Raw genomic sequence first — 72089 nt, forward strand, 5'->3', positions numbered from 1 at the left:
ATATAAGTTTAAGGTGAGAGGGAAAAGAATTAAAAGGGACATGAGGGGCAACTTTATCATGCAGACAGTGGTGCAAGTATGGACCGACCAATTAGAGTGGTGAAGGCGGGTACAATTGCAACTTTTAAAAAAGCATCTGGATGGGTACATGAATAGGAGGGTTTAGAGGGATATGGGCCAAATGGTGGCAAGTGGGACAAGATCAAATTCAAACGACTAGCACAGATAAGGTGGACCAAAGGGTTTGTTTCTGTGCTGTATAACTATATGACTGTGAGCTTAGATCTTATCAATAATTTATGGAATTCCTTGCCTCTGTCTAACACTTGCTGCGTATACTGTAACCTCAACACATTGACATCTCATTGTTGTTCCCTGGCTTGATAGTATTGGTAGAGTGGTGGATATCAAGTCCATCAGCTAGCAGACTGTATTGGAGTACAATTCTGCTGCTGCTGCTGTCATTGGCCACAGAGTCTCATGGATGCTCAGGCTTGAGTTGTTAGATTTGTCATCTTGGTGATAGTGCCGTACAACATGATAGAGAGTACTCTGTGCAAATGGGACTTTGTCTCCACAAGGACTGTATGGTGGACCCTCCCACTAATACGGTCATGGACAGATGCACATTTCCTGGCATTGCTCCAGACATAGAGGCAGGAGGAAGGTTTGTGGAGAAGGTCCTGAAGCTCCTGCCAGATGGCTGATTCAGAAATAGGGCATTCTCTACCTCCAGGGTTAGCAGCGTAAGCCAAGACCTGAGGTTAGTGCAGCCTCACCAGAGAATACAAGACTGGCCTGAGGATGCCACCCAGATATTCAGCTATTTGAAGGAATGCTCTGGAGGGAAGAAGGTCTATGTCTTTTTTTCTGGTCTGCCAGCTTATGTACCACCACCTTCTCCCTGCTATCTTCCACTCCCCCCTTCTCTCTCTCTGCTCCTGCACCCACCTCCCACCAATGCTAATGCTCAAACACTCTCACTGTCACCTGTGATACCTTCATTCCCTCTCTCTCACCCAGCCCAACACTCAACACCACCATCCTATATGCCCTCTGCACTGCCTACTCACTCGCTCGGCATGCCTCCCCACCTTCACCAAAAGTAACAGCTGTGCAGCGTGCTTTCATTTCCTTTAATACCAGCCTGTCCCTCTCTCCAGGAGGAAAGCAGACCCTAGCATGGCAGAAAGAGACAAGACAGGTTGTGCGCTACCTGGTTTCTTTATTGGAGAGAACCTTGACCCTGACTGCTTTGAGTAGCTGAATAACTGCATCCAAATTATTGGACTGAGTTTGTAGGCTTCCCTTGACTTCATGTACGTTGACCCTTGAGAAAGCAATCCTTCTTGATTTGACTGAGGTCTGCTGGCAACTATGACAAACTTCCAGACCTTGTGTCTGTGCTAAGCAGCCAAGCAATACAGGAGTGAAATGAGCCTGGTATCTTTGGCTGAGGGGGCAAAGCTGATAAGGCAAGGTAAGTCAATCCAAAGCAAGGAATCTGTGAGCATCCAGGTCATCTCAGAGTGAACGTGTGCTATGACAGACAGCAAGTAAAGAGCCTAGCAATATACCCTGCTCTAGTCCATCAGCTGCATTGAGATACTTGATCACAAAGTGTCCTTGCAGCATCATTACATTGATGGCTGCTGGTGCAACCCAAGATACAGCACTGAAGTGCAGCAGAGTACTGTAAGTGAATCGGAGATATACTATGCTTAAAGAAAATGTTAGAGAATGGCACGTCAGATGTCAATGTCCGGGGGAGTTGGGTGAATATCTCCCATGGAGAGTACCCTGAAATGTTTATACCCAATGTCCAACATCGAGTTTCTTTACATCAACCAAGAAATTGCCGGTGACCCACGTTGTTTTCTATGTAGAGATTTCTGAAATCTATGTTGATTAGCCCATTTGGTAATATAGAAAGCTGAATCCTTAATGAGGGGAGATGTGTCATTAATAAAGCGTTTAACAGCTATAATTCCCTTTCATTGAGAGCAGGTATTTACCTCTTGACACAATCATCTCACTGGTCAGCAAAATCATAAAAGATGAAGTAACTGGCTCTTTACTTCAAGATGCTGGTGGCCATGTCCAATTCTGCCACACATCTCTCCATAGCCCATGTTGCTCAGATCTCTGAGTAGAAAGTGCCACTTCTTGCCAGTTTATTTTGGCCTGTCAAAATTTCCTCATTAGATACTTGCTAATACTGTAATTGTATATGTTCATATGTTTGGCTTATATGTTTCTCTGTCCATTTCCATTCTGTAATTTGGTACTAATGTAGTATGTCCCATTACTACTGGCATTTTTTATCTTTCATTTCAAATTAATGGGATTCTGTTTCCATTTTTTGTTTGTTATGTATTTTGTTGACTGTCATTACATTCCCTCCATTTGGTACAGTAATAATAGCTCTTTTTACTCTCCTCTTATTTTTGATTAGGTCATAACTCTCAGTGCTAAGTTGTCGATCCATTATCTTTGCAGACAAGGTTCACGTCTTCCTATTATAACATTTTCCTCATTACAGCTTACTGCCTTCTGTTTCCCTATCTTAGCTTTGCTGTGTACAGACGGCTAATTCATCTTGCAGATTTATCCCTTTTGCATTACCTTTTTGCAGTTATTTCGCACTCCATTTAAAAAACAAAAAACTTGTATTTTTATCTGTTAACTTGTTTCCTACTTTACTCTAGTCACAGAATTGTTACGCAGCAGAAGGAGGTTATTTGACCTGGTTGAGCCCATACCAGCTCCTCAATTCAGCATCATTACCTCATGACAATCTTCTGCCTTTTTTCCATTTTCTTGTATAATATCAAAATACTTAGCCAATGCCCTCTTGAATGCTATTTCTTTTCTTTCCAGATTTATGTTATTTTTACCATATTCCACCCCCCCTCCTCATATTATTAGTTCGGAATCCTATTGATAGCTTTAATTGTCTTTTCTGCTCGGACATTATTCTCACTCTAGTTCAGGTGGAGCGTGTCTACTTCCTATCCCAGTCTAATGAGATGGAAGCCATGTTTGCCACAGTAATCTTTCAGCACCATGTTCATCTTCTTGATTTGTGTATCTTTCCGTAGGTCAGCACGTGACCCAAATTATTCTCTGATACTAACTTTGTGGTCCCAATTCACATTTTGGTTCTGAATTGCTGCTATTTCTTTAGCAGGATCTCTTCAACTCTCAGTCCTTTCTCATTTTTCCCTACATGGACCATGACGACTGACTCTCCTCTTCTCTTTCCTTGTGAGTTGCTTCAAGATATCCTCGACAGATAGACAACACCATTTTCCAGACATTCCACCTATCCTCCAATTATCATTCTACTCTGTTCACATCCTTCATTTCTTCTTTCCCTCACCTCTTCCCTTCCACTTGCTTCACAGTGCCATTGTCAACTTTCTGCCTAGCCACTCCATAACCCCACAGACAGAAAGCACATTGTAAATATTGAATTGGACCAATGCTTGTGTGGATGAGTGGACCTGTGGACTTCACCGGTTTCCTCATTTCCCCTCCCCCCACCTTACCTCAGTTCCAAACTTCCAGCTCAGCATCATCCTCATGATCTGTCCTAAGTGTCCATCTTCCTTCCCACCTATCCGCTTCACCCTCCTCTCCGACCTATCACATTTACCTCCACCTCCATCCACCTATTGTACTTTCAGCTTCCTTCCCCCCCGGCCCCAACCCCCTCCCATTTATCTCTTCACCCCCGAGGCTTCTAGCCTCATTCCTGATGAAGGGCTTCTGCCTGAAATGTCAATTTTCCTGCTCCTCGGATGCTGCCTGACCTGCTGTGCTTTTCCAGCACCACTCTAATCTTGACTCTAATTCCAGCATCTGCAGTCCTCACTTTTACCAATGTATGTGTATCCACCACATACAAGGACAAGTTTGCTGTTGGTATACTGGTATCTAAGTTGGTCCATGCTCATTCACTCCTTGAGACTTTGTCATGATTTGATATAACTGAGTAGCTTTCTAGATCAAAGAGCAGTTAAATACCAATCACATTGCTATACAGAAGATGAGGTATGTCAGCGGATTCTGCCCTTAAACAAGATCAGTGACCTGGTTAGGTAGTTTTGAACAACAATTGACAATATTTCATGGCCACCATTAGACTTTCAAATCAGAATTTTGAAATGATAGCCATCTTGCCCCAATACTAGGTAACTCCACAAGGTTAGGCATATAAATTTAGAAGCCATTTTCTTAGATTGTGTGTCCATTTTAAGGACAGTTGGCTTTCTTTGCAGTATATATGCTTAACTGTACATTCATGACAAGTATCAATTGACATACTTAATATTTAATAATACTCTTATTCATGAGAAAAAAATCATTGCATTGACACTAAATCAACAACACGATGCCTCAAACGAAAAATGAACATTTCATTCAAGAGCTCGATCCCTTGTAAAAAGCAAAAATGCAATTCATAGTCCCATTTCAAATAGCCTGTAATTATTTGGATCTGTCACTGAAACTTAAACAGTGAGAATCCTACCTAATAGAAGGTTGAAAAATTAGTTGTGCAACCCTATTCCAGTTTGGGGGTGGCACAGTGGCTCAGTGGTTAGCACTGCTGCCTCATAGCACCAGAGACCCAGGTTCAATTCCCGCCTCGGGCAACTGTCTGTGTGGAGTTTGCACATTCTCCCCGTGTCTGCGTGGGTTTCCTCCGGGTGCTCCGGTTTCCTCCCACAGTCCAAAGATGTGCAGGTTAGGTGAAATGGCCATGCTAAATTGCCCATAGTGTTAGGTGGATTAGTCAGGGGTAAATATAGGGGGGTGGGTTTCTCTTCGGAGGGTTGGTGTGGACTTGTTGGTCCGAAGGACCTGTTTCCACACTGTAGGTAATCTAATCTAATGATAGCCTTCAGGTTTATGTCAACAGACATAGGGAAAGAGTAAAAAATGTTTATGTTAACACTAGCTCTTCTGCTTTTAAATTGTTTCCTGCTCCTTACTTTTCGGCTCACTGTCCCTATACCTACATCCTATTTTCATTTGGAGCAAAAGACATCATGTAACATTGCTATCGTTACTGCACAACCCATTATTGCAGGTTCTTAGATCCTCTGGCTCTATATGTTTCAGTTCAAAATTAGTTATATGCATCTACCAAGCAAACCTCTCGATTAACATCAAACATGAATTTTTGACATTTCCTTAACATACTTGCCCTAGAAGTTGGAGGAGTTCTATTTTTTTCCCAGTACTATTAGTTTCATGTACAAAGGAAGAAATAAAGCCAGTGACAAATGAAGAGACCTTGGCATAGTTCCTCAAAAGTGGAGTTGCTGGTAGACAGGCTAGTGAAGAAAGTGTCTGGTATGTTGCCTTTATTGGTCAGTACATTGAGTAAAGGAGTTGAGGGATTATGTAGTGGCTGTAAGGGATATATTGGTAAGGTAATTTTTGGAATATTATGTGCAAATACGGTCTCCCTGCCACAAGATATATGTTGTGAAACTTGAAAGGGTTCAGAAAAGATTTACAAGGACATTATTAGGGTTGGAGGATTTGAGCTATAGGCTGGGACTGAATAGGCTGGGGCTGTTTCCTCTGCAGCGTCAGAGGCTGAGGGGTGACCTTGTAGAGGTTTTTAAATTCGTGAGAGGCATAGGTAGGGTGTTAGAGTGGGCAGGGTGAGAGCTGGAAACATAGATTCATAGAAAATAGGTGCAGGAGTAGGCCATTCGGCCCTTCATGGCTGCACCACTATTCAGTGTGATTGTGGCTGATCAGACAACCTCAGTATCCCATTCCCAGCATCTTCCCATTCCCTTGATCCCTTTAGCCGCAAGGGCCACATCTCGCTTCCTCTTGAATATATCTAACAAACTGGCCCCAACAGCTTCCTGTTAGGCCTTACTGATTTTATTATAAGTGGGACCAAATTTTCAAACACTGAGGTGAACCTGCGGACCAGCCCACCTTCATAATTGAAGATCCCATGGTTGCCTCCATACTCTTTCTCGGGATCACAGGCCCAGTTCAGTTAGCATGAATAATGGAACAAAAACATGTATGGAAGTTTCCACAGAGTTGGGAAATTTCTTGAAGCTGCGCACCCAACTCAGGAATGGAACATCAGCTCAGTGATGTAAAGAGTCATGTTTGTGAGAAATCAGAAATGCAACATTCGGAGTCACAGAGTCAGTGCAAGAGTGAGCAGTGAGTTGCATATTCAGACCGTTAGCAGTCAGGCAGCAAGCAATAACAAGAGCCGATTGCTTGTGAGTGAAGGTGAAAGATTTTTCAGAATTCTAGTCTCCTCTAGTGCCCATCACATTTTCAGCCCTTCAAGAGCCAGATTCATAGTACTTCCCTCTGGCTATATTGTCTCGTGCACAATGCCAGATACATCAGCAAAAGAAAAAGAAACTAAGTTCTGTTGGGGCAGGTAATCTATAACCTGAGCTGAACTTGGCTTTGATTGATCCTCATGTGAACCACAGTGAAGAACACAAGTTGTACCATTGCTCCAAAATTTGTAATCTTAAACTTTGATCCAGGCCAGGCAGTAATGTGCATTTTTGAAGACTGCAAATGACTGATATGGAGAAGTTGAGCCATAAGGAGATAGGCTTTGATTGTTCTCTTCAGAGCAGAGAAGAAGGGGGGGGGGGGTGGGTACACGACTGAAATGTAGACAATTATGAAGGTTATAGATAGGGTGGATAGAAAGCAACTGTTCTCCTTGGTTGAGGGGTCACATCACGAGTGGGCAAACTTTTCGCCTCAGGGACAGGAGATTCACAGGGGGGTTGGGAAAACCCTTTTTCACTCAGCAGGTCGTGGGAATCTGGAATGCGCTGTCTGGAAAGGTTTTGGAGACCAGAAACCTTACAATTTAAAAACAAAATTGGGTGAGCACTTCAAAATCCATAACATTCCAGGTTATGGATCAAGCAGGAAATTGGGATTAGTGCACTTTTAATGGTAGTTATTATTGGTGCAGACTCAATGAGCTGAAGGTACTTGTCTGCCCTGTATAACTCGATGACTTTATGACTCTATGATGCTGCAATAGGCTGTAATTCATGTTAAGATTCTTTTGTGAGGAACAATTATTTCAACACTGCCTTAGAGAGTATAACATCAGACCTTATTGTATAAATTATATCATTTCATCAGGGGATTTCAAATTCTCTGGTCAAGCCACCTTCTTTGGAAAACAACAATATCTCTGCTATTGTCCAGATAGAACAATCAGTTATTTTTATACTCTCAGGCTTAGCTCAGTGTATAAATTGATTGCTTAATTATATACTTATAATGATATAACAAATGATTGATGTCCATTAATACATTTAATTTGCAATTACATTTACAGCTAGAAATTCTATTGTTTCATTCCATTAGGGACCAATGATCAGTTAACCAGGCAGTTTTGTATCTGATATTTATTACGTACTTTTGGTTAATGCACTTTGTGGTTGATTAGATAATCATTTAAATATATTAATTGAGAATTGCAATGAAAATGTTTGGCAGGATGCACCAATTTTTGATAGGATTGATCTGGAATATTATGGCCTTTGTAGCAGTGCTCCTACCTCTGGGCCAAGAGGTCTGAATCCAGTCTTACCTGTGTTAGAGGTGTATCAGAACAGTTTGAATTGGAAAATATGGAAATGAACCAGCCTAACAAAATTACCATCTATGACTGGTCACAATTGTACATTACAGGAGGAGGCACCTGAAGGTTTAGTGAACAAGGAGGTGTGTTTTTTATTTAGTATTTCTGATATTATTAACCAACTCAAAAGGGCATATAGCAAAAGGTTTGCAGAAAAAGGACAAGCTGTCTGGGCAACTGTAATATTAATTAGGCATCTTCTTGAACTGCTAAATTTATAACAGAAGAAATTAAACAAAAACGGTTGTTTTAGGTTGGATAGAGAAAATGTCACTGAAAAGATTTGTATATTACAAAGTTCGTCTGGCAGTGAATTCATATTTATTATAAAAATGCCAAATAAGCGTACTGACATTTTCCTAAATTAATACTCACTTCAGCATAACGTAAGTTCTGAAATGTTAAAGCTGTTCTTCAAGACTAGATTTATTAAGATACAAATATGAGAATTTCTCTCTGCTGGAAAAGCAATTTATCTTTTGGTAAAAGTATAGATGCTTGAACATTCACAAAAACTATGAGGTGGCATGATGTCTCAGGGGTTAGCACTGCTACCTCACAGTGCCAGGAAACTGGGTTCAATTCCAGCCTTGGTGACTGTCTGTGTGGAGTTCGCACATTCTCCCTGTGTCTGTGTGGGTTTCCTCCCACAGTCCAAAGATGTGCAAGTTAGGTGAATTGGCCATGGTAAATTACCCATAGTGTTCAGGAATATGTAGGAAGGTTAGGAACACTAATCAGGCATAAATGTAGAGTAGTAGGGTAGGGAAATGTGCCTGGGTGGGTTACTCCTCAGATAGTCGGTGTGGACTTGTTGGGCCAAATAGCCTGTTTCCACACTGTAGGGATCGTATGAAAACTTTACACTCCCTTTTATCTTTCTGCGTAACTTAGCAAAGTCAGAATTAGACCTATTAGTGGAATTTATGGTGCCTGTTATTGTGTGGGACATATTTTTCTTGGGTTTGTTTTCCTGCTGTTATAATCTTCAAGGATTAATGAGTAATGATATCTACATGTTCCAAATCCCATACAATCTTTTTCTCAGATGATTAGTTGGCTTGGTTCAAGTTTATTTCAATTACCTACTGAATGAATGACAGGGAGTCCAAAAGCACAGTGATTTAGACAATGCAAACTGATGATTCTGAGTAAAGAAATTTATTTATCTACCTTGATATCTGTGATTCTTACACATTTATTTCAATAAGAAATAAATCCTCAGCAGGTTCTACAGAAGGTGTATTTTTTTGACATGAGAAAGAAGTACAATTGCTATTTGACCTTTGATGACATGCAACTTGGGCAATTGCTTCATCAAGGTTTTCAGCAGCATTCCCATATTTCCAGACAGAGTTACATTTCATTTGATATTCCCCAAGATGGAGTGCTTTCACATCCCTGACAATAATAATCCTGTACACTTCCTGCAAAACCTAATGGAGACATTAGGTTTTCTAGTTCATTGTGTTTTGGCTCAGTATTTGCCACTGCATAAGGTATCAATTGACCAACACAGATTTTTAGCTGTTAAAGGCTTATTGAATAGAATAGCATATCCTTTATTGTCACTCGAATGAGTGCACTGAAAAGTTTGTAATGTCGTTTCTTGCTGCCATCTTATGTACCCAGTAGAGATACTTTTTGTGTTGTTATGGAATTGAAATAGTAAAAAAAAGGCAAGGATGGAATACAGAGTTTAAGAAGTCCAAATGATATTGGTTAAATGCAGAGTACAATTGAATAGGGTATGTGGTCAGATGCTCTTGGTTGAAGGCGTCCATGTCTATGCTGTCCAGGAAATGGATCATGGTCAGTCTTTGCTCTACTGTGACAAGTCTTAGGGCTTGGAGGGATGTATAGACACCAGTCAGGGATCTGGGCATGTTTTACCTGAGGGCTTTGTGGTCATGTTGGTCAAGGGTGGACAATTGTCATTTTTGTCAGGTCCGTCCACAGAAATTCAGGGGGAATGGGTGGGAGGGGCAGAGATGTGTGTTTATGGGCAGAGGGAGGTGAGTGGAAGTGCTGCTGTTGCTGAGGGACTGTGCCTCAGCATATCAGTCTTCAGGTCTGGGGGCTGAAGGCTCTGGGCAAATACACAATGCAATTGTGAAAGGGAGGGGTGGGGGGAAGGGTGCAGCAGGATTTGCAAGCAGGGGATACAATGAAGCCTGGCGAGAAAGTGGGTAATGTCGGATAGGAGTGTGGGGTGATACAATGAATGACCAGATCTATTATGATCACCTGAGATGTCAGGGACAGGATGGGAAAGGTAGGCAGGTGTAAGCAGGTTGTGTGCAGACTTGGGGAAGTGTGGGATTGATGGATGGGTAATTAGGAAGGGGTGTGTGGATATCTCGCAGGTCAGAAACATGGTCAGACTGAGGCTGGACGCCACTGGCTGAGGAGTACTCACTGTCCCCTTCCATCACACTGGAAATGGAAAATGTACAATGGAGAAGGAAATGGCTGTGACCACACTCCAACTGGGTGGGGTCAGTCAGCTGACCTGTGAAGGAGGGGCTACAGCAAACACCAATCACAGGGAGGTTAAAAGGAAACAGCATTGGTTACAGGCCATTCAAAGTACAGGACCCAGGGATGCAGGCTGCTTACTTCCTGGCCATCTGACCCTCTGTGTGTGGTGGGGGTTTTGTGGGCAGGGAGAGCCTCCCACTGTCACAGCTGTGACTGGGCAACTCTTTGACAGTTAAATCTTTATGCACTGAGGGAGCAAAACACTGGGGATGTTGAATGAGGAGGGACAAAGGTGTCATCATGACCCAATGCCGTGTGTGCAGTTGGCTATCCTGCCACTTTTGTAAGTTGACCATTCTCAGCTCGAACCACTGAGGATCGGGACGGGGGCTGCTGGGCAGGGAGCATGGAGGTGGAAGGAGTGGGATCCTCTGGAGAGTCCTGACTGGAAAGTGCCCGGGGGCCTGCGTGTGTCATTCCACCTCCAGCTGGAGGATTTCTGGTGAAACTCTGTCTGTCCCGTTGTGTGGAGGGAGCACCTGGTCTGGGGCCAAGGATCCCCATGCCCCTGCTGCCATGCTTTCAGTCCTGGAGACCAATGTGTGTGTCACCATTGGCAGTGCAGATCCTGAGATTGCAGGCTGTGGCTCCCCCTGGTGGTTGCCACCCTCTTTGTGGAGACAGGCAGAGGATCACATGGCCCGCTGCATTGCTGCAGCTGCTGGGGGTCATTGAGCCCTGGATGTCTGTCTGTTCCTGCTCCTCCCTGTACATCTGGAGAAAGTCCCAGATCACTGACAACACAGGGTCACCTCCTTCCTGGGCCTGAGCAGATGTTTGATCTCTGGCAGTAAACCCTTCCCGCTCCCCCCTCCCGCCCCCGCAAGTGCCAGTGGTTTGGGTAGTGTTTTCCTCAGGCAAAGGTGAGGACTGGAGATCAGAGTCGAGAGTGTGGTGTTGGAAAAGCACAGCAGGTCAGGCAGAATCCGAGGAGCAGGAAAATCGACATTTCAGGCAATAGCCCTTCATCAGTTTTTCTCTCAGCCAGTTGGAAGAGGAGGTGTTGCAGTGCTCCCACACTCACTCTGTGCCCTTGAGGTGTTAGAAGTAGCTGGGCTATGTGGGGGTGGGGAGGCGGTGAACCTTCTCAGTGCAGCCTTGAGGCCTTGGTACACTTGATCTTGGCAAAGTAGCAGGCCCTCAAAAACTGGGCATGACCTCACAAACATTGTGAGGTGGTACCTGAATGACAAGAAAGAGGGAAGGCATCGTGACCATTGGTTTAAAAAAAGGGGTGTCCAATGAGTGTGAGTGACAGCTCAGTTAACGGGGAAATTGATGAAGAATACTGATTCATCTTTGCACATTCAGTGGATCATGTAAATTTTGGCTTCCCGATGGGAGTGATCCCAATCTTCTCTTGTAGGGGTCAAGGACACGGATTGGGCAGCCCTGCACCCTCTACTGGCTCTGTCTGCCCTGTCATGGGCTGTCCCTCCATGTCATGAGAAATGGGGGCAATGAGTGGCTGGCGTGAATGTTAATGCTGGTGCGTGTGGGTGAAGGGTGTGAAACATACTGAGGATTAAGGTGGCAGCACAGACAGCATGCAGGGGAAAATTGTCTGGGGGCTTGTGGTAGGGTTTGGAGTGGTCAGAGTGAGTCAAGGAAGTTGTCGCAGACAATGGTGAGAATGGCAGAGCATGAGCCATGGTGGGAGGCGGGAGTGGTAACAAAGCGAGAGGAAGAGGGTGGCAGTTACCCAGCCAGAGAGGAGGGGTTACTGACATTCTTCCTGCACTGGCAGCTGTTCCTCTATACCCTGGAGATGGTACTGACCTGGCTAGTCAGACCATGGTGTTGTGTCAAGGTGTCCTCTGCCAATCGCCCAGTCAGAGGATGCCTCACAACTTGGCCACCCTGTCCTCCAAGCATTTCCAATCCCGGTCACAGTCCTATGTTCCCTTCTCTGATACATTCTCCTTCCATCCTTGACTAGACAGAGCAGCTTCTAATGCCAGTAATGAATTCTTAAAAATGGTGCAAGCTCAAAGAATGCTGATTGTTTCGGGTGATAACTGCCAAGTGGTGAGTCGATCCATGAATGTTGCATGATAACATGGGATGGAATCTGGATGTCAGAGACACCTTAGGATCATGGTATATAATGAATGGGTTGAGCTATTAAAGTCGGTTGAGAAATTTCAACTAGGTCTCATGACGGAACACCAATGTAGCTCAGCCGAATAAAACATAAGATACAGCCCAATGCAATTTCATACATACTGAAGTCATTTTGAGTCATAAAGGATAGCACTGGAAAAGCACAGCTCGACTTTTCGAGCATAAGCTTCAACTCTCCTGCCCCTCGGATACTGCCTGACCTGCTGGGCTTTTCCAGCACCACCCTTTTCCACTCTGAGCTCCAGCATCCGCAGTCCTCACTTTCTCCTGAAGTCATGTTGAGGAGATACTGGAGGCCATTGATTCTGCAGAATGACGTTTCAATACCAGTTTTCTTATCTCTGAAGTGTGCAACTCCTTTCCCCAAAATTATGTCAGTTTTCCCTTTTTGTTAACTTTTCCTGTGAACTGGGTCCTGTTAATTTTGCCAACATTGTGATTTCTTTCCAACTGCTTACACCCTGTTTCATCCACTTTCCTCCAGTGCTCCCAGATAATGGTGAAATTCACTTACATTTTCGAAAATGATGTCCCACATTTCCTCAATAGACTCAATGGAACCAGATGAAGAAGAATTTCCTGTGGAGCCATGAAGGAAGAATTTCGATGAATCAGACTGAGGAAAATAAGCAAGAAGAAGTGAACCTCTAGAGTCACAGTGAGTGAGTCTTGGCAGCATATTTAGGTGTTAATGATCCTCTGAGGTGGCTGCGGGCCTTAAATGGTAATTCTGGTTTCACCCATACTTAGTGCAAGATGTTAACTTGGTAAAGGAGTTGAAGCCAGCATGAGGACTGAGAATAAAATAGTTTCTGCACTGAAGGGGGGGCAGTCAGCCCATTCTGTCTTTACTGGCTCTTTTTGCTGCATTTGGTTAATTATGGGGGTCATTGTGGCCCTATCTTGTGCATTTGGATAATGTCACTGATTGCTGACACCACAGCTTATCTCCTGCCTGGGGCTAAGCAAATAGAGTCATAGAGATGTACAGCACGGAAACAGACTCTTCAGTCCAACTCGTACATACCAACCAGATATCCTAAATTAATCTAGTCCCATTTGCAAACATTTGGCCCATATCCTTCTAAACCCTTCCTATTCATATATCCATCCAGATGCCTTTTAAATGTTGTAATAGTACCAGCCTCCACTACTTCCTCTGGCAGCTCATTCCATACACGCACCACCCTATGTGTGAAAAATCATGTTTAATTCATATAAATGTGAGGTGATGCATTTTGGAAGGTGAGGGACAGGAGGAAATTGGATCTCTTTTATATCTTTCCCCTCGCACCCTAAAACGTTGCCCTCTTGTTCTGTTCTCCCCCACTGCAGGGAATAGATCTTGCCTATTTACCTTATTCATGCCCCTCATGATTTTATAAACTTCCATAAGGTCACCCCTCGGCCTCCGACGCTCCAGTGAAAATAGCCCCAGCCTATTCATCCTCTCCTTATAGCTCAAACACTCCAATCCTGGCAACACCTTTGTAAATCTTGATGGATCTTGATCAACGCGTGACTGATGGCTACCCTAATGATTAAATAAAAGCTACATGGAGGTCCTTCTAATTTTCCTTTCTTTGCAAAGAATCATTGTAACCTCATTGCATGCTTTTTGTTCTATTCTGCATTGCATATACAAAGAACAAAGAACGATATAGCACAGGAACAGGCCCTTTGGCCCTCCAAGCCTGCGCCGATACATTTTGCCTTTCCGTACTAAAACTGTCTTCAAATACAGGATCTTTATCCCTCTATTCCCTTCCTATTCATGTATTTGTCCAGGTGTTTTTTGAATGCTGCCATTGTGTCTGCTTTCACCTCCTCTGAGTGTGTTCCAGGCAGTCACCACCCTTTATGTGAAAAACCTGCCTTTTACGTCTCTTTTAAACTCCACCTCCTCCCCCCCCCCCGCCCGCACTTAAACCTGTGTCCCCTAATAATTGACCCCTCCAACGGGGAACGGCCTCATACTTTCCACTCTATCCACGCTATTCACAATCTCATAAATTTCTATCAGGTCATCTCTCAACCTCCTGCGTTCCAAGTGAAAACAAACCCAGTCTATCCAACCATTCTTCATGGATAAAATCCCCCATATCAGGCAACATCCTGGTAAATCTTTTCTGTACCCTCTCCAAAACATCCACATCCTTCAGGTAGTGTGACCAGAACTGTACGCAATATTCCAAGTGTGGCCGAATCAATGTTCTGTAAAGCTGCCGCCTATCCTTATACTCAATGATCCTTCCAATGAAAGAAAGCATACCTTAAGCCTTTTTATTACGTATTTACCTGTGCTGCCCCCTTCAGTGATCTGTGGACCTCACACCCAGATCCCTCTGCACACCAGTACTCCTAAGGGCTCTGCCATTCAGTGTATAATTTCCACCTGTACTTGACCTTCTTAAATGCATCACCTCACATTTCTCAGGATTAAACTCCATCTGCCATTTTTTCTGCCCATGCCTCCAAGTGATCTATATCCTGCTGTATCCTTTGACAATCCTCCTCCCTATCCGCAACTCCACCAATCTTTGCATCGTCTGAGAACTTACTAATTAGACCAGCTATGTTTTCCTCCAAATTATTTATGTAAGTCACAAACACCAGAGTCAGTTACATTTGTGTTAGTTACATTTGTGTTAGTTACATTTAAAATCTGCTTACTATATTTCATAAACCACTGAACTAGCTTACAATTCTGGGAGACAGTGAGGACTGCAGATGCTGCAGATCAGAGTTGAGAGTGTGTTGCTGGAAACGCATAGCAGATCAGGCAGCATCCGAGGAGCGGGGGAATCGACGTTTCAGGCCAGAGTCCTTCATCTAGCTTACAATTCTGTCTTGCTGAGAGTCTTAGCAAGTGTTGTCTGTAGGTTATTATAAATGATGAGGAAGAATTTCCATGGGGTTTCGATCTCTGGCATAACTTCGGAAGGTTTTAATGAGGTATATTTTATTCTTTGAATTTAGACCTGGCTGTTCATTTATTGTTGTTCACAAAATTATATTTTTTTGTTTTGCACAAATGGAAGTAACAATTAGTTGCTTTTGCCTGTAGAATACCAGTATTATATTGTATTTTCAAGTGGAATGGGGGAAGAGCTGTTTAATTGTAGCTCTACCAATCATGCATTTGTTGCCATACAGCTAATTAAAATATTAGAAAGTGTACAGCAAGTGGCAGAAGAAGGCTGTAAATTTAATGATTAAGGGGAAGAGCTGTGTCTTTATTTTTAAAAGCCTCAGGCTCAAATATAATGAATCCGGTTCATTAACTTGTCTCTCTTATACTCGGCAACCTAATTTCATGTTTAATTCCATAAGGTCTAATGGGGATGGATAGCTATATACATTCTCAGGACACTTTCTGTTCTGCTGCCTTTCATTTCCTTCAATTTGCAGTAGCGATAACATAGCAAAATGCTTTTTTCTAATTTGTTAGCCGTGCACTGACACCATTTTACAAGCTTCTTACTTTGTCTCAGGTGATTTTTTAACAGCCTCAAAATATAGAATCAAAATATGTGTTGTCTCTTCACTCAAACGTCAGAGATCAAAGTTTAGTTAAGTAACAGTCTCCAGTGTTTATTTATATGAAACTCCTTCTGCAATCTTTCAAATTCTATCTGCAACCAACGAGACTATGGTCCACCAGAAAGAAGTGGCTTATACTGCTCACATTAAATCAAAGGAATCTAAAATGACATTTATACTGGAGTGCAAGGGATGGACTGAGGAATACTATCAATATTTATCCCATGGTTAGGCAGATTAAAACTCAATGCATGTGATATTTATGACCCAGTTTTCTTTTTCCATAAATGTAGGTTGCAAAATGTGAATCTATGGGTTCATTGAGGTGGCGATGTCCCAGTCAGAGGTTCTCAGGTTGAGGCGCACAGGTTCTGTCAGCATCTTCCACATGGTCTGCATGCATTCAATGCTAGGAAAGACATTTTATTGATTGTGCTGAAAGATTCCCAACTGGGGATCATGGTGCTTATTTACTGAGATATCAGTAACACCACTACCAGACCCACCATGTTTACTCCTATTTCCATTGAGATTCTTACCCCTTGCAAACCCACTCACCCTCTGTGCATGAAGTACTCAATCAATGAGCCATATGCTAATTGTGACAGTGGTAAAAGTGAAATACAATGGATTTTGGGGATTTGAAATTGAAACAGAAAGTTCTCAACAAATTCAGCAGGTCTGGCACCATTTGTGGATCACAAAATAAAGTTAATGATTGGAGCCCAATATGGCTTCTTGTTGAAACATTGACTTTGTTTCTGTCCTCAGCAGATGCTGCTAGACCTGATGAGTTTTTCCAATAGTAAGGCAAGGTTTTGAAATGCTCACGAAAGGAAAAAAACACAGCCGTTCAAAAATCTGTTTCAAAACCATGTTCCTCTTAGCTTTTCATAAAGCTGTCAATTGAAGTATGGAATTGAAGCTCTCATTAATTAAACCTTTACACCACCTCATGCCCCTTAATCTTGTCCAAATAATAGCATAGGCATTGAAAAACCTCTTCAATGACCGATCAATTTATAATAAGGTAATCTAACAAAACTAGTGCTCCCATTTGCAATGAGTAAACAAAACTCTGCTTCTCCACCGAAACAGGCTGATTATGATTTATTGTCTGTTTTATCAGATGACCTCATTATGAGTTATTATCTAAGTTCCAAGCATTAAACCATGTGGGGACTGTGAGCATAGTTGCAAAAAGGAGTGCTGCTAGCTGTTATTGAAATAACTTCATGAAGAAAGGTATCCCGTTACCAAGTCACCCTTTATTTACACGTGTACTGTACATGACTCTGACTCTGACAATCCTGTTCTTATCTGTCAGCCAGCTCCCTGATTGGTTTGGTTTAATAGTCCCAATGAGGGAATTTATAGGCAGTAAGGTCCACCTGGCTGACAGTGTTCCAACCACAACAGTTATTACACTATAATGACTTGGAAATATACTTATCCTTGTTGATAACTCTGCTCAATTCCATTTTAATGTGTGCCATCTTGTCCCGCAAGAAGGGAGCAAGGAATGTTTGTAAAAGGTTTTCTTAATTCACAAAATTTGAATGATGATGACAAAGTCAGTGCTTATCTCCTAGCCCTAACTGGACAGGAGGTCAATGAATCATCTTCTTGAATCTTTTTGTTTGAGTCATCTGTTTGTTAATAAGGAAGTTCCTGGATTTTGACCTAGTAGTTACAGTGACATAGTTCCAAGGAAAAATGGTGTGAAGGTTTGGAAGGAAAATTGTCACTCATGTGCCTGTTGACTTTGTTCATCTGCGTGCTACAATTTGAGAGTTTGAAAGATATTATTGAAGTGCTGTAGTGAATCTGCTTCCACTCTGTGCAAACACTGGATGGAGTGATTATCTATGGCTGTGGTAGAACGCAATCAAATGGACTGCTTTGTCCTATGTTGTTTTTATCCCAATATTCCACTTCTTTCAATTTTTGTCCCATTTCTGTGTAGGTGGTGGTCTGTGCTGAATGTTTCAAGGCAGACTCGCAGGAGGCTGGAAGAACACAGCAAGCCAGGTAGCATCAAAAGTGAAAAAGTCGACGTTTCGGGTGTAACCCTTCTTCAGGACTGCAGGTGGGTATAGGTGGAGCTGCAGATAAATGGGGTGATGGGGGCAGGGTGGTGAAGTGGAGATAGGTGAAGACAGGTAGAGGGTACGACCTGGTTGGTCAATGGGAGAAATGAATCCAGATGGTGGTAGGGAGAGGGAGGGCTGGGAAAGGAGGCAGGGAGTTGGAAGGGAGGTAATTGGAGAACTCAATGTTGAGTCCTTCGGGCTGTAGGTGGAAGATAAGGTGTTGTTCCTCCAATTTGTGGTGTGGTTCATTTTGGCAATGAAGGAGGCCAAGGATTGTCATGTTGGAAAAGGAGTGGGAAGGGGAATTAAAATGGGCAGTGACTGGGAGATCAGGTTGGCTCCTGCCGGCCCAGCTGAGATGCTTGGCATACCATTCCTGAAGTTTACATTATTGCAATATTACTAGTTTTATTTAAGGTCTCTCAACCACTCCTTGTAGTCTGCTGTAGACATATCACAGCTGTAACATTGCTGGTGTCTCCTGAGTGTAAATGGGTGGGACCTCTCATTATTGGGAATTCTGCGACTATCTCACTGTGCATCAGGCAAATGTGTTAGAAATGTGGTTGTATCAAGGTGGAAATGACAAATCATCCTTTTACAATAATGGCATGAAGAGGGAAGCCCAGCTATGAACTCTAATCAATATTGCAAATAAAATACCCATATGCAATTCATATAGCATTCTTCATATAATCTGTATTTTACTCATGTCGATTCAACTCAATGTTTAAATAATTCAATGCAAGCAATCAAGCTTAATGTTGATAAGTAAAGATTGTTCACAATTGACTTTGAACATTTTAATGGCACAATTAAGCATGTGAAAGTCATTTTAATTAAGTTTTAATTGCTGATATCCAGTGTAATTTTCACCCGCTGGTCACAAATTTAAATGATTTAGGCTAACTAACTTTGGGAAAAACTTTTTTGTTGTCTTAAAATGTTAGTTAGAAACTTAGTTTCTCCCTTCTTATTTTCAACTTGATTTTGCTGTTTCTAGGGGCAAACAATAATGGTGTATTGCAATATTTTATTAATATCATCCTCCTGAAAATTAAAGTGCAGAAAATTATACGCTGTTAAGGGAAATGTGGTAAACAGCAAGAAATGACAAAATCATAAACGTTATCATTATGCACTGCACTAAAAATATATTAAGTGAGCTTAAGGCATATAAACTGTTTGAAGATATCAACTGAATTTAATTACAATTGCCATTTCCTCTGTTGATTCATGAGGAATGTCTATTTTCTGGATGAAACAAATGTGTTAAGTTTTCTTATTGCTGTATCACTTAGATCGTGCTCATTAAATACATAAATACACAAAAAATATCTCATGGCTTCTGACAGTTAGAAAGGTTTCTATTAAAATGTATGGCTACTTTGAATTTTGAGTTTGGTGAGATTTCGATTTACTGGCAAGTGTGAAATAAACTGTTACTTATCATCCTATCTATTGATTATTATATATTTTGACACAAGCGCTCATTATGTATGAAAATGATCCTTTTATTCAGTGCTGAATTCAACAACTACCATATAGTTATGAATCCCAGAGAGAAACAATGAGCCAAATATCATCAAAATTACCAAATGACCCCAAAGTGAAGGAAATTACCAATAAGATTCCCCTCTGTGTCTGTTACTTTAACACAAATCAGGAACAAGGTAGATGTTACAAGAAGTAACAGGCAAATGATGCTCAAATAAAAAGGTGCATTTCAATGAAATACTCAATACAAATAAAAATGAATATAAGAAATTATAAACATTCACAGTACTCCCACATCAATGTGGCATTAAGTCACTGATAAGCTCCACAATATGTTGTTCTTAAGTCACAGAGCAGGTCAAGTGTCTATCTGAGAACAGTTTTTATTGGGTACAATTATCCTCTGTATGAACTGCTATTCTTCAGACCACAAATAATCCTGATGATCTCTTTTGAGTTCTTTTTCAACTTACTAATTAATGACATTATGGTTTAGACACCACTAGGAAAGCACCTAACTCTTTCCCATCTTCACAGCTTTTCAGATTTCCAGGTCTTAGACCTTTTTAGTCAGCTCCCACAATATCCCTAAGAGTTGCTGTCTCCTTCCATTTAAAAAAACGCGTGGCTTTGCAATAATGTCTCTGCATTCCACAACCAGTGGTCCAGATCTAAACTTTGCAGTCCTGTCAAGTCTATTAGGAATAGTCACAGAAAAAGGATGATCCATCTTGGTCTCCTTCAGACAGTCTCAGCATTGCAGCTGCCAGTCTTCAATCAATCTAGTTCATTCCAAATGATATGAAGGCAATGTTGAAGGCACTGGATACTGCAAAGGCCATTGGCCCTGGGAACATTCTGGCAATAGTACTGAAGACATGTGCTCCTGAACTAGCTACAGCACTGGCACCTACTGGGCAATGTGGAAAATTGCCCAGCTCTATCTGATGCACAGCACAAAAAACAAATCACTGCACATCTCAGAATTCTGCAGTTGGTTTAAGTAATACTCTACTTTTCTTTTATTCTTTCTCGTAAAGAGAATAACTTCAGATTTCCCATATTATCCCATCGGCCAGATTGTTGCCCACTCACTCAACCTTCTATTGTCTTCTTCACAACATGTGTTCCTCCCTATCTTGGTTTCATCGGTGAATTTAGTTACTGTGCTTTCACTGCCTCATCTAACTGATTTAAGTAAATTCTAAATGTTGAAACCTCGGCCTTGATCCCTATGGGTCTCTACTCATCACATTCTACCATTCAGACAAGACCCATTTCTACATATTATCTTGCTTTCTGCTAGTCAGTCAATCTTCAATCGATGTGAATATGTTACCCTCTACACTATCAGCTGAAATTTTCTATAGTAACCTTTGTTTATCCATGTTTTCAAATGCCTTCTGGAAATCTAAATAGAGTACATCCACTGACTCCCATTATCTGTAGCACATACCACTCCATCAAATAATTCCAATAAGTTTGTTAAATATCCTTTCCCTTTGACAGGACCATGCTGACTTTTCCTGATTACCTTGAGTTTTATTTTTATGTGCAGAGCTATAATCTCTTTAAGGATCAATTCCAATACTTCCCCATGACAGACATCAAGTTATACTTTCCTGTTTTCTGTCTCCCTCCCTTCTTAAATGCAGGGGTTCTAGTTGCCAATTCCTAGTCTGATGGATTTTTTTTTTGCAAATTGACAGAATTATGGAAAATGAATGTCAACCTATTTATTACATCATTAGCAACCTCTTTAAGACACAAGAATGAAATCTATCTGGACCCAGAGACTTGTCAAGATGTAGTTCCAACTGTTTGCTTAGAACCATTTCCCTCATGATTTGTAATTTTACAGTTTTGCTCTCTCCCTGCCACTTCCTGATTTATACCTATTGCTAGAATGTGCTTTGTGTCCTCTCTAGGGAAGACAGAAGCAAATAATTTGTTCTGTTTATTTGCCAGTTCCTATTGTTAACATTCCACTCTCCCTCTCTAGAATACTACTATTCCTCTTTTCTATTGTAAGTACCTTTAAAACTCTTTACATCCTTTTTGACATTCCTAGCTAGTTTCAGTTCACACTCCAATTTCTCTCCCTTGATTAAACTTTACGTTTTACTGTGCCATTATTTGTGTTCTGACTTGTTAGTCATCATTGTACAATTGCAGGCTTTTTACTTAAGTTTGAAATCTATCCTGACCTTTTTTTTAGTTCACCATGGATAGTGGATGCTCCCTTTAGAAGTGTTGCTTTGTCAAAGGAATATACTCAACTTCAGTATTCTGAAATAGCCCCTTAAGTATTTTCCATTGTGGCTGTATTGATCTACCTTGTAGACTAATGTTCTAGTTCGCTTCCACTACACTGACTTTCATGCTCGCACTTTGTTGGTAGGTGGGAACACTGGCAGAGAAAGAGTGAGTGTGAGATATTGGAGAGAGGAGTTTAAAAAGGATACATACTCTCTTTCTTTCTGCCAACCAGTCAACCTTCAATCAACACAAATATATTACTCCCTACACTACTCCCTACGCTATTGAAACTTACAGCAAACTGAATGGCCTGGACAGAGTAGATGTTGGGAAGATTGGTAGGAGAGACTAGGACCCGAGGATACAGCCTTAGAGTGAAGGGAAGACCTTTTAGCCAGAGGATGGTACCTCTATGGAATTTATTGCCACAGAAGGCTGTGGAGGCCAGGTCACTGAGTATATTTAAGACTGAGATAGATAGGTTCTTGAGTATCAAGAGGATCAAGGATTATGAGGAAAAAGTGGGAGAATGGGGTTGAGAAATTTATCAGCCATGATTGAATGGTGGAGCCGACTTAATTGGCTGAATGGCCTAATTTCTGCTCCTGTGGTCTTGCAGATGATGCTACTTAAGCTGATAGAGTGACATTGACCTTCTGGCTATAATGCTGCGCATTCCTCCAGATGGATACAACTGACCTGACCGAGGAGACCACCTTGAACCAAACTGGTAAAAGCAAAATACTGGAAATCGGAAACAAACACAGAGAATACTGCAGAAATCTGCATGTTTGACAGTATTTGTAGAGAGAAATAGAGTTAGGATTTCAACTGAGTTAACTGTTCTTAGAATGGGCAAGAACTGAACTGACAGAGACCCCAGTGGTGATGTGTACATTAGCAGCTCTTAGTAAAATGTTCCCTTAGAGTACTTTTAGCTTCTGTTTTTTTTGTGTCCCAGTAGTGGGCATTAGTAAAGTTCAGAACATTACCTCTGTCTGTGTCTCCCTGATGTTCCCAATTTATTTTATAAAAGCTAAGCAAAATACTATATTGCAAGGTGAAATCACTCCTGGAGCCTGATTGCAGCTGGTATATCCTTCTTTACAGAAGGAAGTCATTGCTTTGAGGGCTGACAACTAAGATCCTACTAGCTCTTGGGAGAAGGACGTTCTTCGATGAGTAGACATCGAGTAGTCTAGGCCTTTTTTCCTTTAAATTTGGAATAATGAGCTGCATTTCATTGAAATGAGTAAGGTTCATGACAAGGTTACCCATGAAATTGAGCTAAGGAAACTGTGAAGAGCAGATCAAGCAGACAGAACTGGTTGGGGCTCATCTTTAAGCAGCAGTGTCATAGCTGCAGAAGCAGCCATTCTTGAAAAAAATGAAAATATGTACAAGAAAATTACTTGTAGCCATATAAAACTATATATTTTGTTCCATTTTACTGGCAAGGAAAATTTCCAGAAAAATAAATAAACTATTGGGGGCAAAACTGCTGCACGGTTATTAGGAACCTGACAGCATTAATATTTAATTCCAACCTACATGTAATGAACATCTAATAATGACTCTCTAGAGACTATGAACATAGAAAGATTGCACTGAGTTGAAGTTATTCCTAAGAGTAGTGTCAAAAAGCTGAAATGTCAAAAAATTAATCAACTGGAAATCAACTAGACTGTAAGGGGACTGAGGGGAAATTGTGTTGAAAACTGTTCTCTCAGCACTGGATGTTAGGTTTGAATCCTTTCCAAGCAGTGTAAATATGTTTTTATAATGGTTTCAACTCGACCATAACTCTGAGAACCCTTTTTCCAAGACTCAGAGTATCAGACGGCGACACTATTCCAAGAATGATTAGACAGGTTACAATGTTGAAAATGAAATCACTAGAAAAAAAACCTGATAGATGTGAAACTATAGATCACAGCAGGATCCAGAGAGAGAGAAGAAAAACATCATTGCTGTTCAAATGAGAAAGTGCATTACTTCTGTCAATGGATTTTGTGGTTGTTGGCAGTTCATGATCAGTGATGAACAGAAAGCAAACTAACCAAATTTATTGAATAATCCCCACATGTAAATATTACCAAATGGTTCAACTTATTGTGGCTTTAACCTTAACGCCATTTGGAAACCTACAAATTAAGCATGATACTTAAAATGAAAAGATAGGTTTCACGAAAAGGTAAATATTAAAAACGCATCACACACAGCTCCAAATGTCCCCCCTCGGCGTATATGACATAACTAGGTTCAACTCAAAGATTATATACAGTTAACAGCTGAAGTGTATATCGGCTACTTAGAGAATGGTGAAGCAGTAATGGGGAACCAGGCAATGCAAAGAGTAGCTGTAGACTTTACAGCAGTTTTCATGATAGACAGCATTAATAGTATTCCAAAAATGCTTATAATTAAGGAGCAAAAAGGAGAGAGCAAATAAATACAATAACTATATGTCTGTAAGTTAGCTCACTGAGCTGGAAGGTTTGTTTTCAGATGTTTCGTCACCATACTAGACAACATCATCAGTGAGAGTCTCCAGTGAAGTGCTGGTGGAATGTCCCTGCCTCTCTACTTATAGGTCTTGGTTTCTTAAGGTGGGTGATGTCATTTCCAGTTCTTTCTTTCAAGGTAAGGTAGATAGGATCTAAATCAATGTGTTTATTGATGGAATTCTGGTTAGAATGCCATGCCTCTAAGAATTCTCGTGCATGTCTTTGTTTTGCCTGTCCTAGGATGTGTGTGTTGGCCCAGTCAGTGGTGACCTGTCTGTAAGTATACCAACTCATGATAGTGGGTCATGTTGGTGTTCATGTATCCTGTTGATGTTCATGTATCCTGGTGGCAAGTTTCCTGCTAGTTTGTCTGATGTACTTTTTTTTACAGTTCTTGTGTGGTATCAAGTAAATGACGTTGGTTTTGCTGGTAGTATTTAATGGATCCTTTAGATTCATTAGTTGCTGTTAAAGTGTGTTGGTAGGTTAATGAGCTATCATGATGCCAAGGGGTCTGAGTAGTCTGGAAGTCATTTCTGATATCTTTGATGCAAGGTAATGTGGCTAAAGTTTTTGGTTGCTTGTTTGGGATTGTTTCTGAGGAAATTAACTGGGCCAACACACATATCCTAGGACAGGAAAAACAAAGACATGCACAAGAATTCTTAGAGGCATGGCATTCTGACCAGAACTCCATTAATAAACACATCAATTTAGACCTTATCTAACTCCCCTTGAGAAAAAGGACTGGAAATGACATCACCCACCTTAAGAAACCAAGACCTATAAATAGAGAGGCGGGATCTACCACCAGCACTTCACTGGAGACTCTCACTGATGATGTTACCTAGTATAGTGACGAAACATCTGAAAACAAAACCTTCCAGCTCAGCGAGCTAACTTATAGACTTAGTATCAACCAGAGCTTCAAAAATTGCTAATAGAATAACTATCCCTGGGAAAAAATAGTATCAGGAAAATTACCTTACCTTCTAAAAGCCAAAAGAACTGCGAATGCTTTAAACCAGAAACAAGAACAAAAATTGCTGGAAAAGCTCAGCAGATCCAGCAACATCTGTGGAGAGAAACCAGAGTTAACGTTTTGGGTCAAGTGTGCCTTTCTCAGTACCTCATCTTACTAACTCACCCAGTTGCCCAGTTACCACCCTATCTGGCTGGCATCAATTCCGCCCGCCTATCCACATTACCTCACTGCCTGACCACCACCCTGCCAAATGATGCATTTACTTTCTTCGGTCATTGAGTCAAATACAGAAGAGCCTTTGCAACGTCTCAAAGCTGTTACTGAATGGAGACTGAGCAGAATATGCTCCGAGAGCCATAAAAAGGGGGTGTGGTTTGACATCCCTGCCTCGCCAATCTTGTGTTACAAAGGAAGCCTTTTGATGAGGCTGGGTTCAGAAGTGCCTGATGGAAATGCGGAGTATTTTCTTAATGGAAAGAAGCAGCATTGAATAGGAATGATAATCAATTGGTAATAGCTGCTCTGAAAGATTTGGGTCATTGTGCCTATTATTTAAATCAAGGAAACTAAATGTGTCAAAATAGTTCTCCAACTTTCTGACTGGTGGTCAGTATAGCCTATGAAACAAAAAGGCCTTTAAAGGTAAGCTGTCAGAAAATCAAGACTAAATCTTTCCATATTTTGGGAAAGTGTCATTTTCATTGAGTTTCACAAGGTTTTCTCACTTTACTGTCCCAAATATACCCCATTAACTATCTGCTGTGGCTCTCGTCTGATGCTAGCCTGATTCTCCTCCTTATTGTAGCTGGACGTTTCGCACTGTCTGAGTATCCAGCGATCCCTAATCCTGGTGATATTTTTAAAAGGCCGTTGCGCACCTTGGCGAAAGTGGGTACTGCAGATGCTAGAGATTAGAAGCAAGATTAGAGTGGTGCTGGAAAAGCACTGTTGGTCAGGCAGCATCCAAGGAGCAGGAAAATTGACGTTTCAGTCAGGAATGAGATTGGAAGCCTTGGGGGTGGAGAGATAAATGGGAGGGGAGTGGGGCTGGGGGTGAGGTAGCTGAGAGTGCAATAGGTGGATGGAGGTGGGGGTGAAGGTGAAGAGGGTGGAGCGGATAGGTGGGAAAGAAGATTGGCCGATGGGACAGGTCATGAGGATGATGCTGAGCTGGAAGGTTGGCAACGGGACAAGGTGGGGGAGGGGAAATTAGGAAACTGGTGAAATCCCACATTGATGCCATAGGTTTGGAGGTTCCTGAGGCGGAAGATGAGGCGTTCTTCCTCCAGGCGTTGGGTGGTAAGGGAGTGGCGTGGAGGTGTCTCAGGACCTGTATGGCCCCGGCAGATTGAGAGGAGGAGTTGATATGTTCGGCCACACGGTGGTGGGGTTGATTGTGCACCTAGTCCATCTCTGAGCATGCACGTTCATGATGTTTGCTCCTGACATGCACTTAAGGGAAAAATGGCACCTTGCTTTATGGATAGGTCCTGGTTGGCACTTCTCAACTGCCTATTTATTCAATCAGGGTATTTTGCCATCGTACACCCTCCCGCACCCCATATTCCCTCAAACTACCACCTGTGTCAGTCCACTTTCATCTCGGTTAAAGCCATCTGTTCACTCAGTCCAAAAGAAAACATCTCACTGCAGAGCAGAAGGAGCTCTGATAGGTGGTGGGCTGCCCAACATTTGGTTCCTCACTCTTTAAGAGGAGAGGATCCTCTCTTTAAGAATAGCGGTTGGCCAACTGACCATATTCAACCCCTTGAATTGATCTCAGAGGCTGCCCCAGACTGACTGTACTGGATCTCCTGGCTGATGGCTGTTTCCCTTGGCCTGACTGAGGAACACCCCCTTAGACTTTGGGATTTGGCCATGAATCCCATGCAGTGTGTTTGCCACATACAGAAAATGTGCATGGTGAGATTGGTGCCATACGTTAGTGTGTCCAATCCCTTGACTGATTACTGCTGACAACCAGGACACATTTCCAGACTTCTGATTGCTCTAAAAGGCAAGCCAGTAGAGAAGTACCATGCATTTGTTAGCTCTGGCTGAGGATGTGCTGTGCTGCAAGTCAAGGCAAGGAAAAACAGGGATCCTGTACACCACTTTCTCTAATTTTCTTACTCATAGCATGGCATCCCACTACACTGTGCAACTTAGAGGGAGCAGAGGGAGCATCTAGGTAGGCACTAACTAAAGGAGAACTAAGATAAGAAGCAAGCAATCCTGAGATGCAGCCTGGTCCCTGAGATGCAGCCTGATCCATGAGATGCAGCCCCATCCCTGGGATGCAGCCTGATTCCGGAGATGCAGCCCATTCCCAGAGATGCAGCCCATTCCCAGAGATGCAGCCCGGTCCCTGAGATGCAGCCCGATCCCTGAGATGCAGCCCAGTCCAATCTGTAGGGTGGTTGCTTGTCTCTGCATGCAAGGTGTTCCTGCAGTAACAATTCAATGGGATCTGCCTGTATCGTGACTGTAACGAGGTCAGCCAGCTATTCCTCATCGAATATGAGTTCCCTGATTGGGGCTATTAATCTAGTCCAATCAAGGAGCCCTGGCTGACAGATTTTTTAAAAAGGACATGTCAGGAATACTGACTGTCTGGTATCTGACTCTGAATGAGGCAGTACTAAAGTCGAGGTCTATCCACGTGTAAATAAAGGGTGTACGGATAATGGATATGCACCTCTGTGAGATTATTTCAGCACATGTCCTCCACAGTGCAGCATTAATATGCAGAGCTGCACTGTGGGTGGAGTGGAGATATGCAATGGCAGTGGGCAGAGAGGCTGAGAACATTAGATATATTTGGCTGCAGTTCTGGAGAATGCCCTGAGGCAATGGTCCTGGGTGTTAAACATAGACATCTGAAAGGGCAGGTGATTAATTGGAATCACCAGGAACACATTCCAAATTTCAAATCTGGAATTTTTGATATTGGCTTCTATCTGGTGCCTGGTATAATAGAGAATGGACATTAATGAGGCAGGATTAAGTAATATTGAGGGTGATAATGAACAATGATCTCCATTAATAGGCATCCCAGAGCTCACTAATAAGAAACTCATCTCTACACCATATCATTCAGAGTCTGGGATGTTTCTACCCAGTATGCATGGAAGAAAATCAAATGATGCCTTATATTGTATCAGTCTTTTACACCCCAGGTGCCTCCAAAACACTTTGCATCCAATGAAGTTCTTTTAAGATATTCATTGGTGTAATGTAGGAATTGCTTAATGAGTGCTTAATTACTTATCTCAAATTCCTCCAGACTATTTGTGAAGCTTTTAACTCATTTATTTTTAAATGAGTTTTAGAAACAGTGGACATCATAATTTCCCACTGTTTGTCTATCAGTATCCCAGCATTCTCACAGCATATTAAGCCCAGGGTTATTATCCATTTTATCTCAACAAGAAAGGTCAAAAATTGATTAATCCATATACTTTATCGCAGTATGTCTTTGTTTCACTGATTTCATCATCTGCTTGTCTAGTGATCAGTGACTGCCTCAGCAGATTTGTCCTTCACTTCTTCGCAATCAATCAGTCATTTCATCCCTGAACCTCTGCAATCAGTTCCAGTCTCAGCAATTTCTCGATCACCCCATGATAAATCCCAGTCTCAAAAAATCCATATGTTACAAATATTTCAAAACGCTCATACTCCTTCCAGTCTTCCACTCTCTCCAGAAAAAATTGAGTCTTTCTCATTACATTCTCCAAGCCATTGTTCTCGTAATAAAAGCCATTGATATCAAGTGGCCTCCTCTCTCTAATTTCATGTGGGGGAGCGGGGAGGTTGTTGAAAGGGAAATGGGAGAAAGCGTTACCTTGCTTCTCAGGAAATGTTAAAACAGCTTCTGTATCTTTATGTCATTGTGGAAAAGATTATTTTGAAGGAAGGTGTATACATTCATTTAATCTTTCACTGGATGTGAGCATCACTGACAAAGTCAGAATTTATTATCTGTCCCGAATTGCCTGTGAGAAAGTGTTGATGAGTTGCCTTTTTGAACTGATTGGCCCACCTAAGTACACTATGGAGTCATGGAGATGTACAGCATGGAAACAGACCCTTCGGCCCAACTCATCCATGCTGACCAAATTTCCTGAACTGAACTATTCCCAATTGCCTGTGTTTGACCTATATCGCTGTAAATCATGCCTATCCATGTACCAGTCCAAATTTATTTTAATTGTTGTAATTAACCATGCCACTACCACTTCTTCTGGCAGCTCTTTCCATATATGCACCACCCTCTGTGTGAAAAAGTTGCCTTTTTAAATCTCTCCCCTCTCACCATAAACCTATGCCCTCTAGTTTTAGACTTCCCTACCCTGAGGAGAAGAACTTGGCTATTCACCCTATCTATGCCCCTCGTGACATTAAAAGCCTCTATAAGATCACCCAACTTCCTACGCTCCAGGGAAAAAGTCCCTTCCATCTCAAACTCTCCAGTCTGGGTAATATCCTTGTCAATCTTATTTTCATCTTTTCCTATAGATGACCAGAAATGTCTCTTTTTTCACGCAGAGGGGTGGTGCATATATGGAATGAGCTATGAGGAAGTGGTAGGTGCAGTTTTAACTTTTAAAAGACATTTGGACAGGTACATGAAGAGGAAAGGTTTAGAGGTATATAGGCCAAACGGAAACTAATGGGACTAGTTTAATTTGAGAATCCTGATTGGCACAGATGGGTTGGACTGTTTCCATGCTGTATGACTGCCTGGATTGTGCAGCTAGAATGCTTGAGAAAGAAAATTTGAGTGTTTTGATTCAGTGATATGAAAGACTGGCAATATAATTTCCAGTCATAATTGTGTCTGATTTGGGGGCAGACTTGCAAGTGATGTTTTTGTCAAGCATCTGCCACCTTTGTCCTTTTGGGTGGTCAAGGTTTGGAAAGTAATGTTGAAATGCTGCTGAAGGTGTTGCTGCCTCTCATATGTAGACAACACTTCTGCCATTTCGCATTGGTGATGGATACAGTAAATGTTTCAATCTGCCTATGGGGTACCAGTCAAGGAAGCTGATTTGGCCTGGATGCTATCAAGCTGCTTAAGTGTTGTTGGAGCTCATTCCAGGCAACTGAGATTATCCATCCCAATTCAGACACATGCCTTGTAGATGATAGACAGGCTTTGGGAGCCAGGCGGAGATGAGTTATTCACTGTAGAATATACAATCTTGCAGTCACAGGAGGGTAAATGGCAAGTTCAGTTCAATTCAATTTCAGATACAAAAAAAAAGTTACGCTTACTAAGATTACTCTACCAACTTAAAAAATCATTTTAAGTATAAATTAATTCAAGGTAAAACATTGCAAACCAACCATCCTGAAGAAGGGCTTATGCCCGAAACGTCGATTCTCCTGCTCCTCGGATGCTGCTGCGTTTTTCCAGCACCACACTTTTCAACTCTGGTCTCCAGCATCTGCAGTCCTCACTTTCTCCTAAACCAACCATCCAGCCAACTGAGCTAACCGACCCCCATAATCAGCAGCTGTGTAAGTATATTATGAGCTTGAAGGAGCATGACAGTGTAAATTCAACATTTTTGTCCATTTTGTACTGAACAATCTTAATTTCTTCCAACAAACACCGATGACCAATTTTTCTGGGCATTTCAGTGTTTGCAAAATTTGAGGCTCTTTTTTTAAAAATGAAATAAGGCTCCTACATCAATTCCCAGCCCGGAAAGCCAGATTAGTTTGAGAATTAGTCACCACGGGACTAAAATATTCTTATCAGAGTTAAAGTCATGAGCAAATTTAGTTTTATTTTCCAATTAACCTTTTAAACTTTACAATCTGTTCTGGGACAGTATTTGAAGGAGTGGTTCTCCTTCTAATACCTCAGAACGTGTGGCTCGCTTTCTCTCCCCATTCTCTGCCCCTCTGTTCAGCTGCTTTCCTCCTCAAGTTAGTTAGTTCGCTGAAGTGTGTTAGGTTCTCACAGATGAGCTGGAGTTTGCATTTGTTTGACAACTGCAGCTCATGGTGATTTTGATGACGAGGACCTCAGATAAATTTAGTTATGCCCTTGCTGTTCTAACAGGCCACTGATAGCAACATTCATCACAATGTTTATTCATAGTGTTTAGGATCGATGCCAAGGAATCATGTAAAGTTACTTGATTCTATTCATGAAAGTCTTCAGGTCTGTCAAATCTTATTCATAGAAGATGAATGTGGTGATGATACATTGGAACATCATTAAAATTCATTTTGTGGGATGTGGGTGTTGCTGGCTGGGTCAGTATTGATTGCCCGTCCCTAGTTGCCCTTGAGAAGGTGGTGGTGAGCTGCTTTCTTGACCCACTGCACTCCCTGTGCTGTAGGTTGATCAACAATGCCCTATAATGAGGGAATTCCAGGTCAATCATTAAAGAAGTAACTTTATAAATGATTGAACGTGTCTATCTATGTTCAATGATGTGTCATTTAGAAAGACCCTGTGCCTGATTCACCACAGGTTCTGAACACGGGCAGTCACAAAAGAATGTTAACAGGTAATTATATCAAGCAGCCTGTCTGGTTACTTGACTTCTGTGTCATTTCTCTGAACCAGTATCATTTCTTTACATCAGTATAAGATCACCTTAGTCTAGATAAACTGAAGAGTGAAACAATTCTTATCAAGGAAAATGAGTAATATTTAGCATGTTAGCTTTCAGGTAAGGTGGAGAATGGTTGTTTATGATACACAGGGTATCACTGTTGTGTGAAGAATCCTGGATGGACCTTGGGGTCTTTTCCTGTCTGCCGCAATGCTGCATCAATCATTCAATCAAGTTATTCTTTAAACTTTGATGCCAGTGTGAGGTCATTCTTCAAATGATTCGTGTTGTACAGGAGCACCCACTGCTCATTCTGAAATGAGCCAAAAAGAGGAAATGCTGGAGAAACTCAGCAGGTCTTGCAGCATCTGTGTAGAGGAAAACAGAGTTAACATTTTGGGTCCAGTGATCCTTCTTCAGAACTGCTAGTTCTGCATGGTGTGTTGTGCTCAGACTCTCCCTGGACAAACAGTTACTCACTAATGATTTACTGTTGCCCTCTATATACTTCTGCTGCAGGGACCCTTTAGATAGTTACACATTTGGTTCCCTGACCTTACAGCCTAACTGACTACACATCTCAAACTCCAAGTCCCCCTTTTTCTAAAAGAAATGTTATTCAAAGTTTATGGTTTACTGTTCATTTCTAATTGAATGGCTTACTAGACCATCTCAGAGCATCATTAAGAATAGCCTTTATAGTTTGCCTGCAATCACATGCAGGCCAAACCAAGTGAGAACAGCACATTGACATTCCTAAAGGACACTAGTGAACCTATTGTTGGGTTTTTGAACATTGAAACATGGCTGCCATTAGATTAACTTCTATTAAATTCAAATTTCACCATGTGCCATGGTAAGATTTGAACCCATATTCCCAGAGCATTCAGAACTGAAGAATTGTCACCAGACTCGAAAGGTTAATTCTGCTTTTTCTCCAGAGATGGTGCCAGAGCTGCTGAGTTTCTCCAGCACTTTCTGTTTTCATTTCAGATTTGCAGCATCTGCAGTTCTTTGTTTTATTCTGAGAATGTTAGTCTGGACATTAGCACCTCACCACCATGCCACCACTTTCTTCATCCATGTCTCACCTTCCTCATCCATGTCTCACCTTCCTCATCCATGTCTCACCTCCTCCTTTCTAAAGATGCCAACAATAATTTCTGTATATTCTTCTAATTCTTCCAACAATCCTCTAAAGCATAGTCTTGAAATTTCTTTCGTTTTGACATTTGTCCAACTAGAATTTTCTGGTCAGATGCTAACCAAGGACATATCAATGATTCTTGAAAATTCACAACTGCAATCAATTCTATATTTTGCAAATTACTTGCTCAATACAAGATGTAAGTGAACAAGTTTTATATTTGACTTTGTTGTGTGATTTTGATCTCCTAGCAACATCAGTGTGTACTTTGTCAGAACTATTCAGCGACAGCTTTTCTTAGGTGAAAAACCACAGATACAGTATTCACATCAGTTTGGAAATCTCAGTGTTTAACTGCCATCCTAATGTCAAAGAAATTCAAATAAAAATAACTCAGGATTATTTACCCACTTTATGGTTAACCATACAGACAGAAATGTCATCTGTATGCTACCTTTAAAATCTGAAATTGTTTGCCACAATAACGTTAGAATAATTGAGAACCATTTTAACACATAGTTTACTCTCAGGTTTATGGCTTACTGTCAGTTAGCTGGATGACTGGTTTGTGATGTAATGTGCACCTTCTCTTTAGCCCTAATATTGTATTCCTCGCTCTGAGCTATTACCCTAATGCACTTTGTCTGGTATGACCTATCTGTGTTGCACAAAAAACAAAACGTTTCACTGTACCTCGGTACATGTGACAATAATAATTCAAATCAGAATCAAAATCAATAGAGCAGGTTCAATCCCCACACCGGCTGAGGTTACCATGAAGGACTCTGCTTCTCAACCTCTTCCCTCTCCTGAGGTATGGTGACCCTCAGATTAAATCGCCACCAGTCATCTCTCTCGAATGAGAGATGAAGCCTATGATCTGGTAGGGCTATGGTGACAAAACCATTTCCTTTTCACAGTGCTCACTAAACTTTCCTGGCTGCTGATCAATATAATCAATTTGTATTTTTCAGTGTTGGGATTTACTGAACCAACAACAGAGCATCTCATTAGAGTTGGAGTAGGTAAGGTTACGACAACATTTTGGTCACATCTAGAGGATATGTATACTCCATAACCATGAGAAATCATTATTATGACCAGACCCTGGACGAGGTTCCCCTAGTTATTATGGTTCTGGATGGAACACTCCAACTTGTCAATCTCAGAGATGAGGAAGGATAATCGGGCTCCTTTTCTTTATTTACCTAGCCCCTCAGTGGGGACCATACAAATTTACAAAAGTCCCTCACTTGGAGATTCCTTTCTCCCAGAAGAAATGGACTATATTTTAAAAGGACCAGCTAATTTAGAATTTTTGAGTTATGAGTTCATTCATTACTAAACGCAAGAAGAAGTGTTAATGGTAGACAGATACACGTGCACACACATACATTATTAATGAGAACTGAGTCCAAAAAAAAATTAAAATTTTATAGATTAGTCCTTGTGAGTGGTTTGTGATGACTAGATAATGGAACATTGATAGTAGAACTGTCTTTTTAGAATTCCTAACTTTTCAGGTAAATTAAGTTATTTTTATTTTGTCTCATTTTGATGGTTTGCTGGCTAGCTATATCTAACACTCCTAATAAGAGAGTCCTTTGACTGTGATCTGAACCACAGGTCAGCAAATCCAGGCTGGTGTGCATAAGTATATTAGAAAGCCCACTGGCACCCATGAACAGCTCAGCTCACTGGCACACAGACAGATGGATACTTCCATTAGAGCACATCGTGTAAACTGGCCTTTAACCCCTGTTCATAAACAAACACAGAAAATTTGGAGAAACTCAGCAAGCCTAGCAGCATCTGTGGAAAGAGAAACAGAGGTAGTGTTTTGACTCTGGTGCAATTCATCTTCAGAACAGCATTTCTCTCTGCTTCTCTCTATCAAATACTGCCAGATTTGCTGAATTTCTCAACATTTTCTGTATTTGTTTCAGATTTCCAGCATCCACAGTGTTTTGCTTTTATTCAATCGTCTTATGCATAGACTGTTGTGTTTTCTACTGTCACATTCACAGTCTGAGATAAATCCCAAAAGATGACAGTTCTATTTGATTTGCATTTTTATCCTTCTAAGTCCATTAATTTGAAGTTCCCTTGATGCAGCTGTCACAGTCCAGGGTCTCTCGCTATTTTCAGACAACCGTTGAATTTACACCCATAATCATTTTTAAGGTTTTTCTCCTTTCTTTTTGAAAGGAAAGTACAGATTGGAATTAAGTGTTCAATACATCTGTAATACTTTAGACTATTTGGTTCTTTGTTACAATGATCTAATTAATCCCAAACCACTGCACTTTACAAACAGACTTGCAATGTTTCCCCTTCAAATATTTATTTATCACTTTTTAAAGCTACCCTTGAATCTGCTTTACTATCTCTTCCAGGATCTGTATATTCCAGATTGTTACAGCTCTCAGGATTTCTTTCCCTCACGATTCCTTTTTACATTCTCCTTAATTCCGAGTCTCTGCTTGAATTGACTAGCAATAAATTATTTGTTTCCCTCATCTACAACAAGTGAAAAAAAAGCTCACTGTCAGAAATTACAAAAATGTTAATCTTAAAAATTTCACCGTTTGTCAGTTCTGATACGAATCAAATCAGCTGTTGACAATCAAATCAAAAAGGCATCATCTTTCAGATTTGAAACGCACATCATGTAAATCCAATTATACTCTCTCTTATGTTAATGTGTTGCTGAAATTTCAACATCTATTGCAAAAATTGTGAGCTGTATAATCTTTGTTTCAGAATTAATAACATTTTGTAATACTCTGATATACTTCATAAATACTTCAACATATCACTGCAGGCAAAATTCATAACCAGCAGGATCTGCAAGAAATACAAGACGATGAGTAATTTGTGTACTAATATTATAAAAGTGGTAATCTACTTTTTGGACGAGCTGAATTATTAACATTATTAAAATCTTTCATTATAATTACAAAGATCACGCAGAATGTAATAAATCTTAGTATGAGAAATGATGATTATTAGAAAACACAAATTGGCAAGTCATTTTTCATTTCTTTACAAGCTTAGAAAATGGTGATTATAAATCCTATTCAAAAAAAGTCCTTCACATTACTCATATGGTGCTAATGTTGAAAAAAACTTGTCCCTCTTCTTATTTAACAGCAAAAAATTGCCACTTTACATGAAGCCATAACACCTTTAATGTCCAGACCCCTGAACAAGTATCATTGGTTACAGATCCTTACATCCCCTAGAAACCACAGAATCTGGGTAAAGGAAGAAAGGACCTGGGAGGGAAGAGTTCTAATGGATATTGAGAGAGAGAAGGCAGTACTTGAGACAGAATCTGACCCTTTAGGATCATAGCAACATCTCCACCCCTGTTAGTTCAACTTCATCTCCTTGTTTTATATTATTACATTCTGGGAGGTGAGTGAATAAGCAAAGTTGTGCTTCTATAATCCATCCCTTACTATTGAGTCACAATTCCATGAGATGGAACTCTTCGGATGACATAGCCCATACCAGAGCCATCTCAATGTTTACTGCAAAGGCATTTATCTGACATTCTGGATTAAATGAAAATTATGGGAGGGTCTAATGCTGGTAGGGACCTAACATGAGGACTGCTGCCCATATGACATGAGCTAGAGTCTGTTAATAGTGAAATCAATTCTTACTTTGAACTGGTCTTTGAATATTCCAGATATTTGCTGGATTATTCTGAGCATCCTTGGGCAGACCAGATGTGGTCATTCTATAAAGCTTCTCCTTGCCAATGGTAAGCAAGATTTCTAGAGATCTTGCCTTGGAATCACGTATTGCTGGGTCTGTAAAATAGAACTGTGTATGTCGTTGTTTGTAATTCAGAAATGATGTTACTGGGTGCCCAATCCATAACAAGTTTTGTACTATCCATGATTCCAACCTCAAAAACATTGCACTATTCCACTTCAAACTGTAATTCCTTGGCTTTGCACCAGTATATGTTAAAACACTATAACAAAGATTCTGCAGCTATTATTACTCAGTATCAACTGTGAGAACATTTTAAAAAAAAATCATTTGTAGGATGTGGGTGTTGCTGCTGGGCAGCATTTATTGCTCATTCTAGCTGCCCTTGAGAAAGTGGTGGTAAGGTGCCCTCTTGAACCACTGTAGTCCACCTGCTGTGAGTTGACCCACAATGTCCATAGGGAGGGAACTCCAGGGATCTAATTATAGACTTCCTGATTTCTGCAAAATACTGCTTTGTATCCCAGCTAAAAGGTGCAATTCAGCCTTTTTAAGTATTGGGGACCAGACCAAACTCCCTCAAAATATATCAGGGAGAAACCCTAGACCTTAGATTTCACCTTATTTACGGGCAAGCATGAGTACTGCTTTCCAGATGCGACTTGGTTTGTCACACAACTGGCTTTAAGCAAAGCTCACTTTATTCTTACATTACAGTTAAAATACAAACAAATGAAAGAATAACTCACTCCACCCATTCATGCTGCCTCTATTGTTCTAACTTTAAAAAACTTTAAAAAAAGGTCACACAAGGTGTTTACTTCATTTCTTTCAAAGAAACAGCTCCATACTTTCATACCAGCTCAAACAATCTCTTCAAAAGTAAACAGGACAAAATACACCCATAGTATCATCACAAAAGGCAATCTTAGAAATGTATTTACACTTGAAAAAACTTGTATTTCAATCATAAAGAAGCAGCTCTGTTTTCTCGGTGATCGAAGTCCCCTTTCCAATTTGTACAGCTATCTTTGTTCATAGATAATGATGCTACTCATGGGTGAGGAACACTGCCTATATCTGAAACAAAAACAGAAATTCCTGGAAAAGCTCAGCAGGTATGGTGGTATCTGTTAAGAAAAATCAAAGTTAATATTTCAGGTCTGGTGACCTTTCCTCCCTGTGTCTGATCTTGTTGTCCAAAGATATTGACAAGTCTGTGATCAATTAAATTTTCAAGTATCTACCAGCAAGATGTTGGAGTCTTTTATAGATAGCCACAGTTTCTGCCATTGTGTGGGTTTGCCTCCTGTAGGGTGTTTTGTTGATTGAATAAGGTTTATTTTAATTTTGTAATATAAGAAACTGCATGTGGGTATTGTAGTTTTTGAATAACTCAATATATTCATCAAAATTATTATATGCAAACCTGATCTTTGTCAACCGCATAAGAGCTAATACTAGCCTTTAGGTTTTTACAGAGGAGCACGCTTCCTGTAGACAAATTATTTAAGGTAACATGGAATACAAGGGAATACAATGCCCACAGATTACATGTGATGATATAGTAACAATATCATCAGTATGTTTTTTAAAGGATACTTACATTCTGACAATGAAACATAACACAACACCACCAACTGCACTTGAATGGCAGAATATACTCCAGAAATTTGAAATGGTGGCTCAGTGGTTAGCACTGCTGCTTCACAGTACAGGGACCCAGGTTTTATTCCAGCCTCAGACGACTGTCTGTGTGGAGCTTGCACACTCCCCCCATGTGTGTGTGGGTTTCCTCCAGATGCTCTTGTTTCCTCCCAAGTCCAAAGGTGTACAGGTTAGGTAGATTGGCCATGGAAATTATCCCATAGTGTCCAGGAATGCAGAGGTTAGATGGATTAGTCACAGAAAATGCAGGTTTATAAGGAAGGTGGCTGGGTTTGGTTGGGATGCTCTTTGGTGGGTCGGTATGGACTTGATGGGCCAATGGCCTCCTTCCACAATGTAAGGATTCCAGGCATTCTTTCTATAAAAGTGAAATTAATTGACATTCAGTTGAATGCCAGGTAAGTTAAGAAATGAAACAGGTAAATCTTTTGTTAGCAAGTTGAAGAATGTAAGAACGTTCATTTATGTAGCACCTAATCACATCGAATAGCTGCCCCAAAATGCTTTCTTATCAATGAAATTAGAATTAGTATTAGAATTTATTGCCACATGTATTTTAACATTAAAAATACAATGAAAAGTGTTCTAAGTCACCCTACCGTGGTGCCTATAATGATAGAAGTCATGATAAAAACACAAATAACAAAATTAAGTAAAATTACGTAAGTATAAGATAAAGTTCAACAAAGTCGATTTAAAGGCTCCTGGTCTCAAAGAAAGCAGATCCATGATGAGAACATGTCAGGACAAAAACTGAAACGCTGGGATGCCACAGCACAGGGTTAAAAGTGTCTGTAGTAATACCGCCGCCAAGAACACCAGTCAAAAAAAAAACTCTGGGCCATCGGATCGCTGGGCTGCCACCCATGGACAAAACAAAATTGTGAGACATCAGAAAATCTAAGCCAGAAGCACTCAACGAAGATCTAGCCTCAAGCTGGACGGCCGCCAAGATGACAAACTGGGACAACCGCTCCAACAGAGACTGCACCGCAGGCCGAGACCAACACGTCCAGAAAGACCACCAGAAGCAACAGCCACAGGAGAAGCTCACGCTGAAGCCTTCAAAAATGAAGGTAAGTGAATTTGACCTTATCTATAGTATGGTATTTATGCTAACGGAAAGACATTAAAAACAGAAAAAGAGGAAAAGAAATAGTAAAGGCAATTGAGTAGATTAGCAATGGACTCCTGAGCTGAGGAGGCCATACTATATGCTGCTATTCCACCGCTGCCATTACTTTTGAGTCATAGTTACTATTTAGTTTCGATAATTTTGTAGCCACTTTTCTGCGCAACGTGATGTCACAAATTAAGCATGAGTTAAGCAACAGTTAATCAACAATTGGTAATGTAGATTTGGAGAGAATCTTTGGGCGAATTCCATGTCATCTTTAGTTCTTAATCCAAGCTGGCCTTATTTCCATGATCTGTAAAACATGAAGACGATCCATCTTTTTTCAGCTACTTCTGAAGACTAAATGACGGAAGTGTGCCATTTGGCATTTAATAATTTGTTGAATGTAAGTTCACCAGACATAGTCAAAGTGTCATAGAGATGTACAGCAGAGAAACAGACCCTTCAGTCCAACTCGCCCATGCTGACCAGGTATCCTTACCTAATCTAGTCCCATTTGGCAGCACTTGACCCATATCCGTCTGAACCCTTCCGAGTCATATACCCATCCAGATGCCTTTTCAATGTTGTAATTGTACCAGCCTCCATCACTTCCTCTGGCAGCTCATTCCATACACACACAACCCTCTCCATGAAAACGTTGCACCATAGGTCCTGTTAAATCTTTCCCCTGTCTCCTTAAACTTCTGCTCTCCAGTTCCCCCACCTCAGGGAAATACTTTGTCTATTTACCCTATCTATACTCCTCATGGTTTTATAAACCTCTATAAGGTCACCTCCAGGGAAAACAGCCCCAGCCTATTCAGCCTCTCCCTAAAGCTCAACCCCTCCAACTCTGGCAATATCCATGTAAATCTATTCTGAACACTTTCAAGTTTCACAACATCCTTCCGATAGGAGGGAAACTGGAATTGCACATAATATCCCAAAAGTAGTGGAACCAATGTCCTGTACAGCCGCAACATGACCTCCCAACTCCTTTACTCAATACTCTGACCAATAAAGAAAAGCATACCAAACACCTTCTCCTCTGTCCTAACTACCTGGAACTCCACTTTCAAGGAACTACGAACGTGCAGGTCTCTTGGTCAGCAACACTTCCCAAGACCTTACCATTAAGTGTATAAGTCCTTCCCTGATTTCCCTTTCCAAAACGCAGTACCTCACATTTATCTAAATTAAACTCCACTTGCCACTCCTTGGCCTATTGGTCCATCTGATCAAGATCTGGTGTAATCTGAGAAAACCTTCTTTGCTGTCCATAACATCTCCAATTTCGGTGTAATCTGCAAACTTACTAACTATCCCTCCTTTGTTCACATCCAAATCATTTATATAAATGATGAAAAGCAGTGGATCCAGAGCTGATCCTTGCGGTCAGTTTAAGAATACAGCTAATCACAACTCAACAGTAATAATAACACCATAATGCTTCCCTGGAAACTAGAGAAGGAATTTGGATTCATGTCACACTGTCAATTCACTAGACGTGGTTTAAAGACCTTAAGAAAAATGCTTTGAAATGCAGTGATTGGTGTTGTGTCAGTAATTGTGGTAGCAGTTTATGTGAGGCATTCATTGCTGGACTGAACCGGTTAGGTTAATGGTATGGTTACAAGAGCAGAGCAGAATCTGAACTTAGACTGACTTACGAGTCAATCCTACAAATCCATTAAACATTTACAAAATTAAAGGGGGAAGATAAAATCACCATAGAGTGGTAGATGTATGGAACCCTCTTCTACATGCAGAAGAGAATGAAGGATCAACAGTTCATTGTTCATCTGAAATAGGTGCATTTTGTAAAGCAAGGTTGTCAAGGGAGATGGGCACAAAGCAGACATATTGAGTTAGACCACAAGTCAGCCATGATTTCATTGAATAGTCGAACAGGCTCAAGAGGCTGAATTGTCGACTTATGTTACTATGTTCCTATGCTTATAAGGTTCTAGAGGACCATAGGGCTGCTTCCTTATGAGAGAGAGAGATGTCTGGTCTTGAGTCTCACTTGAGGGTCATCACATCTTACGTGGGGAGAGAGTTGGGAAGGAGAGTCCATCACGGTAACCTCATGTGATAATTGAACCCATGCTGTTGACACCACTCTGTATCACAAACCAGGTGTTTACAAAAGTAACAGTGTGGTGGAATACTCACCATTCGTCTGTGTAAGTGCATCTGGAATTGCAATTGGGAATCGTAAATTAGTGAAAGATCCTGCAGCTGGCTAAATCTACAATCTTGAATTTAATATCCAGTTCTTCAAACACTGGTGCATTGTGGGACCCGCATGCATCATCCACTGCCAACATCTCCCACATCATCAACTTTGTTTTCATGAGACAATACATGTTTTTTTAAAATGTCTCAGTCAAAGGGCAGCAACATTAACAATGCAGCACTCTTCTGATTCTGCACTGAAGAACTATATGTCCTTCCAATCAATGAGTTCCAGATCCCCACCGCTCTCCTGAGTTAAAAGATTTCTGTTCAATCCCCCTTTAATCCTGATCCTAATTACTATAAACTCTGGCCTTTGATTGTGAAAAGAGTAAAAAAAAACAACAAAAGTAGCGTTACCAAGGGGAATCCTTTATTGCATAATATAAAGTTGAAACCTTTTAAAATCTGTTTACCCCAAACACAGGTCGCAAGATTAATTCTGGATTAATGACAGGCTTGTTTGGTACATCAGAATGAAGTAAAATATCTTTAATCTACCATTTATAGTTCCTCACTTTATATTGTGGAAGGGGGAGTTTCGGAAATCTACTCATGAATGGAAGTGTAGAAATCATGAGGAAAGTGCAAATAATTTTATAATTTATTCTCCTCAAGCAGTATGCATTCATAGAATTGATCACTTCCCAGTTTTATGAAAGACATCAATTCTGCAGTGACATTATAGTTGTGTACAGAAAATTAACAGCTATTCTTTTGGCCCTGTTTAGCTTAATTCATTCAAAACAATATTGTTGATGGTGAACAAATTTATATTTCAATGCAAAACAAATCATCCAATCACTGCGGAAAAAAGATAAATTGCATCAGAAGAGAAGTAAGGTTAGCGTAATGAAAGTAGGATAGCTCGACAAGAGATGACATTTCTTCAGGCACTACAGATAATTATTCCCACCTTTGTTAGCTTGTTAGAGATCTAAGCATCTCACAGTCTCATGTAGAGCTGTACAATTTAGAGCTTGTTGGATTTAAGGATCAAACCATTGTCATACATCAGCTCATTATGATTCTGGTAGGGCAAGCAACAGGCGGAGAGCCAATACATAGCCTGGAAGTAAGAAATGAATGTCATTCCAAAAAGACTGGTATGGGAGTTGAATGTTGCTTTTTGTTTATTTAGAAGGTCTGCAATCAAAACCAAAGCATTCATAAGAATTTTTCTGTTGTTTCTTTCACCTCCAACTTGATTTTCCCACATGTATGGTGGAATGGTAGCTCAGTGGTTAACACTGCTGCTTCACAGTGCCAGGAACCTGGTTCAATACCACTCTTTGGCAATTGTCTGAATGGAGTTGGCATGTTCTCCCTGTGTCTGTGTGGGTTTCCTCCAACGATCTGCAGGTTAGGTGAATTGACCATGCTAAATTGCCCATAGTGCTCATGGATGTGTAAGTTAGTTGCATTGATCATGGGTAAAGAAAGGGTAGGGGAATGGGTCTGGGTGGGTTACTCTTCAGAGGGTCAGTGTGGATGTTTTGGGCCAAATGGTCTGTTTTCACACTGTAGGGACTCTATTCTAATTCTACTCTTGCACCGTCCTTGCCACCTGCTCTCCTTTGAGCAAACCAATGAGGTTAAATATCACTCCATCACCAAACCCAGTGCTGCTATTCTAAGCTGAAAATGTGTTGCTGGAAAAGCACAGCAGGTCAGGCAGCATCCAGGGAACAGGAGAATCGACGTTTCGGGCATAAGCCCTTCTTCAGGAATGTTCTACTGAGCTACCATTCCACCATACATGTGGGAAAATCAAGTTGGAGGTGAAAGAAACAACAGAAAAATTCTTATGAATGCTTTGGTTTTGATTGCAGACCTTCCAAATAAACAAAAAGCAACATTCAACTCCCATACCAGTCTTGTTGGAATGACATTCATTTCTTACTTCCAGGCTATGTATTGGCTCTCCGCCTGTTGCTTGCTCTACCAGAATCATAATGAGCCGATGTATGACAATGGTTTGATCCTGCTATTCCTGCTATTCAGGATCCTGCTATTCTAAGCATGGGACAATCATAGAATCCCTACAGTGTGGAAGCAAGTCATCTGGCCCACTGAGTCCACACCAACTCTCTGAAGATCATCCCACCCAGACTCCCTTCCCCTACCTATCTCTGTGACCCTACATTTCCAATAGTTAGTCCCCCTGACCTGCACATCCCTGGACACTGTGGGCTATTTAGCATGGCCAATCCACCTAACCTGCACATCTTTGGATTGTGGGAGGAAACCAGAGCATTTGAAGAAAACCCATGCAGACACGGGGACAACACGCAGACTCCACTCCTGAGGGTGAAATTGAACCTGAGTCCCTGGTGCTGTGAGATAGCGATACTAACCACCAAGCTACTGTACAACAGTAGTGTACCATTCATAGATCTTTCCTTTACTTTTTAAATATATTTTTATTGGAAAAATAAATTTTTAGTATTAGAACAAGTACAAAACAATACAATTCAAAACAATACAAAAAAATGGTGACACAGTGGTTAGCACTGCTGTCTCACAGCACCAGAGACCCGGGTTCAATTCCCACCTCAGGCAACTGTCTGTGTGGAGTTTGCACATTCTCCCTGTGTCTGCATGGGTATCCGGGTGCTCCGGTTTCCTCCCAGTCCAAAAATGTGCAGGCTAGATGAATTGGCCATGCTAAATTGCCCACAGTGTTAGGTGAAGGGGTAAATGTAGGGGAATAGGTCTGGGTGGATTGCTCTTCAGAGGGTCAGTGTGGACTTGTTGGGCCGAAGGGCCTGTTTCCACACTGTAAGTAATCTAATCTAACCCCAACCCACCCTCATGTACAAATATATAAACATATATAGAAAAGTATAGCATTTAAAAAAAACAAACTGGTTATTTAACTAAATAAATAAATAATAACCAACAACAAACTGATAAATAGTAATAACTTAGCTCAGCCAAACAAAACACTCATGCATTCACAATTTGTAATTTGTATTGCAATTTCTGGATATTGGACTCCTAAAACACAATCATTACGGCTATATAAATGCCCTTGTTAGCATGGCGGATAAATCTGTGTCCAGGTATTCCAAAAGGATTGCCATGTCTTGTAAAAAATTCTCAGTTTTATGGTTACTATATTTGTGAGAAAATCCAGGGGAATATGCTCCATAACAATCTTCTGCCAAACCAACAGACCTGGACGGTTTTCGTATATCTTACCGAGCAAGATATTCTTTCTTGCACAGAATGTGAGAATATTGAAAAGTTTTCTCTTATGCACGTCTGCAAGAAATACAGTGGGCCAGCCCAAAAGGAAAGAGATGGGGCCCTTCTCCACCCTTACACCCAAACTCCTCTCCATTGCAACTGCCACAGCACTCCAAGGTGTTTGAAGCCTATCACAAGACCAAAGGCAATGGGTAGGAGTGCCCGTACAGACCTTGCACTTGGTACATGCTGAAGAGATCCCTAGTTTTAATTTCAACCATCAGTCTGGAGCTAAGTGGACCTTGTGGAGAATATTCAACTGTAAAGCATGGGTCCTATTGCAAATTGATATCTTCCTTGCATTCTCCCAAATATCCTCCCATGCTTCTGAGGAAACTTCAACACCAGCTCTCTTTCCCACATCCTGCAGAGTTGATCAAACTCATCTGAGGGGGCACCCCCTAACTGATGATATAAAGGACTGACAGAGACTGTACTCTTAGCACTTAGCACCCCCCTCCCTATGTCAGATTTGCAGAGATCAGTCAAAAGTGTGGTCTTTTTTTGAATAAAATCCCTAACTTGAATGAAACAAAAGAGGTCCCTGATAGATAGCTCTTATTTCTGTACTAATTGATCGAAGGATGTCATTCCGTCTCCCTCAAATAAATCGCCTATGCAAGATACACCCCTAGCTGCCCAACGTTTAAATCCTGAATATATCATCCCCAGTTGAAAGCCCAGCAGACCCACTAAAGGTGTAAGCAAAGATGTTTTGCCAATGTTGCCTTCCCCCTGCCGAATTGTCCTCCATGCTTTAACAGTATTGATGACTATTGGGTTATGGCAATATTCCCTAACTGTCCTCATCTTGTCCAAAAACAGCAAACTGGTATGAGGGCTTCGATATCTAACCATATTGAAAGAGGATCTCCAAAAACCCAATCACTCATGTAGGATAAAAGTGAGCTTAGTTGGTAATTTTTAATGTCTGGAAGGTCCACTTCCCCCAGTCTGTGAGGCAGTTGCAGTTTGGCTAATTTAATGGGGGGGGGGCTGCTTATGATGCCAAATAAAGGAGCTAAACCAGCCGTTCAGTCTCCTGAATGTTTGTTTATTTAAAGTCCGGGGGATTTTCGATAGGGTATGGCAAATGGGGGAGAATATTCATCTTAATAAGCGCTATCCGACCCAACCACGAGACTGGAAGGCCCTCCCATCTTTGAAGGTCTTGTTTAATTTTATCAAATAATTGGATAAAATTGGGTTCGAACAGCCGATCCAGAACTGGAGTAATGAATATGCCCAAATACACAAAACCCCCCTGTGACCACCTAAATGGGAATCTACAGTCGCCCTCAAGAGCTAGCTCCTTCGTAAGACCACCCATAGGCATAGCCTCTGATTTAGCAAAATTAATCTTATACCCCGAACAAGCGCCAAACGCACAAAGGCATTGTATCAGGCGAGGCACTGAAACTGCTGGATTTGTCAAAAACATTAGGATATCGTCTGGATACAATGAAATCTTATGTAACTTTGACCCCACTTCCGGAGCTGATATATTGGGATCCCTATGAATGGCCTCCGCCAATGGTTCAATCACCAACATAAAAAGCAGCAGTGAAAGTGGACAGCCCTGTCGGCTGCCCCTAAAAGTATTAAAATTGCTTGATTGTACCCCATTGGTGATGACCGCAGTGAGAGGGCCACCGTAGAGAACCGTTACCCATCTTATAAAGACTTCACCCAAACCACACCGCTCCAGAGAATAGAAAAGGTACAGCATCTAGAGAAATCACCAATCCCTGTATTGACTGCTATTGGCATGCTCCAATTACATTAAGCAGCTTTTATAAAGCATGCCTGATCCTCCTTAATAATAGAAGGTAGCACAGTCTCCAGTCTTAACGTGGGAGTCTTAGAGAGGATTTTAAAGTCCACATTTAAGAGTGAGATGGGCCTCCGGGTCCTTCCCTTTTTTAAGGATAAGTGAAATATTGGCCTCTCTCAGAGATGGTGGGAGACAATCCTGACTGTATGAATCATTAAACATATTCAGCATTGGGCCTGACAGTATACTTATAAATTCCTTATAGAATTGACTGGGAAGTCCGTCAGGACCGGGCACCTTTTCACTCTGAAGCTGCCTCACAGCTTCCTGCACTTCTTGCTCTGACAATGGGGCATTGAGGAAAGACTGTTCGGGAGTCATACCCGGGAGCTTCAGATCCTTAAAAAAAGATTCCATTTTGGCCTGCCCCTCCTCACAATCCTTGGATTGGTATAACTGAGAGAAAAATCTCTGCAATGCCACATTAATCCTTTGAGAATCACATGTTAGGTTCCCAGACCTTCCCTAATCACCGTAATAGCTTGCGTGGCACTCCTTTTCCTGCTGAGATACGTTAAGTATTTGCCTGGCTTGTCATCATGCTCGTATAACCTTTGCTTTGCCAAAGCCAGCTCCTTCTTTGCCGTTTGCATGAGCATGGAATTTAATACAGACCACAGTGCTGTAATCCTCTGTAGTTTAACCAACAAGGGGCTGTCAAAGTAGGCCTTCTCGGCTGCCTTCAACCGTGCTTCAAGGAGACGTTTCTGCTCACCCTTCAGCCGTTTCCCACTGGCGGAATATGAAATAACTAACCCCCTGGCAGTTTCCCAGAGAACGGAGGAGCTCAACCGAACCTATGTTGCTGTCTAGGAACGTCCGAAATTCCCTAGAGAAATACTCCACAAGCTTATTATCCTTGACGATAAAGGGTTCCATTTGCCAGTGCCTTGAACCCACTGTAACGTCCTTAATCTTAAGTACACTGGAGCATGATCAGAGATGGTAATATTACCAATTGTACAAGATGCCACTAAATCCAGGGTTGCTACGGGGTCAGAAAAAAAAATCAATCCTAGTGTGACATCTGTGTGGATTGGAGAAAAATACATAATCCCTGTCTGTAGGGTGGAGACACCTCCAGACGTCCGCCAACCCTAACTCCCCACACAGACCACTAACTGTTAGTTTGTACAGAGGGTATCGAGGAACATTTGGGCATCCATGTGGGATCCATGAGACAGTTAAAATCTCCCCCTACGATGATGTGCCGGGACTTGAGACTTATCAGTTTAGAAAAAGCATCTACCAAAAATTTAAGGGGATGAGCTGGAGGGCAATAAACATTTAAAACACCATATTCTTCCCCATTTATCAAAGCTTTAAGAATTACAAACCTCCTGTTTGTGTCTTTAACACTCTCTCACAACTTAAATGGTAGATTCTTCCTAACCAATACAGCCACTCATCTACTTCTGCTTTTAAATATGAAAAATAAACTCGGTCAAAACCATTCTGCTGTAATTTCCAATGGTCCTTGTCATCCAAATGTGTCTCCTATAACAAAGCATTATCCACCTTCTCCTTTCTAAGACTCAAGAGTACCTTCTTCCTCTTAATTGGTGAGTGACTTCCCTTGATATTCCAGGTACACCATTTAATCAAGTCATTAGCCATAACCAGTAACATTTAAATTCCAGAGAGAAGGAACTCAAATCACAAATCACTGAGCCTTAGTGTCACATGATCCACCAAATATAAAAAACTACATAAACTAAAACCAATGCATTTAACAAACCTACAAACTATTAAAAATTAAAAGCAATGAAAACCAAAAAACAAACCAACATATGAAGTGCCAACAGCACTGAATAGGGAACTCACCCCTGCTCAGAGGGGGCAATTGCCCATCCCAAAATGCCCATACGCAGGCATCGAGTCATCCCAGCCACCTTCACTTCTCCCAGCTAGAGCCAAACTGCAAACACAAACAGAAAAGATTAAACATACCATAGAATACCAATCTGAACTAAAAAAATTAAAATTGGAATAAATAACCCACCCATCCTTTGGTATATCCTAACTTCGAAATTGAAAATGTACATCTCAACTGCTGCCAAAAACATAGTTAAAATCAAATTATTATCAATAGAAAAAAATAGGAAACTAAAGCTCCAGCCAGACTTCCTCCGTTTCTTTTACAAACCGATAAAGACATCCCCAAACAATTTTTTTTATACGTACTAAAATTGTTCAAATTAGGTTAATTTGTCCACAATGTCTCTTGCCTTCTCTGATGAGTCAAAGAGATGCATGGATCCATCTAAGATAATTCAAAGCACCACCAGATACCTCAGAGAGTACTGGATCCCATGCTCCCTCAGTCTTCTCTTGACACCGTTGTAAGATTTTTGTTTCTGGATCATCGCCACTGAGAAGTCCTGAAAGAACATGATCTTAGAGCCCTCATAAATTACGGCCTTCAGATCCTTCCCCTGGACTCTGAAAGCCTCCATGACACTCTCCTTATCCCAGTAATGATGGAACTGCACCAGGAGAGGACGAGGACATTGACCCAGACCCGATCTCTGCGCTGCGACCCGGTGAGCGCTCTCTATCTTCAATCCTCTCATGCCAGCCTCCAAGTCAAGGAATTTCGGCAGCCAGTCCTCAATAAATTCCAAAGGCCACTCACCTTCCTTCCCCTCAGGCAGACTGATGATCCGAATGTTTTTTCTCCTGCCCCTGTTTTCAAGATCATCCACGTGGCCATGCAAATTATGGACCTGCATCTCCAGGGCTTGGATCATATCCTTGGATGAACTGGCATCAGCTTCCACCATTGTGACCCTGTGTTCCACCTCTTCATCCTGTTTTCCAGGTCTCCCAGCTGCTGCTCATGCTTCTGCAGCATGAGAGAGATTGGAGCCAGCTTCTCTTCAATCTGTTTCCCCAGCATCTCGCACGATTTTGAGAACTCATTCACCAGGGCCTGGAAAGTAATTGACTCCGAGGATCCTGCAGACTGGGCAACAGGCCTGGCCTCAGACACTCCTCCTCCCTTCTTCTGCATCTCTGGAAGGCAGGAGCCCCAGGTAAGTTAACTTTTAGGTGTTTCTTGGGACTCTACAATCTTTCCAGAGTTGCAAGATATCGCAATGGTCTAGGTTGGGCGGGTTGAAGGTCCATCCTACTTGTGCCGCAGAGCGCTGCAGTGTGATCTTCTTAGATCGCTGCCATCTTGGATCCATCCCTTTTTATCTTTTGAAGAGATAAAATGGCAATTAAATTCCATGACCATAATGCTGAAGCCCCATCATCGATCCTGCCCATGACAACTTTGACAGCTCTTTGATAATTTACATGGTTTCATATAAGCTTATTGCTAACTTGAGAAATAGCACTTTTTTTATTAGACAATTCATTTTTAAAAAAACATTAACTTAGATTTCAATAAGTCCAGACATTAAATCTAGCACAAAGTTCCTCTTCATTGTCATGTGGGCTATGTTGGGTGGATGGACACGGGTTTTAGAGAATGGAGAGGAGAAGTTTAGGCTTTGATACGGAGTTACTCCATGGAACCATAAGATGGCCTCTATTTTGCTACTGATATATCCTGTGAATAACTGTTTTGTTTGATAAAAAAAATTGGATGAAAATGAGTAGCGATTCTGTCATAGAGATATAAAAATAACTGTGTTTTCATGAGTCCCAAGACATAGAGATGGGTCTGGAGGGAATGTGATGGAAATCTGTTGAGCAACTGAGATTCATCTTTAAGACCGCAAGCAGTTGGATATAGACAGAAAATCAGAGCTGAAGTAGATCATTCAGCCCCTCCAATCTATAATTCAATAAGAACATGAACATTATGGTTTGGCTTCAAATTCCACATCCCTATCTATCCCAAATAACCTTTTGATTCCTTTCCTAATGAGAAGATATCTGCTTCTGACTTTAAAATATTTAATGACTCCCCTTACCACTGCCTTCTGAAGCAGAAAATTCCAAACTTACAAAATCCTTTCGCAGAAGCATTTTCTCCATATCTTTAAGTCAGTGGCCTCTAGTTCTGGGGTTGTCCACAAGAGGAAACATTCTTCACATGTCCACCTTGTCAAGACCATTCCAGCACCTTATAAGCATCAATTAAGCCACAGTTCTGAGAAAGATTCACCAGACCCGAAACATTAACTCTGATTTCTCTTCACGGATCCTGCCAGACCTGCTGAGCTTTTCCAGCAACCTCTGTTTTTGTTTCTGATTTACAGCATCCGCAGTTCTTTCAGTTTTTAATCAAGTCACCCCTCACTCTTGTAAACTCCAGTGGATACAAGCCAAGCCTGTCTCTTAGAACAGGATCAGCATTCCGTAAAGACCACTCCCTCCGTGACTCCCTCGTCAGATCCACACCCCCCACCAACCCAACCTCCACTCCTGGCACCTTCCCCTGCAACCGCAGGAGGTGCAAGACTTGCGCCCATACCTCCCCCCTCACCTCCCTCCAAGGCCCCAAAGGAAACTTCCATATCCGCCACAGATTCACCTGCACCTCCACACATATCATCTATTGCATCCTCTGCACCCGATGTGGCCTCCTCTATATTGGGGAGACAGGCCGGCTACTTGCGGAGCGTTTCAGAGAACACCTCTGGGACACCCGGACCAACCAACCCAACCACCCTGTAGCTCAACATTTCAATTCCCCCTCCCACTCCACCAAGGATATGCAGGTCTTTGGACTCCTCCATCGTCAGACCACAACAAAACGACGGTTGGAGGAAGAACGCCTCATCTTCCGGCTAGGAACCCTCCAACCACAAGGGATGAACTCGGATTTCACCAGTTTCCTCATTTCCCCTCCCCCCACCCTGTCTCAGTCAAATCCATCAAATTCAGCACCGCCTTCCTAACCTGAGATCTTCTTCCTGACCTCTCCGCCCCCACCCCAGTCTGACCTATCACCCTCACCTTGACCTCTTTCCACCTATCACATTTCCGACGCCCCTCTCCCAAGTCCCTCCTCCCTACCTTTTATCTTAGCCTGCTGGACAAACTTTCCCCATTCCTGAAGAAGGGCTTATGCCCGAAACGTCGATTCTCCTGTTCCCTGGATGCTGCCTGACCTGCTGCGCTTTTCCAGCAACACATTTCTAGCTCTGTCTCTTAGAACAACCCACCCATTCCACATACTGATCTTGTAAAGCTTCTCTGAACCACTTCCATTGCATTTCACATCCTTGGGTGAGGAGGCCAAACTGCATGCAGTATTTGAGATGCCCTGTATAACTGAAGCATCACGTCATTACATTTATGTTCAATTTATCAGGAGCCAGTGAACAAAAGGTTGTCATCTGATTAGAACAGTTGGCTAGACTTGTGGGATGCAAATGGGGACATGAATATGTGGGTTAAGGCAGAAGATGCAAGTTGTCACTCGATAAGTCGGGCTGAGGTTCAAGCTGACACAGCAGTCAGTTATCATGAGTTTAAGCTGAGGCTCTGATATGTAACAATAAAATACTTTGTGCATTTCCAGCAAATTTTACAATTATCAATCTGAATCTTTAATTTAAAAACTAACCCTAATCTATTTTTAATGAACTTTCAATCTTCAAATTCATTTAAATTGGATTGATTGGATCCAGAGATTCAGGAAGCAGCTTATAAAGTTCTCACACATATTTTTCTGGATTTATTGCTTTATTTTATTCTTGTTAAAATGGAGTGATGTTTTTAAAACCATTCTTAATGCTGCAGAAATATAAAATGCAATTAAACCTAATAAGATTGTCATCCTGTGAAGAAGCACTGTCCGGATGTCCAAATCATTCCTTTGCCAATTTAAATTATTTGTTATTAATTTGTGGGATGTGGGTGTCGCTGGCTGGGCCAGCATTGTTTGCCCAGCCATGGTTGCCCCTCAAGAGGGTGGTGGTGAGGTGCCTTCTTGAATGCTGCGGTCCATGTGCTGTAAGTTGACCCACAATACCCTTAGAGAGGGAATTCCAGGAGTTTGACTCAATGACAGTGCAGGAATTATGATATATGCAAATCAGAATGGTAAGTGGTATGGAGGGGATCTTAGGTGGTGATGTTCCCATGTATCTGTTGACCTCGTCCTTCTAGATGGCAGTTGTCATGGATTTGGAAGGTGCTGTTTAGGGATTTCTGTAGTGCATCTTATGGATAATACACACTGCTGCCATTAAGCGTTGGTGGAGAAGGGAGTGAATATTTGTAGATGTAGTGCCAATCAAGCTGGCTGCTTTGTCCTGGATGGTGTCAAGCATCTTGAGTGTTGTTGGAGATGCACCCATCCAGGCAAGTGGAGAATATTCAATCACACTCCTGACTTGTGCCTGGTAGATGATGGACAAGCTTTGGGGAGTCAGGAGGTAGGTTACTCATCAATGTATTCCTAGCCTCTGACCTGTTCTTGTAGCCACTATCTTCATGTAGAAAGTCCAGTTGAGCTTCTGATTAATGGTAACTCCCAGAATTTGATAGTGGGGATTCAATGATGGTAACACCATTGACTGTCAAGAGGCAGTGGTTAGATTGTCTCTTGTTGGAGGTGGCCATTGCCTGGAATTTGTGTGCCATGAGTGTTAATGTTAGACTTCCATGCCCCCATCTCCCAACCATGCATTGGGATGGGAAAGGAATGGAATGTGGACAGAACAATGGCTGTGAAATTGGATGCCCTTCCAGCAGTATTACTCCTGGGTTCTAACTGCCCTGCCCGACTCTGCCAAACTTTCACCATTGGCAGGGGGAAGAAATTAGAAAGCCTACACTTCCATGGGCCAACTGAAGGTCTGAATTGGCAAATTGTAACCAATTAAGGGCTATTGATGGGATTTCACCAGCATAATGGAAAGCTGACACTAAGTGTCCAATAAAATAGGTCAAACCCAGTAGCTGTGTGGTCAAGCATTTGCTTCATTTGCAGACTCCCCGTGTGCAGCAGAGGCCCTCTCGCCGAAGTGTTCTTATTGCAATGTTTCTTCTCGCCTAACCTTGTCAGCTCTGGTCCTACATTGTCAAAGCTTGGTGAGACTCAATCATACCTTGTTTCCCTCTGGGAATTCTGTCAATTAATGTGGTTCACGAATCTACTGAGACCATTGAACCACTGGCTATTTTATTGACGGGGGGGGTCTTCAAGGCAAGGCTGACTTGCTACTGAGGGTGAAAGGCCTACCTCTAGCTAAGAAACAACAGGACATACAGCCTATGCTAAAAGCTGTAGAATGAAGCAACTCAGCAGAGATAAGACTGGCAATGATATCTATGGTGGTAAAATTTAGCTCGAAGAATCCAAATGCTAATGTAATAATTTCTCCAAAATAATGCATTTTTTCTTATTACTTTAAATTATTATTATTTCAGGGCTAGAAAGTGCAAAAATTTGTTTAAATTGTGTGCAGAATAACAATGTCATTAAAGCTTTCTAGTAAATTCCTGATACCAATAATTTGGAAAACAATCATGAAGGTCATAAAAAATTATTATATCTTTAGAAAGTCAGTAGGCAAATTAAACTACAATAATTATTGAAAAGGGACGCGATGACCGAGTAGTATTATTGCTGGACTTGTCATCGAGAGAACCATATAGTATTCTCAGGGACTGGTGGTTAAATCTAGCCATGGTGGAACTTGAATTCAATAAAAAAAACAAACCTGGAATTCCGAGTCTAATGGTGACTGGGCATCCATATTTGATTGTCAGGAAAAATCATTTGGTTGACCAATGTCCTTTAAGGAAAGAAACTGCTGTCCTTACCTGGTCTGTTCTGCATGTAACTCCAGGCCCAGAGCAATATGGTTGACACTTAACTGCTCTCTTGTCACAAAGCTGGTCCTTTTTTCTAAAAGCTGTTCCTTTTCTCAAGAATACTATGTCCTTGGTTTTTTTCAGAGGGGTCACAAAACAGTCTGGGCTCCAAAACAACTAGTTTGGTTCAGAGACGGAAGGGGTATTGGGAGGCCTTTTTGTTCATACAGATGAGACTTTAGGCCACAGCTTTCATGTTTCAGAAGTAACCTGTATAATGAAAGGGGAAGTGGTCAGTCCTAAAAGCTGAAGTCTTTTATTTAGTTCAGTCCAGCTGTGGGCTATGTGGAAGCAGGCTGCTAAACTCTCTCTCCTTCTACCCTTCTAACTTTGACCTGGAAGCCTTTGTTTTATTTTTACCCGGTGTTTAAGGGTTTGTTTATTGGAACTGTTATGTATTTTTCAGAACAGCATAATTAAGTCTAGTTTGGTAGACTGAGTTCTGTGGCTATTCTTTTGTGTTTCATTGTGTAATTTTGTGAATAAATTTTTGTCTGTTTTAAAACCTGGTAGTCAACCTCGCTAACGTACTCCGGGTAATTTTCATGGTAAGCTTACCGAAGCAAATGGCAAAGTTACGGTCTGGGCTGCCTGCTAAAGAATGTTCTGAGTGGTCTAGCCTCGTTGATAAAATTCTGGGTAATAAATGCTGGCCAAACAAGCAACACCCTCCTCCTCGATATGAGTTTTTAAAATTATATTTCAGTTCCATTTACCTTTACAGACCAAACTGTTATTCTGTAAAATTATACGTTTGTAAAAACCCATGCTGACCAATGTGAAGGTAGCCGGTTCAAAAAAGGGATTCAGTCAAGAGCATGGGGAAATGACAAGCTTCAGAAAATATTCACTAGATCAGTCATTTTGGCTGCATTATCTAAAATATCTACACATTTCTGTCATAAATTCCAGCCTGCTCCCTGTCTGCGAAGCATCTTGGGTAGCGAAGAGGGTAGTGAATGTTTCAATTCTCTAACCCTGGAGAGTTGTGCAAGCTAGATTTCACAAGCATATATTTAAAAACAAAGTAGATAGATTTTCAAAATATCAGAGAGTCAAGGGCCATGAGGAGTTAGCATGATCGAGGCATTGAGGCTGGAGCAGGTAAGCCTTGAACTTAATGAATGGAAGGGCAGACTTGAGGGGCTGACTTGTGCTCCTATTTCTTATGCTTCTTGTGTTCATACATACTTTACATTTGATTTTATTTGATTTATTGTTGTCACATGTACTTGAGTACAGTGAAAAGTTTTGTTTTGCGAGCAGTACAGGCAGATGATAGCAAACAACTCAGACAGGTCACAGGGTGTTTAGACAGAGTGAGGCATACAAGGTTACAGCTGCACGGGAGGCGCACAAAGCAAGATCAATATTAGATTGAATATTAGAGACGTCCATTCAGCAGTCTGATAACAGCGGGGAAGAAGCTGTCCTTGAACATGTTGGTGCTTGTGTTCAAGCTTCTGAATCTTCTACCTGATGGAAGAGGTTGGAAGAGAGTATTACCAGAATGGGAGAGGTATTTAATGATGTTGACAGCCTTTTCATGGCAATGAGAAGTATAAATGGAGTGCATGAACTGGAGGTTGGCTTTCGTGAAGGTCTGAGCTGTGCACACAACTTTCTGTTTCAACATTCTACTCGTTCCTCCAACTTGGACTCATTTATCTTCACCTTCAATTCTTCAGTGAACATGATTTAAGTTATTTCAATCAGCTGAAACAGAGCATCAGAAAAGTCAAACATGGATGAGGTTGAGACAGGGGAGATGTAAGGTGTAGTCACACCATGCAATTGGCCTATTTTCTTCTTTTTCTGCATGGTCATGCACAGTTAGGGTATATTTCTGCAGATTCAAAGTCAAGCCTGGCTCCTGGATGAAAGAATCAATTATAACATTCCAATAGTTTCGAAGTTTAATGGTTTGCACAAAAACGAATTAGAAAGCTCGTTTCCAGACTCCTGTGTGCAGGAATTGCCTTTGGCCCAGGCACAAAGATCAGTCAGAGGGCTCAGAAACCTGACAGAGTGGATTTCCTTTTATTTAACAAAGAAACAGTTTGATTTCAAATCACCCGTAAAAGGTTGGGAAAATAAAATCCAACATTGAGGTTTGGCAAGTGGTTGACTTAATCTTTTGTTTTCGAAACAATTCCACACTTTGTTAGTGGTCCATCCGTCAAAGGGAAAACAGGAAATAATGAAGCGAAATGATGTCAATGTCCCAGTTTTTGAGTCAATGGTAATGGTGAAGCCGAGCAGAATCAAATTCTGAAGAATGTTAGATAGCATCCAAATATGTCTCTATTTATGTTATTTTTCTATCAGATGAAATGCCGCACTCCTCATCGATATGCGCGGCATTGAAATCATCGCAGTGTCACCGAATTGAGCACTTGCCCATGGTTACCCATAAATAATGCCACAGAAAAGTAGGGTAGTTTGAAGAAATATAAGGTTCATGTTTTACTGCCACTGAAAATTTATGAGTAAGCGACATGGGATGCTTAATATGTCAGATACTTTTATAGTCAATGTCTGATTCCTTATCAGCTTTTCCATGTATTTATATATTTTAGATATATTCTGGAATTGCTTATGAAAGGTGGCCACTGTGTGTGTATGTTTTGCAGAGAACACAGGTCTGATATAGGGGCAGTGTCGAGAGTGTGGTGCTGGAAAAGCACAGCAGGTCAGGCAGCATCCGAGGAGCAGGAGAGTCGACATTTCAGGCATAAGCCCTTCATCACTTCATTCCTGATGAAGCGCTTATGCCCAAAATGTCGATTCTCCTGCTCCTCAGATGCTGCCAGACCTGCTGTGCTTTTCCAGCACCACCCTCTTGACCCTGATCTCCAGCATCTGTAGTCTTCACTCCCTTCTAGTTGATATAGGGTCAGTCAGTAACTTGTGTGCTCAAAAAGAAGAACATTCACCCACCATAGAGAATGTAGGTGGAGGTGCTGCCTTTTGAGAATAGCTAATGTGAGAACTTCCAACCACTATCCTAAATTCCTCACTGCCTTGTCGGTGACTATGATGACTGAAATTTTATGTGTGAAGGTCACCTTAGTCAGGAACAGTTGGCATATGGAACATCAACCAAAGTGCTGTGCAGTTCTCCAATCATCAAGTCACCAATGCCATATTGTGTCAGAGTTCTCAGCTCCCTACTGTCCCCAGGATAGAATTCCATGGCATTGTTATCTTCCTCAAAGTACTGGGAGACATCGATGGAATTAATAGGAAGATGTTAAATAATACCATCTGGCATGCATAGCAGAAAGGGACTCTATCATTATATGTGATAGCCCTCATGGTGCCAGCTGAAATATAGCAATGTTAATGCATACCATTGGATAAGTCCCTGATACCTTTGTTCTTTGGTGCACAAATTTACATATCATCCTCAAGAAGAATTTGGATTATTTTAGGTAAAAAGCCTATAATTGTTGCCAGTCGACCAGAGGGTTAAAAGTTAAGTGCCGGAAAGGTCTAACTGTGGTGACGTACTTCAGGTGATAGAATGACCTACTTAGGCACTGACATCATGATTCAGGTACACTTGCAGTCCTCGCTGTTAAAATGGTGAGGATTGTGGGTTTCAATTTGACTTTGGACAAGGTTGCCCTGCTAGGGGAACTGAGCTATTGCCTGGTAGATAAGACACTGATAAAATTTAAAGGCCGAGATGATCCAACCTTAAATAGAACATATGTCCTTCATAAGACATATAGCCTTCTGCCAGCCAGCCAATCCTCTATCCATGCCAGTACTGTGCCCCTACCACCATGGGTGTTTGTTTTATTTAGCAGCTTCCTGTGTGACAGCTTGCCAAAAGTCTTCTGGAAATTCAGTGCTGGCTCATTACCTACTCGAAGAATTCTAACAGATTTGTCAGGCATGACCTCCCCTTGACAAAGCCATGCTGACTCAACCCTACTTTGCCATGCACTTCCAAGACTTTTGCAGTCTCACCAATAATAATGGACTCTACAATCTTACCAACAACTGAGGTCAGGCTAACCAGCCTATGGTTTCCTGTCTGTTGCCTTCCTCCTTTCTTAAACATGGGTGTTGCATTATCGATTTTCCAGTTCTTTGGGACCCTCCCTGACTCTAATGATTCATGAAAGAGCACCATCAATGCATCTACAATCTCCTCAGCTACCTCCTTCAGAACTATGGAGTACAGTCCATCTGGTCCAGATGGTTTATCCACTTCAGACCTTTCAGCTTCGCCAGCAACTTCTCCTTAGTGATGAACCTTACAACAGCCTCTGTCCCTTGAGTCTCTTGAGGTTCTGGTATACTTCAGGCATCTTCCACTACAAAAACTGATGCAAAGTACCTCTTTGGTTCCATTATTTCTTAGTTCCCCATTACTACTTCCTTAAGCTGATTTTCTAATGGTTCATATCCACATTCTTTCATAGTTTTTATATATCTAAGAAAAAGCTCTTGAAAGTTTCTTTTATGTTACTAGATGATTCACCCTCGTAGATGATCTTCTCTCCCTTAGTGCATTTGTAGTTATTATCTGCTGTTTTTTAATGGCTTCCCAACCTCCTGGCTTCCCACAAATCTTCATCACATTGTATGTTTTTCTTTTGCTTTCACTCTGTCCCTGACTTCCCTTGTCAGCCCCTTAGTATGTTTCCTCTGCCTTGGGATGAATTTCTCTTTTACCTCCGAAATTACCCCCAGAAACTCCTGCCATTGCTGCTCCACCATCTTCCTCGCTCGGTTCCCCTTCCAATCAACTCAGGCCAGCTCCTTCCTCATGTCATTGTAGTTACTCTTCCTCAATTGTAATGCCATTATTTCTGATTCCAGCTTCTTACTCTCAAACTGCAGGGTGAATTCTATCATTCTATGGTCACTGCCTCTTAGAAGCTCCTTGAACCTTAAGCTCCCTAATCAAGCCTGTATCATTACACATCACCAAAGTTCGAACTGCTTGTTCCTTAATGGGCTCGATCAAACCCACTCCAGAAAAATCACCACATAAACTTTTCCCCAAATCTTTTTCTTGAGTCTGCTACCAACCTGATTTCCCAATCCACCTGCATATCAAAGTCCCATGTGAGTATTGTAAGAGTGCCTTTCTTACATGCCTTTTTTAACTCCTGATTTATTTTCTTCCCCGCACTCTGCCTACTGCTAGGAGAGGAGAAAGTGAGGTCTGCAGACGCTGGAGATCAAAGCTGAAACTTTATTGCTGGAACAGCACAGCAGGTCAGGCAGCATCTAGGGAACAGAAGATTCGACGTTTCGGGCACATGCCCTTCTTCAGGAATGAGCAGAGAGTGTTCAGCAGGAGAAGATAAAAGGTAGGGAGGAGGGACTTGGAGGAGGGGCGTTGGAAATGTGATAGGTGGAAAGAGGTCAAGGTGAGGGTGATAGGTCGGAGTAGGGTGGAGGCGGAGAGGTCAAGAAGAAGACTGCAGGTCAGGAAGGCGGTGCCGGGCTGGAGGGATTCGGCTGAGACAAGGTGGGGGGAGGGGGGATGAAGAAACTGGTGAAGTCCAAGTTCATCCCCTGTGGTTGGAGGGTTCCCAGTCGGAAGATAAGACGCTCCTCCTCCGACCGTCGCGTTGTTGTGGTTTGGCGGTGGATGAGTCCAATGACCTGCATATCCTCGGTGGAGTGGGAGGGGGAGTTGAAATGCTGTGCTACAGGGTGATTGGGTTGGTTCGTCCGGGTGGCCCAGAGGTGCTCTCTGAATCGCTCCGTAAGTAGACGGCCTGTCTCCCCAATATAGAGGAGGCCACACCGGCTGCAGCGGATGCAGTAGATAATGTGGGTGGAGGTGCAGGTGAATCTGTGGCGGATATGGAAGTTTCCTTTGGGGCCTTGGAGAGAAGTGAGGGGGGAGGTGTGGGCGCAAGTGTTGCACCTCCTGCGGTTGCAAGGGAAGGTGCCGGGAGTGGAGGTTGGGTTGGTGGGGAGTATGGATCTGACAAGGGAGTCGCGGAGGGAGTGGTCTCTACGGAAAGCTGATAGAGGAGGGGAGGGAAATATATCCTTGGTGGTGGGGTCCGTTTGGAGGTGGCAGAAGTGACGGCGGATGATGCGCTGTACATGGAGATTGGTGGGGTGGTAGGTGAGGACCAGTGGGGTTCTGTCCTGGTGGCGGTTGGAGGGGCGGGGCTCAAGGGCGGAGGAGCGGGAAGTGGAGGAGATGCGGTGGAGGGCATCGTCAATCACGTCGGGGGGGAAATTGCGGTCCTTGAAGAAGGAGGCCGTCTGTGTTGTGCGTATTTTGAACTGGTTCTCCTGGGAGCAGATGCGGCGGAGACGAAGGAATTGGGAGAATGGGATGGCGTTTTTACAGGGGGCGGGGTGGGAGGAGGTGTAGTCCAGGTAGCTGTGGGAGTCGGTCGGTTTGTAGTAGAGAGACTGCTAGGAGACCTGTACACACCTCCCATCAGGGTTTTATTTTTGCCCTTGCATTTGTTTAATTCTATCCACACAGATTCTACACCTTCTAAATGTATATCACTTCTTGTTATTAATTTAATTTCATTTCTTACTAACAAGGCATTTGACTCCCTCTGCCCATCCGCCTGTCCTTTCAATTGAATGTATATCTTTGGAAGTTTAGTTCCCAACCCTGATCCCTTTACAGCCAAATCTCTGTGATACCCACAACCTGCCAATTTACATCTGTGCTACAAGCACATTTATTTTGTTTCATATATGTATGGATTTAAAACCATAAGACATAATAGCAGGCATTAGGCCATTCAGCCCATTGAGGCTGCTCTGACATTCAATCATGGCTGGTAAGTTTCTCAACCCCATTCTCCCGCTTTCACCTTATAACCATTGATCCCCTTGAAACACAACTTGCATATTTACTCAGCTGGAGAATGGCCAAATTATAAGCTGTATGAAAATTACATTAGGTTGACCTTGGACAAAAATTGATTCCTATCTTCATCTATGCATCCCCACCACCTCTTTTTTCAACTGTTGGTTGACCATTTTCCTGTCATGAAATTCTCATTGACAGTGAAAAACTGTATCCTGTATTGGTATAATAAAAGCTATCTGCTACAGGATGAAATAATTCCACTGAGATCAGTGTCCCATCACCAAGTCACCCTTTATTTATGCCTGAGCAGTCCTTGACGATAGGACTGTTGCATATAGAGTCAGGTACCAGAGTGGCAGTGTCTCTGACACTCACCCTTTTTTTAATCTCTTATGGACCAGGCCAGAACCCCCCTCAAAATAGTTTAAGGAGGTAGCCCAGACCCTATCTTTAAAAGACAGATGTAAAGTGGATATTCCAGGAGTGGTGCAGCTGGTCAAAACACAGTTTCAAGAAAACTGAATTCATTTGCACACTATGGATGAACAAAAGAGAACAGAATTTCAAATAACTTCACTATTTGATAACTTAACCAATTCTATCGCAGCTTAACAAAGGAGTTGTTCCAATCCCCACAGCATCCCATTAACACACCTCTTGACCAAAGGAAAATTTAAACACAGGCTCTTACAGGCAGGTGGGTTTTCAGAGACAATGTTCAGGCAAGACCTTTGTTGAAGCATTGAGCCTCTTTTTCACTGTAGCTGCTTCTCTAGATCCCCAGTGGTTTTTGACTCCTTGCTAAAACTAAACCAAACTAGAAAAAACCTGAGCTGGGAAAACTGGCTGCTCCCCTTGCATTGAACAACATGAGCAAGATCAACATTGTTTGAAGTTGGAAAGGTCCATTCAACAGTTTAATAACAATGGGGAAGAAGCTGTTCTTGAGCCTGTTACTGCATGTGTTCAAGCTTCTGTATTTTCTGCCTGAAAGAAGAGGTTGTAGGATAGCATTACTGGGGTGGGAGGGGATTTTGATGATGTTGGCAGTCTTTCTGTGGCTACAAGAAGTGTAAGTGGAGGCCATGGATGGCAGGTTGACTTCCCTGATGGTCTGGGCTGTACTCACAACTTTCTGTAGTTTCTTACAGTTCTGGGCAGAGCAGTTGCCATATCAGGCCGCTATGCACCCAGATAGAATGCTTTCAATGATGCATCTGTAAAAGTTGGTGAGGGTCCTTATGGACATGCTGAATTTCCAAAGCTTCCTGAGGAGGAAGGGGTGTTGTTGTGCCTTCTGGACAGTCACATCTGTGTGGGAGGTCCAGGACAGATTGTTGGTTAAGCACAAGAGTCAATCTCATTGCTGTGGCTCTGGAATCACATGTAGGCCAAGTAAGGATAGCAATTTCTTTCTTTAAAGAGTATTAGACTACCAGATGGAGAGATTCTATCAAACTTAATTTAATTCAATTATCAATTTCCCCCAGAAATACATGGAACATGATTTCTATTGGGGATTATTTTGTTGCATTTACATCTTTAGATCAATAAGCTACTGTGTTTTTGTGCTGTTCTGAAACTTCATCTGACTTCACACATCTTCTGAAAATTTCCTACTGTTTTACAAATATTACATTCTCTGTCACAATAGGGGACCCCTTGTGCCTGTATCTACAGTTTGGTCTACAATGTGGATGAATTACATTGCTCTTATGTGATCTCTTTCTCTCAAGATTCATCTGTCAGTCTTCCTGGCCTTTGCTTCCAGCACATTATGAAACGCTTCCTCTTGAAGTCAAATCTTTCCTGGACTGTAAGAAATTTAAAAATCACAAAACATCAGGTTATAATCCTACGGGTTTGTTTGGTAGTAGAAGCTGCTGCTTTGTCAGGTAGTTAATGGCAAACACACTTCAGTAATTCCAACAACAGTGTTAATTCTTATAAAAACTGATATCAAAATTCACAGTCACAATCTTCCACTCATTTATAGATATTATTAACAAACTTAACTACAGATTCTCCAGTGTAGTGAATGCTTAGATAAGTTTTACCCTTTCAAGAATTTTTGTTGTTCTCAAATTAACAAAAACTTGTAGAATTCTTTCAAAAATATTTGTGTCATTTTTGTATACTTTGATAATTCGGACACCATCTAGTCTTATAGAATCTAATAGTGGTTTTGCTTGTCCATCTTAAGATTTAGTTTTTAATTTTGAAGCATATTTATATCTAATCTTTGTGGCAACATTCTGTTGTCTCTCCTGATTGAGGTTATGCATTCTTTTCTTCCTGAAAGGTTGTTTTTAAATACCACAATATTTAAATGCCGCTATATCTCTGACCTTCAATCTTTTAATTCTGTGGTAAATCAATGCGATCTGTTGGAAGATGTTTACTTTTGTAAATAGCAATGGTTTTTACTTCTATGGTTTACAGACTCTCAAACTGTGCAATATTAATTATGTTTCTTCTTTTAAGCTTTAAATTTTATGTTACAGCAATGTTGCATTATTTTTCTCTCCTAAAGCCTTAAATTCTAAATTAAAGCAAACTATTATTTGCTTCTAATAACAATGCATTTCTCTGTACAATTCATGGTATGTCTGCTAAACCTTTTACGGCGAGTATAGTGGTTTCCTGCCTTATGAAGGTAAAATGGTGGTGTCATCATCTTCTGCAGTCAAGATAATGTTTCTGCATTTTTACATTGTCAAAATGAACACGTTTATGTTTTATGGCCCAAAATACAATGCTGCACCCCTCCCCCCTCTGCCCCATTTTCTTAGACAAATGATCATACAAGTAAGAAACGGTGTAAGTCATTCAGTCCCTTGAGTCAGATCCATTATTTGATAAAATCATGCTTCATCTTAATTTGAACTGAACTTTACTTTCCTGTCTAATTCTTATTATCCCTGACTCACTTGTCAATTAAAAATCTATTTAACTCAGCTTTAAAAATATTCAATGACCCCCCTATTCAATTACCCTACATCTGATGTTCTCAGGGGAAAAGATTTCCACACGCCAATAACCATTTGATTGAGAGACAAAAATTCTTCTCACCTTGATCTGAAATGAAGACCCCATATCTGTAAACTGTACCCAGTAGATCTAATCTGTCACACAATGGCAAACATCCTGATAAAGTTCCTTGTACACCTCAGTTATTATTCATTTGTTTACAGATACCCAACTCTAATTGCTCTTGAGGAGGTGGCGAATCATAGAATAGGTTCCCTACAGTGTAGAAGCTGACCATTTGGCCCACCACCCTTCTGAGGGGATATTACCCAGACCCATACCATCCCTGTAACCCTACCTGTCCTAACCTGCACATTCCTGGACATTATGGGCAATTTAGCATGGCCGGCCCACCTAACTTGCACATCTTCGGACAGTGGGAGGAAACCGGAGCACCCAGAAAAAATTCATTCAGACACGGGCAGAATGTGCAAACTCCATACACAGTCGCCCAGGGGTGGGAATTGAACACAGGCCCCTGGTACTGTGAGGCAGCAGTGCTAACCGCGGAGCCACTTTGCTGCCCTGGTGGTGACCCATTTTCTTAAACATCCAAAGTCTTTCGGGGATAGGAACACACAACATGGTGTGAGGAAGAGGGTTCCAGGATTTTGACAGAAAACATGGCATGGAAACCAGAAAGAATTCTCAGTGGGTTCAACTTGGCACTTGTTCCAAAGGATGGGCACCATTATCTCCAGGCATGTTCCATGGGCACATACATTTGTTAGCATTCATCATATGCCAGTCTCTATGAATCTTTGTGGCACATCTCAAATTACCTATAGGCTTCTGAACTTCAGTTCTTCACCAGTTTGTGTTGGCAAATCTCATTGTAATGCTGTTGCAAGGAGGCTGTGTACGCTGCTTAGGGACTGGACAAAGCTACATCTCTGGGCTCTTCACTCACTTTCACAGCACTTGCTCATCCTGAGTTTACCTGAATGCTCGCAGCATCCCTGCCTGGCTTTTTTCCACTAGTTCCCATCAGCTAAAGATACCTGGCTCATTTTACTACTGTTTTGTTCGGCCATTTGACACAGACACAAAGCCAGGGCCTTGCCCCAGTTACCAGCAGTCCTCAGTCAAACCAAAGGCCCTACACTTGGGACATCCTGGCACAGTAAGCCCAGCTCAGCCTCTGATACATGCCCAAACCCTGTCCAGGACAGTCAGAGTCAGCATTCCGTTCTCTTTAAAGGGTGAGGAACAGAATATTGTGCAGAACAAAAACTGTCTTGACTCTTTCTGCACTATTGTAGTATCATGGACGGTAAGAGTGGGTGGCACAGATGTTACGGTTGGGCAGGTAGGAATGTTTCTGAGAAAATGGGTAGGTGGCACAGAGGGCATGCAGGGATAGTCTTGCTGCAGTTTAGAATAGGTGACATTGAGTGAGGTGAATATGGCATGCTTTAGTTCCATTCGGAATTATGCAGATGCTGGAACCTGTACTGAAAAAAAAACATTGGAGATCGCAACAGGTTAAGCAGCATCCATGGAGAGAGAACAAGCTGACATTAGGAGTCGAGATAGATTGTACAATGTGAGCCTTGGTGGGAAGGGAGTGCAGTAGCAGAGATAGTGTGACTCTAAGTGTCGGTGAGAAATTGTGGCACTTATTTTGGCAAAATGGAAAAGATCATTGACCATTCAATGTTGGGCATTCCTCTGGATGAGTTGTAATGAGGTCAAGAGCTGAGTAGGCCTGACAGAATCAAACTGAGTGTCAGCGAGCAGGTAATTGCTGAGTACTGCTTGATAGCACTGTCAATGTCATCACTTCCATAACTTTGCTGATGTTTGAAAGTAGATCGTTGGGCAGTAATTGGCTGGATTCGACTTGTCCTGCTTCTTTTTCACCATTATACTTATTACCTCCAAAAGAAAATCAATGAAAAAAAGTGTCTCATCCATCTTTCAAGTGCTCAGGATATTCCAATGTGCAATATCTTGAAAATGGAAATGTCCCCATAGTACTGCACTGGAGTATCAGTTTAGAGTTTGTGTTCAAATCTCTGGAATGGATCTTGAACCCAGAGTCTTCTGGTTCAGAAATTGAGGCGTTACCAACTGAGCCGTGCTTGACACCCCAACTTTGACACAACATATGCCACAGAACAGTTAAATTTAATTCATTCCATGTTACCAGGTTAAGAAAAAATGTTCAAATGTATTGAAATATTTTACGTAACATCAACAAATCAGCTGCCAGAGCTCTGTTCAGGATGTACTGATGCTTACAAATTAAAATTTCCATTCACCAATCGTGAAAAGAGAAGGAGAAACGAGAACAACAATACAGGAAGTGTTTACAGACATAATGTTTGGAATGGGTTTAAGATTGCTTTGTAATAAAAATTGTGTGTCAGGATATTTCAATGTAATTTATTTTCATTATGCTCTTTCACTCACCTGAAGCTGTTTATTTTCTGTGATTCAGAAAGAGTGTGCTCGCCATCTGAATGTTTATTATTTCACAACAAATCAAATCATGTTTTACAACCTTTGGATAGATAGTTAATGAAAGTAAAACTTTGAAAATAAAGAATCTTTATAATGATTGATCAGGAAAAAGCAGAGAGGCTGAGGTGAAGAGAGAATGTTGAGATTGAGCTTGTGCAATGCCTCTGTCCCTGAACTAAATGTATACATTTTGAAAGATGAAGAACAGCAGTACGTAAGACTAAAATCGAGTCATATGAGTGGTGAAGCATTACTCTATTTATTTTGTAAATGGAGAGTGAGTAATTAGTAGTAACATTTGCTGTTGGAATGTACCTTGCTCGCTCTAACATTTCAAACCAGCTAGCCCAATGTTAGGCGAACGCATCTTTTATGTTTCAATACATAATACAAGTAATGCAAATATGTGTTTGTGTATTAACCAGCATGAAACAGCTAGACTCATGCATGATACAGGTGCCTTTTAAAATATGTGGTTCTACTATATTGCATTAATTGATTATTAACCTCACCTAGAATTACCTTAAATCCTATTTTAGCTTTCTGCTATGAAGCAAGAAAGATAATTCAGTTAATTTTATAAATTGAATTGTTTCATAATCGGTTATGACATTTTTGAGCAATGTTGCAATTTTGGAATTTACAAGAAGTTAAAGGTTGATAGAATATTGAGTGGGAGCATAAGTGAAAGTACAGTTAATTTATCAAGGATCATGTAAATTACAAATGACTTCAGTCAGTAATAGGCTGTGTGTAATGATGGCTAAATTGAAGAATTTGAATGCTGGAGAACAGAGCATATTTCTATTTAAGAACCAAACCATCTAAGTCAAATATCATCCTGAATGTGCTAATCTCAGGTCTCTCCTGAAATGGATTGACAATTGAGTTTTGGAGGTGTTCCCTGTACAATAACAAATTAAATTTCCACTCTCCAATCGTTTAAAAAGTCTTTGTGGCAGTTCAAAGCGAAGTGATTAATTAGGTGTTGAATTTAGGGTGTGTTTCTGTGACACACTCATATCCACTAGGGAACTGCCTGAATTTGCAGCAATTTACTTAATCTGGGACTGTCATTGATCTTCATTTCCCTGATGAGAAGCTGGATTGTCATTTCCCTAGATGAAAAGCTGGATCTCCGGATGTGAAGGTTATTCAATGTACCAGAGCTAAATGCATCCTTTAAACTATCAATGGCAATTAGAACAGGTGCGGTTTAATGAAAGAACAGGGGCTCTTAAAAGGAGACTGCAGCCAAATCCATGTACTAAGATGCATTTTGATCTTACTGAAGTTCTTGGGGTTCTGAAGAGATCCTTGATAGAAGTGGTCACTGCCTGGACCAATAACTAATTTGCCAACTGGGTCTTATATTCTTGTGAATTATGAATATATCTCAAGCTCTCTTGACTTACAACCACATTTCCAATAACTGCCTGAAAGAAGGAAGATGAACCTCTTGGTATACAAAATTGTCCTTTATTATACATGTTTCTTAATATAAGAAATTGTATTGTCTGAAATAGTTGTGCATCAGATTGAGAGTGATATACATATGAAGGATTGTATTGGCATGCAATGTGCAATGACATTAAATGGCAGGATAGAAGTTGTGCCTAAAGTCATCCACTGTATTGAATTCCTGACCAGTCAATAAAAATAGACTAAACATAACGTTTGCTTTGAGTGCCAATATAAAATGTGCTATATCAAGTCAGCTTTTCATTATATATGTTTGCTGAGACAGAGGTTGATAATCATCAGTTGGATTGATATGGTCCATTTCAGTCAAAATTGTGTGGAGATAAGACACGCCCCACAGATAGTGGAAGAATCTTCATGTTATCCATGTCTCCGCATAAACCCAGGAGATACTTAGCAAGTGCAAATGGTGAAGAAACAACATCAGGAATTGCTGGAAAAGCTAGGCTGGACTGACAGCATCTGTGGAGAGAAATTGGAATTAACGTTTTGGGCCCAGTGACCCTTCTCCAGAACCTTCCAATGAAGCTGACCAAACTAAGTTATCTCTTTAGGATGAATACAGAATGTGATGGTGAAGTGCTACAGGGCTAGCAGCTTCTGTGAAAAGTTAACATCCCAATTATAATATGATTTATTCTAAACTGGGATTTCACATGCAGTATAGGATTGATAGGGATTGCAGGATGAGCTGAGGAGTGACAAATATCTTAATGTTTGTTCTAGTCAAATTCATGATCATTTCCTGATTTAATTCTCTATTTAATAAGGGCAAAGGAGAAATCTGAACGCATTGTGGAAGCATAGACTTAACAAGCATTATAAGGTTTTCTGGATTTATTACTCAAAAGGGAATTCTTCCCAATAACATAATCATTTAATATGCTTTGAGTGACATCGTGTAATTGGGAAAGATGATAAATACTAAAGGAAAGTCTACAGATTAAAAGAATAATCATGTTGTTAATATCTTTAATTATACATTTAATTTCTAGCTAAAAATTTACAAAAAACATGATTGTAAGGTGTTATGTTTCCAAAAGAGTCCCAGTTTATGTTATGATCCCAGATGAGACTGCAAAAGTTATGTTACAATCTGGTTGAAGACCAGTAGCATTTTTGTTAATGGTGTACAATGTTTGCAATTCCAGGAACATACGAAGAGATTTCAGCCACAATATGCCACAGTTTTGAACAAACAAATTAAACTTTGTTATACAAAGTTAGAAAATCAGATCTATCACCTATATATATATATATGTATAATTGTACTGTAATATTAAAAGTTAATTTGAGATTAGTATGAGTTAATGGACAAAATGTAGTTGAATAACTCTTGAGTATATCAAGTAGCAGATGTGATGGAGATCGATTTCTCAGAAATCTACATAGATGTTGGTAACACATGTCATCAAATTTCTACAATTAATCCCTTTACAAAGATTATGAAGGCTCCACATATAAAGACCTAGTCTTGCAAACTCTCCAGCTACAACTTCTATTCGACCTGGAGGATATCTGGTCAGCATGGATGAGTTGGACCAAAGGCTCTGTTTCTGAGCTATACATCTCAGTGACTCTATGGTGGCTTTCCTGCTTCTTCCTTGGTCTTCAAATATTAGTCACATCATCAGTAGTGATCGCTTTAAGCAGGTAGTATTCATTCGATCACCTTGCCTCTGTGGCTGCTGGGTCTGAGCAGCAGGGTTAGTGCATACCTTGCTTTCGTTTGTACGAAAGAATTCTTTTCCAAATGACAAGTGCGTGTGGCATCTAACACAGCATGCATTCAGACTTGTTTGTGCCAAAGAGCTGCCGCAATTTTCCTTCTGGATGCACAAGCTTCCAAGAATGTGCAATGATCTTCAGACGTCATGGATGTTCTCCCAGCAGAGCAGTTAACTCAATACCGTCTGTGCAACAAAGTTAGTGCCAGTGGAATGTGCATTGTTACAAATTGGACCTTAGATTCAATCACAATACCAGCAGAATTAAGGTGAAAAGGTAAAGAAAATTACAAAGGAATATTACAATGAAGCCAGAACGTGTGTTTCCATGGTATAAACCTGGGTTCCCAGTTGACAGAGAGTAGTAACCCATAGCGGTGTAGAAATCAGGAACAAAAACAGAAATTGCTGGAAAAACTCAGCAGGCCTGGCAGCATGTGTGGAGAGAAGACAGAGTTAACATATTGAGTCCAGTGACACTTTTTCCGAACATAACTGTTTTTTTTCAGCAATTTTTTGTTTTCATTTCTGATTTCCAGCGTCCATAATTTTCTTTGTTTTTTTTTTGGTTCAATGTTTATCTCACTGCCACATCTCTTCCAGGTGCGCCATCTTGAAGAAGTATTGCTCCTCTCTCCAACAGACTTTCTGTTCTTTTTTTTTAACATTCATTAGTTTCTTTGTTGCTCTTGGTATTTGACAAGGATTTTTGCCAAATATGCTTCCACAGCCATGTCTCGTTCCTCAGTGACTGCCTCCAACTCTGACTCACCCCATGTGGATTCCAACTCAAGTTTCGTGCTTTGTGTTTTGAATCCACCCAGGATCACCGGTAGCTGTGTGGCGTACATGCTCCTCAAACAGGGGCACTCTTATGGCATGCTGAGATCCACACTCAGTGCCATGCATCACCATAAGCACACTCTCAATCTCTCTCTCTAATACCACCGCCTCACTCTGGCTTAGGTCTGCCATGTCCCCCAATTCCACATCATCCTTCTGCTCATTTGACATGCTAACAAGAAACCTTTTCCTTTCCTTTCAGGCATTAAGGAACACAGACTAAAAAAGTTCCATTCTGAAGAAGGGTCACTGGAATTGAAGCATTAATTCTGCTTTCTCTCCACAGATGCTGCCAGACCTGCTAAATTTCTCCAGCAATTTCTGTTTTCATTTTTGATTTCCAGCATCCAGAGAGCTTTGTTTGTTTTTGTGATGTGGAAATGTTATAATGCCTCTTTTGATCTGGAATCCTGTGGGAATGAGGTTTTCATGGTGCTGTCTATTGGGTTGCTTCATGCCCTTGGCATCTCCTGCTGCACCGGTTCCATGGCCTGCCTCATTGTTATGGACCAGGCCAGACCCCTCAAAACATATTAAGAAGGTAGCCCAGAACCAAATGTTTTCTTATTTTAAAGGCAAATGTGATGTGGATATTCCAGGCGTGATGCATCTGGTCAAACCACTCAGTTTTAACCAAAGCAGAATTTATTTAAAACTACAATTGAAACATGAACAAAAGAAACCAGAATTTAGAATAATTAACTATTGGAAAACTTAACCGATCTGATACAGTAACTATTACTAGTTAATTGCCCCAGTACAGTACTAACCCTTGTACACACCCCTTGGCAGAAAGGTAAATTCAAACATAGATTCTCACAGGCAGGATGGAGCCAACTTCCAGAGAGAGAGTTCAGAAGAAAGTCAGAGGAATTCTTTACTAAAGGTTGCTACTCCCCTGGACACTCACATCTTGTGACTGCTACAGCTAAACCAAACTAAAAAAAACCTGAACTGGGAAAACCAGTCCCTCCCCTTCCATTGTTAAACTAGACCCTTCAGTACCTCTGTCTTTATGACCTGTCTTCAACAAAACCAAGGGCAAGATAACCTTTTTAAAGTGACAGCATCATCATATTATCCTCAGCACCTTGTGCTGGTTGACCCCTTTGCTGCCCCATCCTATCGCCATTTTAGCCATAGTTCCAC

The sequence above is a fragment of the Chiloscyllium plagiosum genome, unplaced genomic scaffold, assembly GCF_037043375.1.
Source record: "Chiloscyllium plagiosum isolate Xiang-an unplaced genomic scaffold, Cpla_swu_hap1 HiC_scaffold_3, whole genome shotgun sequence".
Lineage (NCBI taxonomy): Eukaryota > Metazoa > Chordata > Chondrichthyes > Orectolobiformes > Hemiscylliidae > Chiloscyllium > Chiloscyllium plagiosum.